Below are 66445 nucleotides of genomic sequence, written 5' to 3' on the forward strand. Positions count from 1 at the left end.
GCTTAACAAACCTAGAGGCTTGAAATCACCCTCTTTTTTTCTCTTACAGTTCTGGAGGTCAGAAACCCAAATTTAATCTCATGGGGCTAAAGTCAAGGTGTTGGCAGGACTGCATTCCTTTAGGGAGGTTCAAGGGTGAATCGTTTCTTTGCCTCTTTGAGCTGCTGGAGGCCACCTGCATTCCTTGGCTCATGGCCCCTTCCTCCATCCTGAGCCTTCTGCCTTCCTCCTCCATGTTAAGGGCCCTTGTGACTGTATAGGCTCACTAGATAATCTGGGACAATCTCCTCACTTAAGACCCCTCATATCAATCAAGTCACTTTTGCTGTATAAGGTAACATAGGTACAGGTCCCAACAATTGGGACATGGACATTATTGGGGGCCAGTATTCTGTCTACCATACTCCGCAACTAAAATGTAAGCTCCATCATAGTAAGAACTACCCATAATTTCCAAGTACAGTATCTGGTGCATTGTTGGGGAGGAAGGGAGGGAGAGGGAGAAAGAGAGGGAGGAAGAGAGGGAGGGGGAGAGAGAGGGAGGAAGAGAGGGAGGGGGAGGGAGAGGGGAGAGAGAGAAAGTTTTGAATTAATAAACAATGTAATTCCTCTATCAGAAAGAAACCACCATGCAAGAAAAAAAAAAACACAAACAGCTTACTAAACATCAATTTAATCTATATATTTATGGAAACTCCAACTGCCACTCATATTACAGCAAGTATAAACTGAGGTGGGACTACCATACCAGCCCGCCATCCTTCTTTGTTGAGTATTGTCAACACGCCTGTCTTGATTCTGTCCTGACTTCTTTCCCCATTCCACCAGGCTTGTTCGGCATCACCTCCTGCCCCTCATGACTAATAACTTTTCATGTTGAACTGACTGTCTCCATGAATTAGAAAAGAGATGCCTCTTGAACAGAAATCCAGGTAAATCAAGACAAACACGTTGACAGTACCCAGAGCATTTGGTCTGAGTCCAGAGCAGGATCAACAAGCCATTTATTTTTTTTTCCCCCTGAGGATTGGAGTAGGGAAAGCACTTACCATTGTTCATGTCATGGGCTCATAGGCATGTGAATGCACACACATGTCCCCCCCCCATACACACACTACTGAATAATCTATTTTTAAGGCATAGAACAAAAATCTCATACTGACAGCTGTTGCCTCAATCACTGAATTTCAAAATTGATGTTTTTTTCCATAAATTGTGCATAGTTCCAGACTATATTTTGGACTGAATGGGCACTAAAATCACCAAACAAATGGCCAAACATCTCCAGACAGAGGCCCAGAGCAGGGGCCTGATTTGTCCCATCCTCGCCATGGTGCTGGTGGCAGAATGCATGTCCCGACTCCCAGCTGGTGCTTTCTCAACAATCCCGCCCTCTAGAGTGATTTCTCAGAATTTCTTTCCTTAGGTTTCCTATATCCTGAGAAATTCATATTGCTGTGAATTGGGAGTTAGTGTCAAAAGAAATCCAGATTGAAATCCTGGGCCTACCCGCTGTCTATGCATGTGACGCTGGCTGAGTTGGTGACTCTGACCACTTTTTCTCCATGCGTAAAAGAGAAGGAATGAGGGAGAGCATGTGTCCGCTTTCTCATGGGGGCGGGGAGTCAGAATCAAATGAGACAATCCTGATAAAACCACCTTGGAGGGTTATTTTTCATCATATCGACCGAGCAGTGTGTTTCCATCCTCTCTTTTCTTCCTTGTGCCGCTACTTTACAAATATGTGTTCTTCTCTCAATAATTTAAATATTGACCAATTCATTCAGCCAGTACTTAATCAAGCACAACCATGAGAGAGGCCCCGGGAGAGAATGGTGAAGAGGACAGTGTCCAGGGCCCCGTGGCACCTGCAGGGGTCTCCAAACTTTTTACACAGGGGGCCAGTTCACTGTCCCTCAGACCATTGGAGGGCTGCCAAATACAGTGGTCCTCTCACTGACCACCAATGAAAGAGGTGCCCCTTCCAGAAGTGTAGTGGGGGCTGGATAAATGGCCTCAGGGGGCCGCATTGCGGCCCGCGGGCCGTAGTTTGGGGACACCTGGTAGAGACATGTCCGGAGAGGTGAGCCGGTGATGGGGTCCTGGCTGCTCAGGGTGACTCAGGAGACGCAGGGCGCCAGAGAAGCAGACCGCCAGCAGGCTGAGGCTCGAGAAAGACATCTAAGAGAAAAAGTCATGTCCAAGCATAGACCTAAGGAATGTATAAAAGTTGGTGATGGAGAGAAGGATGGAAGTTCTCTTCCAGGCAGAAGGGTAAGCACTAGTGGAAGCCAGGAGCGGAGCAGCGTGACCCACGAGGGAGCCAACAGAGGCCAGCTGTGGCTGGGTCTCAGCTGTGGGTGTGGCTGAAAGGTGAGGCTCCAGAGGGGAGCAGGGGTAAACGAAGCAGGACTGTGAGATGGCCGGGCAGGGAGAAGGGCAGGGTGTCCCCCGAGGCCGGTTCACTCGTGCACCTGGATCTGGGTCGGGCCCTGAGTGTACATCTCGGAACAGAGAGTCCGTTCCCTGCTTCCACGCCTTACGTTCTAGGGGGGAGCAAGGCAGGACACACGGATATGAGAAGCTCCGAGCAGACAGGAGCGACCAGACACTCAAGCGTGAGGCTCTGCACCCCAGAGCTCTCAGAGACGGGCTTTTCAGTGGAGTCCAGGCCACCGAGCCGCCGCGGGGCTTTGCTAGGGTCCTCCAGATTCCGCCTCGCTGGCCCTTCTTACATCAGTGCTCACAGAGGCAGGAATGTGGGGTTTTCAATAAAAGTCCAGGCAATGGGCCCAGAGGGAGCCCCGGCTCAAATGAGCTTTTATATTTTTATGTGGAATGTAATCACGTTCGGTCATGATCGAGGCTGCCCCGGTACTGCTATTAGAGCGTTTATGGTTCTAAGGGGGATACGCGTCTTTGGCGATACGTGCTTGCAACCGAAAGCAACAGGGTTGCTAGAGGCTGCTGCGAAATCCTAGGGACACAGAACTAGGGCTGATGGGCGTTGCCTTGGGCAGCTTGGTCCAGAGGGTCGATGCTGTCCGTAGGCCAGAGAGCGACCAGACCCAGGGAAGGTCCGTTTGCTTGGGTAGTGTTCGCCAGCATCGGCCCTGGTGTAGCATCAGAACAGTAATAACTTCGCACTGTGTGGAGGTTCCTCACGTGCTTTGTCCACAGTCTTCAGAGCTCCACAAGGTGGTTACTTTTCATTAGACCCACTTTCCATGCGGGGTACCTGAGGCTCAGGGGAGTCAGTGATTCCCCCGGGGAGGACGTAGTCTGTGCCTGAGTGTTTCCTAGGGCCTCGCAGCAAACCACCACAGACTGGGTGCCTTAACACAACAGAAATGCATTCTCTCTCAGTTTTGGAGGCTATAAAGCCCAAGTCAAGCATTGGTGGAGTTGGTTCCTCGTGGAGGCTACGGGGGAGAAATCGCCTCTTGCCTTTTCTCTTGTTCCTGGTGGTCACCAGCAACCCCGGCCCTTCGGGGACTTTTAGTGCATCACCCTGATCTCCGCCTGCACCTCCACAGGGGCTCCTCCCTCCGCGTTTCTGTGTCCTCCCCTCTACTCATATAGATGCCTGGCATTGGACGTATCACCCACCCTAAAGCCAGGGATGACTTCCTCTGGAGATCCTTAACTATTTACAACTGCAGAGAATCTTTCCAAATACGGAAAGGGTTTCTAGTTGGACACTGGTTTGGGGAGGACACTGTTTAAGAACAGGAACGGGATCAGGTCTCTCTGAGTGCAAAACCACTCAGGCAGGCAGGGGGCAGATGGCTTCACGATGCTACATTTGCTCATAGCACCTCTGGCTTCCTAGCTGTCCCAAGGTCCCTTCCATTTTCTTTATTTCCTTACCACAGGCTGGCTCCAAAACACTTCTACAAGTGCGGACTAGACTTTTGCAAAAGCCTCCCTAGCCAGGGGCATGGAGGTCCCTAGAAGAATCATAAAACCCCAACATGGCAGGGAATCACTATGAAGCAGGAAAGCAGAAAAAGGTGCTGCTCTCGGAATGAGACCAACACTGGGTCTTGTCCCTGCTGATCAAAGCTGGTGCCCTCAGGTGAGCTGCTTCAACTCTCTGAGCCTCATTTTTTCTGGCTGTAAATTGGGCATGAAATCCCTCCCGTACACACACCGAAAATAATGGGGATAATGGGTGCAAAAGTTCCGGAACTTCCTGGGAGAGAGTATTTGATCAACAAATGTTTGTTTTATCTGAATCTGCTTATAGCTCCTCAGTGACAGAGGAGGAGGGCCAGACCCCTAAAAGGAGATACGCTATCCGAGCCCCAGCAAGTGGAAGATGGTAAATGAGTGCTGATGTAGATATAACTGTGTATGTGTCAGGCATAAGCACACATACGTCCTCATATGTGCATACTCCAAGTTGTAATTCATCATTGTCTGTGGGAACATCTATGTATCTTTCTATTTGTCCATCCATCTGTTCATGGCCTGTCTCTTTTGTTGAGTGCTAGTACTATGTGCCAGGTCCTGTTTAAGTACCACACACCACTGTCTTCACGCCATACCTGTGAGGCCCCCATTATTATTACACTCCTATACCAATGGAGGAACTGAACTTGCCCCAAGTCCACATGAACTGAGTGGCAGGGTTGAAACTCAAACCAGGTCTGTCTGAGAATGAAGCCAGTCCCTTTGCCACCTGTAACACTACGCATGACAGTGGCCACAGGGATGACCAGAAGGTGCCCGGGGATCAGAGGGCAGCACAATTAACTTCACCCGGCTAGGTTAGGGAAGGGTGAGTTGGACTGGGACCACTTAGCTCATGTCGCATTTGGGCTCACCACGCAATGGAGAGTACATGAACGGCAGAGCCGGACAAGTCCAAGTTCATGCCCCGGCTCTGCTGCTCACTGGCTCTGTGACCTTGAGGAACTGACAGTGCCCTTCTGAGCCCTTGTCTTCTCATCTGTCAAAGGGGGGGGGGAGTGAAACATCAAAAGGTTCATGGGAGAACTCAAAGAATAAATGTATGTAAAAGGTGTAGAGATAGAAAACATGTAAAGTTTGGCAGGACCTACAGAAGCAGAACTCGACTAGTGGGGCTAAACCCAGCAGAAATGCATGCACACATGCACGAAGAGACATGTCTGACCGTGTCCACTGCAGCGCCATGCATAAATACTACAAATAACCTAAATGTCCATCTACAGGAAATATAACAGCATGTGCTACACTCACACATAGAGTCATGGAAATGAACAAAGTACGACTAGAAGCAACAACAAAATGAATTTTACAAAATATAATGTTGAGCAAAGAAGCCAGCATGTATACTGTATGGTTTCATTTATATTAAGTTAAAAAACAGTAGAAACTGATCTATGGGGTTAGAATTGGTTAGTAGTCACCCTTGGCAGCAGTAGGGTGTTTGGAAGTGGGTACAAAGATGCACCTTGAGTGTTGGCCACTTTCTCTTTCTTCATCTGGGCGCTGTTTACAAAGCGCTTAGTTTGTGAAATCCATCAACCTGAAAACTTATGACCTGTGAACTTCCATATAAATTTATACTTCCAAGTTTCTTTTAATGATATGAAAGAGCATCTGGCACATAGAACGTTTTCAATAAGTGCTAGTTTTCTTTCCTCGAATGATTCCACCATAACTTCTACAAGAAAAGAAACCTCCATCCATAAATGATGTCTATGGGGATATCATCCCATGAGGGCACCAATGAAATGGGGAAATGGTGCAGAGGAAAGGTCAGAAATCTGGATGGAGGGGGTGAGGATGACACATTTATTAAAGTTTCTGTGGATTCCCTGGGCCGGGCCTTCTGATCCATGTCACAGTGGTCATCCGTTACCAGCTCCATCTATTCTTCCCAAAAGCTTTGAAAAATCAAGCTGGGATCACAGTCAGGTACCAAACCTCTGTCGATATGGCCTTAGCTTCCCCTCCCCCACTGATGCCCAGTCACACTGAGTTTTGTGTGACTTCTCTAACTCCTGTTCTCAGCTTCTGTGGCAAGCCCTCAGCCAACATTAGCTTCCCCCTAACTGGTTCTTTTTCATCAACCTCTGTTCCTCTAGGACATGGAAATTCTCTCAGATGTTAATTTCATGAACACGAATTTCGCTGTTTGCTTGTTTGTTTTCTGCCTTCTCGTCTACCAAATTTATGTTCATTCTTGCATTTCCAGGGTAGGTCAGCAAACGCTTTTCACACAGTTGGCTTTCAAAATAGATTTACTGGATAAACTGAATCAAACGCATCTTAGATTAGTTAGTAGAGGAATCATAGATTTTCTTCTCACTAAGCTATTTTCACTCAGATAACTCCAGATCACTCTACTGAACCTCTCAAAATCCAAAATCATTCAACTAGAAGCAATCTGCAATACAGCGATCTCAGACTATCACAGACAAACCGGGAACTACATGCATGAGTAACGGAGGCCAGATGTCACTAAGACGGGGTGGCAGGGACAGTGGTAAACTGAAAAACCAGCATGTGACCAAGCAAAATGCGGCAATGACTGGTCTATGCTATCCAAGTGCTGCCATTGGGGAACGCAGATCTTGTTGCTTAATTCCTCAGTTTTCTAAAAGAGGTCAAAAATCCTTTCTTTTTTTTTTTTTTTGTATGTATACTCAGCCAATTTTTTAGTATCAGTAATAAATTTAATGTTTCTTAAGAACATATAGAGCCCGAGTGTAGCAAACTGTTTCTCTGAGCTGCCTGCCATGGGCATCCTCCATTCTGATCCTAATCAGCTCTTTCCCAAAAGGGGAAACAGGGCAGCAGAGAGAGGAGATGGCTCATTACAGAATTCCCCATCAGTACGTGGCCAGATGTGTTCTGGAACCCGGGCTGAGAGCTCAATGCCGTTGCTACTCCACCTACAATGAGAAAGACCTCTTGGCGCACATCTGGCTTAATTGAGATGAACCAGCCATCATAAAATTAAATTATGTTCTTGGAATAAGCACTCTCTATTGAGAAGCTTCGATGTGTCTCCCTTTATTAGCATTAAGTGAAAAGCTGGGAGCCCAGTCACGGGGGCCCACCGCAACCATCTTAGGGAAGGGGAGAGAGGCCACTTTAACATTTGATATTAATTTACAGCCTACCCAGAGTCAAAGTTCCACCCAAGGTGCCCTGGTGGAAAACGCTCCTTTGTGAGGACCTGAGCCCTTTCTGCTCACAGCAACCCCCTTTTTAATTCTGTCTCAGCAGCATGGGCCTAACCCTGTTATAGAATGAGTAATCGTAAATCTGCATGAAGTTTCTGATGATTAGTTTTGCTTGGAATTAGGCCAAAGAGCCAGACTTTTGCCAATTCCACATGTACATGTAAGTTCTTTCAAGAAAGAATGCATTAATCCTTCCCACTGGGCTGGGGATGAGGAGTTGAGGGGCCTCACAGAGGAGTTCGCCTCCCTGGCTTTCGGTTACCTGTTTAAAGGGTATATAGCAGGACCACTTAGCAGGCTTTTCAGTGAGTGGCCTCCCTCTATCCTCCCTGCAGCACCAAGGGGCAGATGATGAATTTTTTTAGACAGATGAGAAAACTGAGACTTCAGATTTTAAGTAACTTGCCCAAGTGCATGCAGCTAAGAAGATATCAGCTGGGGTGTGACCCTGTCCTATTTGATTGCAGAGTCCCTGTCATAGGGACATGCTGGGGATGTGGGTAGTTCATTCTGTACCAAATGATGCTAAGGACTGCATTTTGCCACTTAGCCAGGGACAGCCAATCCATGTCGCTGATCAGCCATCTCCCTGGCTTCCTTCTCTCTCTTCTTTAAGACTCGGATGTGCAAGGCATGTTGGCATTCGACTCAGAGAGGTGATGGGGAAAAAAATAGAGATGAAAGAGGAAACCAACCAGTGATTAAAAAGTGCTTACTATATAGTATTTGAAAGAAAGAAGAAAAAAATGGCAATGCAAGAGCTCAAAATTCTGGGTAGAAAGAGGACTTTTAATTTCTCAGTGCTTGGTCCTGGCAGGGAAGAGTTGCTTTCAGATGGGCTGTGGGACTACAGTCATTCCAAGGCCATAAGAAGGCAGTGTGCTGGAGGTCTGAGAGCCAATGGTTTGGGCTCCAGTCAATCAGGACGTGTACCCGTTCTCACCGCTCACTAGGTGTGTGTCATTGAATAAGCCAACTCCCGTCTCCCTCTTTGTCTCAGTCTTGGTATCCAAAACAAGGATAGCACCGCCTGCTAACAGACTGAATTCCCAGTCCGGCCTCGAGAGGGAGAATAGAAGCTGTCAAAGGAGAACTCCCACATGCTTTCAGTTGACCTGCACGCCTGCGTCAGTCCTGTGTTCTGCACCTTCTTCCGGTGAACGCGACTAAAACCACATTTGCCTGAATGCACAGACCCCAGGGTGTGGGAACAGGAGCTAGAATATGTGGTGTGTTGGCAGTGTGGATCTGGTTGTCCCAAAGGGATGGGACTCACCATTCCAAAGGTGAGATGGGCTGAATTTGGTGGTGTGTGAGGTCCCTCTTGACAGCTGTGGGATCCCCAGAGCAGAAATGTCTTAGAAGATGTGTAGGTTTGCAGAGTGTATGTGTGTGTGTTGAAATCTTAAGCTCAGGGGAGGTAACTCCTCAGGCCCTTGTACAGAAGAATCTCCTGAATTAGTCCATTGGGGGACAACAGAGAATTTAGAATGAGTTTACACTTGATTCCGAAGCAGGCTGGCAGGAGGAAGGCAGAGTGTGAGTGTAAATACGGGTGGCAAGTTAGAGCGAACGCCTGTGGCAACTCTGCTGATGATTCCGTTTCCCCACTCCAGGCTGGAATGAGAAACTAACTTGTGACCAGGACAAGGGTAGGGGCGAAGGGAAGAAGCTGCTTTTAGAGCATGGAGTGGGTCATCTTTCCCAGCTACTGTGTTCCCACCAGCTGAAGGACGGAGAATCATCTATTGATTGGCAAGAGGGTTTCTATTCCGCAGGGTGGTAAGAATCCTCTAGAGACCACCTCCTTTCACTTTATAATCAGAACCCTAAGGAGCTGATGCAACTCCTCATTGCCAGTGATCAGGGAAGGCCATGGTTCTCAAACAGGGGCCCTTTGAACCTCTCATCCCCCGGAGATACTTGGCGATATTTGGACACCATTTTGGTTGTCACGGCTGTTGGAGAGGAAGCAGGTATTGCTTCCTGTATCTGGCGAACGGGACTGAGGATGCGGCTAAAACAAAAGAATGACTCAGGCCAAAATGTCAAGAGTTTCCAGCCTGGAAAATTCTGGATCAAAATAAGGTTTGATTTGTACAAAGATATATTACCTTGTCAAAGCAGCCTGGGCTGTGGTCAACTCAAAATCCTTGAATGTCCCCTCGCCTCGATTGTGTCCCCACAATATAGTATAACTGACTATGCTGGACCTCAATGTGTGAACTCACAATTCATCCGATTACGATTAGCCTCTTGGTTTCGATCTTATAGAGTTAAACTACCAACTATTGGAAACATTTGGACATAATAATGGCTAGATAAAGGTTTGTGGTTGAAACAGGAAATAACAAAAGTCAATTTCTAACTGAAAGAACCCTTGAAAAATAAAAGAAGAAGCTAATAGAAAAATTGGACATTCGAGGATGTGTGATGAGCTTAAATGAACTGCGGGCTAAAATAAACTAGCTGATCACCTGACACAGATGGTAATTGTGGCTCAAATTTGGTTTAGGTGTTCTGCGGTTGTAGGTAAATACACTGAATGCTAATGGTTTTATAATAGTCTTATTAATTCACCCTTCGTAGTTAATGTCTAAGATAAACTCTGTGTCTTTAGAGTAATTTATGCATTGCACTTTAAGAAAAATCCAATTGAATGAATATGAACATAATCATTTCGCACAAATGTTCTCCGAGGAGGGAGCAGGAAGTATGAACCCGGGCAGAGACTCCCCACTGCTTTATTCATAATGGATCAGCCGATGCATTCCTTATTAATTTAATGGAGTACAAGTAAGCAGCGTAACAGCTTGAGTTTAGGAGTGTTTCACAAATGGGGCTTTTTGTCTGTAATCGCTTAATCCTGCCGGCTAGGCCTCATAAATTGAATAAAAGAGGGAACTGGGTTTTAATTAAGTCCCAGGAATGAGGCTGCGTCAAAGACACAAGCACCCCTGACAGACACAGAGGTGAAGTGTGTTTGGTTAATATCCCATGCTAACAGCCTCCTGGCCCAGGGAGCCCCTGGCTGGCACCTTTTGATGTCTGGCTGCAGGGGAAATCCTTTTCCTTTCAATGGCTCGCATCTCAGAGGGCAGTGGGAAGAGAGCAGATGACTCTGAGCTCTTGCCAGCCCAGACCTCCCCACTGAGCTGGTGTTCAAGCAAAAAAAAAAAAACAACAACAACAAAAAAACATGACTGACCCTGCCTCCCCCTCCCCATTTTTGCCTCTGTCTGCATTGACTGGGAAACAGAGATGGTTGACCAGTAGCCCAGTCAGTAGAAAAAAGGAGGGGTCCTTGTCCAAGAACGCACGTGTCCTGTGAGAAACAAACGAGGCATCCAGACCCAGCTCACTCGGGTTCAGAGAGCGCGCACTAGGACAGCCTCAGGTCCTTGAACAGGACAGTGCTGATGCTTTGCTGTGTTGTGCTAAAGACCACACATGTTTCTGTAGTCCAGCGTTTTGTAAACTAGTGACTCATGGAGGACATTCCACAAAGGACAGTTAGCCTCATGATTATCACTTCCTACATAAAACAGAAATGTCTTTTGTGAAGTGTGCTAATAAATTCAAATGGAACATTTTCCCACATCTTTCCCAGTAAATATGCCCAGAAAGCCACCAACTGTGAAAGTCTCTATTGGATCTCTCTGTTCTCCTGCAGAGCTTAAGGGCCCTTGGGGGAGATCTCGTCTGTTCCAAAGATGTCCATGTACTTGTTCCTGGAACCTGTGAACATTTCCTTATGTGGCGGAAAGGGCTTCGCAGATATGATCTGAAGGATATGGATGAGGGGATGTTATCCTGGATGATCCAAGCCAGCCCAATATCATTACCTGGGTCCTCACGAGTGAGAGAGGGAGCTGGGAGAGTCAAAGCCAGATGAGGCAGCATAAGAAAACCCCTGTTGCTTGGCTTTTAAGATGGAGGAAGAGGCCACTAGCCAAGGAATGCAGGTGCCTCCAAAAACTGGAAAAGACAAGGAAACAAATATTCCCCTGGAGCCTCCAGAAGGAACATGGCCCAGCTTACATCTGACTTTAGTGCAGTGAGACCCATATTAGACTTTGGACCTCTGGAATTGTAAGGTAATAAATGTGTGTAGCTTTAAACCCCCAAGTTTGTGATAATTTGCTCCAGCAGCCATAGGAAAGTAACAGAGTGCCCAAGCCAAACAGCGCACATCCCCTGGGGGCCCCTGTCTCCTGTTTTTTTAGAACTTAGACTCTGTCTGATGACTTTGGCCTGGTTCTTTGGCCTTAAATCAGGGCACACACGAGAAGCAACCAATGAACACAAGACTGAGTGGAACAACAAATGAATGCTTCCCTTCCTCCTCCCATCTCTCTCCCTTCTTCTCTTGGTCTCTAAAAAAAAAAAGAAAGAAAGAAAAAAGAATTAAGTGCTGGCTTCATAGCTCAGTTTGTTCAAGCATGGTCCTGGAGCACAGAGGTTGCCGGCTCTATCCCCGGTCATGGCACATGCAGGAGCACCTCTGTGTTCCTGCGTCTCTATCCCTGCCTCTACACACAACCCCCCAAAAAGAAATTTTGCGGGTTGGAGAGAGAGGCTAAAACTGCACATTTGCTGGGACTACATTTTCCTTGAAGAGCAAACTGTTGAGATAGAAAGAACTCTGCTCTTAATAAAAATAATAGAAACAATAGCAGTGGTAATGCCTACCACAATGAGGATGATGAGGACATCGCTACAACGTACATGGACCAGGCCATTTGTGAGGTTACTAATTTGTTGAACCAAGGTTCAAACCCAATGTCTTTTGGTTCCAGAGTTTCCAATGTTCCTATTGCCCAGAAAAACTTAAGAATAACCCTTCATTTAGCAAATGGGTATTATTTAACTAATTTTTTATGTGCTTTATGATATTGTTAAAATTTTAGGGGAAGAAATGTTTTAAAAAGGAAAGCAACATTACTTTAAATGTCACCAAAGATAGTACTCACTTCCTTGGAATCTCCTTTCTTGGGTTCTCTCCACCGCCCACCCCCACCCCAAGAACTAAATTACTGCACGCTGCTCGCAGTCAAGCCACTGAAGGCTGAGTGGTTGACAGGCTGGTCCCGGAAGGCAAGGCGCTCGCTGCGCAGTGGGGAACGCAGTCACAGAAAGACTAGAAGATTGCTGTGTGACAAGAGCCGTTATAGAAGGCTACACCGAGCAAAGCCCCCTAATCCAGACTGGGGCAGGGGAGAGGGGTCAGCTGGCTTCTAAAAGCAATGACAGGCTGAGCTGAATCAGATGATCAAGAGGAGGCCAGGTGTCCCAGGAACAGGAAAGTGCCTGGACACAGAATGGAGGTGACACAGTGAGGGGACTGTGAAGGGGGGGGTAGGGGGGCTCATTAAGAAGAAACTGAGGAGGGTTCCCATCACCTTCTTTGTTTCACCCAAACCTGCCACTTTCTCAGTGGGTGACCTCGGGAAATACCTTACTGCATTTCTGAGCCTCAGTCTTTGTCTCTACAATGGAGATGCTTACTGTCAATGCCCACACCTAGTGGTCGCAAGAATCAAGTAACAGGACTTGTTTTCATGGTTGTGTTTTGGGCACTTTCTTTGTGCCAAGTTCTGTCCCAGCCCTTCACTTACATTGGCTTGTTTCATCCTCACCCTGACCCTGTGAGTTTCTATTATTGTCCCCATTTTACAGAGGTGGTAATGAGGCAAAAAGGGTGTCAGAAACAGAAAGGACAGAGCTGAGATTCAAATTCAGGAGGTCTGGCTTCAGAGTTCAAATACTAATCTCTAAGCTATATGCCTATCAATGGAGACAGCAGTGTGCCTTATGTTCAAATCAAGACATGTTGGGGACAGTGATGATAAGTTTTCTCCTGAGTCACCCACGCAGGCTGAATTTTTGCCTTTTACAGATCTGATGAATCAATCTTTAGCTATGAATACTTGCTAGTATTTATTTTAAATGTGTTGGTTGCCAGGCACAACACTAGATCTTTTGCATGAATTGCCTAACTTGACCTTCAGATCATTACCGTGATGATTCTCATTTGATTTATGAGGAAGCGAAGGTTCAGAGAGGCCAAGTTGTTTTCCTAAGGCCACCCAGCAAGGAAGTGGTAGTATTTTGATAGGAGCCAAGTAGGGACCTAGAGGTGACGTGCTGAACCATGCGGCATCAGACATAAAACGAGCTGAGGAGGTGAGACTTAGGTTGGGCAGGTCTGCAAACTGAGGTAGTTAAAGAGCATCGCTGTGGCCCAGTGCCAACAAAGCTGTGCGACACCAGACAGAAGGGAAGAGCCTTCTCTCCCGGCCACACCAGCAGGAAAGCCAGGGTAAATGGTGCCTGGGGACAATACATTCCCACTTATACCCTCTCTAACCACACCCACTGCAGAATATGCAAAGATGGCTGTCTTTGTGGGGACTTCCCAGTGAAGAATAGAGGTCCCTGGGACTCGAGGGTCGCTCTCGGGCTTTCTTTCTTCTTTTTCTTTTTTTTTTTTCTGAAGTTGGGAAAATGGGGAGGCAGTCAGACAGACTCCCGCATGCGCCTGACCGGATCCACCCAGCATGCCCACCAGGGGGTGATGCTCTGCCCATCTGGGGCGTTGCTCTGTTGCAACCAGGGCCATTGTAGTGCCTGAGGCAGAGGCCTTGGAGCCATCCTCAGCGTCTGGGGCAACTTTGCTCCAATGGAGCCTCAGCTGCGGGAAGGGAAGAGAGAGACAGAGAGGAAGGAGGGGGGGGAGGGGTGAAGAAGCAGATGGGCGCTTCTCCTGTGTGCCCTGGCCGGAAATCGAACCCGGGACTCCTGCACACCAGGCCGACACTCTACCACTGAGCAAACTGGCCAGAGCCCCTCTTGGGCTTTCTTACACCAGCTTGCTCAGGGAGCTGTGTGCTCTTGCCCTGACTCAGACGCTGGCATTGGACTGAACCACCTCTACTTTCATTCATGTCAGACACCGACTGTGTGTCCCTTACAGGTCTGACTGGGTCCTCTCAGGCCTGGGGGATCCCATGGTTCTCCAGCACTGAGGGTGTGAGGTGACTGGGTATACAGGAACAGAAGAACTGTGTAACTGAACTCCAGGGAGTGCCTTGTGGGTAATTAAGTGTGCTCTGTTTACTCTATGCCCTTGGTCGTCTCATCAGAGCTGTTTCATTAAAGTGTGTACAATGCTTCCTACTCATTAAAGCAGCATTTGGTAAACGGGCTTGTTTTGGGAGGCTGAGACACACAGAGCATCCAGGCACCTGTCTGGGGTAGAGGCACCTAAAGTATTACAGATTTATATATTAAACAGCCTAATGTCACTTTCCTGTTTCACAGAGGAACCCTTCTGTTCTTCTTTATCAGCCTGGGAGAGGGGCCTTCTCTATGCATAAAGTCACCCTCCAGCAGTATGATTAGTCCAGGAAAGGGGGAAGGGATGATGGGAAAGTTTACTGAGCACCTTGCATGCGCTCCTAGCTGTTGATCTTCAAGTTCCTTGAATAGAAGTAGGGTTCTTAATAATGAAGCTCATGGTACTGACACCAGTGACAACTACCACTGAGCATTCTGCATGCCGGACACTGTGCTAACCGCTTCATGTGCATCCTCTCATCTAACCGGAGTGGGTGGGGACCATTTATAGATGAGGAGCCTGAGGAACAGAGAGGTTAAGGGAACTAAGATCTCAGTGCCTCTAGGGTCCCCAACCACATTGTGTGCTTGGGTGTTTTGTCTTCCGGAGCCTATGTGTGTAACTGTGATACCTGCTTCCCATTATGTAGTCAGGGTTACTTGGGAGCAGACTGTACACTGCACAGTGTGCCACCTTCCCATCCCACAGCAGCATGGTAAATGGGCAAATGAAGTCCATCTTCCAGCAGAGGGCAGGGAACCCTTCCTGGAGGAGGTGACCCCTCTCTAGTATCTTGCTATTCCTGCCAACGTCCCTGTAGGCCCAGCTCCAGGTGGAAGTAGGTGCCAGATGGAAAAGATGCTTCTGTCCCCTCCAACTACAAGAACAGAAAGAGGCCCGTGGGGAACACACACACAGTGGCTCCTCCCCAGCTACCAGTCCCTGCAGGCTGATTTCAACGCACTGGCGAGATCCAAGAACACACGGTTTCAGGATGTGGCTGCCACAGAACAGTGACCTTTGTCCACTCTTTGAAAAGATAACATTGGCTGACTCAAAATGGTTTTGACACAGTGGTATGTCTGAGTCAGGCCCCCCAACTCAGGGAGCTCCTAGGATGTGTCCTAGCTAGCTATTCTATAGACTGCAGGCCGACAAGTGTATGTTGGGAAATACCAGCTCCGGGAAATGTATCTCTGTCCAGCAACAGTGGAAAAGCCCTTTTCATTAACAGCAAATCCTTTGCCCCTCCCCTGCCCCCTACAAAATAAAAATAAAAAGAGAACAAGAAATCTTGTGGGCTCTTATTCAAGAGCTTTTTTTTTTTTTTTTTTTTTTAACATGAGGGCCACCTTCCTGATCCAACTACTGACTTGCAGAGAGATTATTGGACCTTGTATCAAATTAGGCAAAAGATTAGGTGCGCGAGGATGCACTGTGAAAGCATGCACTGCCTCTTTAATAACTCAGGTTTCCTTTAAACATAAAATTATAGCACAATGCATGAAAGGATGCCGGCATTATCTTTATCACAATACCCAGCCAACTTTAACTCGTCTCAAGTGTTATTATAAGAAATAGAATTTACTGCTATGGACTTCTCTTCAATAGCGCTCCTTCCCTGTTTAATGAAATGTCATTATTCCAATACAAACCCTCTCTGTTTGCCGCCTGCTCCCCCCCCCCCCAGCCCACTATATTTCATTTCCTGCAGTTACGTGATATTATTGCCTTTTTTCCACAGCTATTGATTTAGGTGTGTATGGTTATTACAATGCAAAATAAAACAGTTCCCCCATCCATTCTACCTTGTACCATCGAACATTAACTTAATTTGCTTCAAATCTGCATTTGATTTGGCAAGGAAACCATTTATCTTTATGAAGAAAGCCCTCATAAAGTAGAGAGTTTAGGAGATCACTGCTTTAAAATTTAATAGCCTTGTGTCTTATACACTAGAAAAATGAATTAAACCTTCAAATAGTATATGTCTCAATGTAACCCTTTTGCATTTCCTACTATGTTTAATTTATTATATTCTGGAGGGGGGACAAAATTATAGAGGCCCGATCGCAGGATGTAGCTGGCTTTTGTTGGGGACTACCGCACGTGAGTATTGGGATTCCTTGCAAATCCTCGTTCAGCTCATGCTGAAGCTGATGCTATAGTTTCGGGTGGTGCTAGAGTGGGTTTTGTCCAGGATCCCTGGTGGTAGGGGAAGGGGCTCCATCCCTGGAGCACCTGAAGGGCAGCCTGGGAAAGAGGGAAAGGTGAGGGAGACAGAGCTAGTGGAGGTCTGAAGGCACCTTTAAAAGATTCAAAAATAAGCAAATGCTTTCACTCAGAAATCACAGGGCAACTCTCAGGAGGTGAAAAACAACACCTGAGCCTCGGTCTCAGGTGGGACCAGAAGACACTGATATTAGTGCCAAATACTGTGTTTTACAAAAGGGAGGGCAGAAGCCCCAGCCTTTGCTATCTCTCTATTGACATGAGCAGCATAGAACACCAGGCCAACAGAAGATGAAGCTCAGAGAGTATAAAACTAGAAACTCCTCAGTCCTTAGGGGAATAAAAATATGGTTCGATTTATATTTAGAAATTCATGGTCAGTATATATATTGCTATATAAGTTCTTGTTTCCTCCACCTCTACCATCACCACTGTCATCACCATCATCCCCAACAACCATAATCGCCATCACCATCATCATTACCACCATCATCACCACCATCACCATCATCATCACCATCTCATCACCACTATCACCATCATCATCACCATCTCATCACCATCATCACCACTACCACCATCACAGGGCTACAAAATATTTCATATGCCCAAATTGCTAAATACTGTATATTCATTCTCTCCTTCAACAATACAACAATGCCAAATTATAGGTACTATAGCCATCATTTCCTTTCCTTTTTTTTTTTTTTTTTTTTTTTTTGCCAAATAATACAGGAAAGTGCAGAAATGTGAAGTCAGTTGCCAATATCACAAAATCAGAGAAGTCAAGATCTGAAAACCCAGGTGTTTCCAATCCAAAGTCATGTTGCATTTTGATGTACTTTCACTAAATACTTTCAGCTCACAGTAACCGCTCACTAATTTAGGGCTATGTCTTCTCCAAAGACTCAGTTGCTTGACTATAGTCATCCGCAATTTGAAAGCCAGACTAGAAAGGGGCAAGGGCCCTGGGGCTTGGCTGGAGGACGGTCTGGAGGAGCACCTCTCTGTCCCTGCCGATCCCTGTGAAGCCTGCGTGCCTCCTTGATTTGCACTGACTTCCCTGGTCTTCACTTGCCTTCAGGGCTCTTTTTTTTTTTTTTTTTTTCATTTTTCTGAAGCTGGTAACAGGGAGAGACAGTCAGACAGACTCCCGCATGCGCCCGACCGGGATCCACCCGGCACGCCCACCATGGGGCGAAGCTCTGCCCACCAGGGGGCGATGCTCTGCCCATCCTGGGCGTCGCCATGTTGCAACCAGAGCCACTCTAGCGCCTGGGGCCATCTTTGCTCCAATGGAGCCTTGGCTGTGGAAGGGAAGAAAGAGACAGAGAAGAAGGCGCGGCGGAAGGGTGGAGAAGCAAATGGGCGCTTCTCCTGTGTGCCCTGGCCGGGAACTGAACCCGGGTCCTCCGCACGCTAGGCCGACGCTCTACCGCTGAGCCAACCGGCCAGGGCTCTTTTTTTACTTTTTAATTATGAACTACTTCATTGAGTTACAATTTCCACACAGTGAAATTCACAGATCTTAAGTGCATAGTTCAATGAGTTTGTATAAGTGTGTATGTACACCTGGGTAACCACCATCCCTAATAAGATATAGAATATTTCTATCACAAGGGCGCCTCTCCTCCAGCAGGATACTCCTAACTACAACCATCCCCAGCAGATCCCTTTATTCTTTGAAAAATATATTTGTAATAAATAGCCAACATTATTATGCTTACTATATGACAAGTCTTATGCTAGGCTCTTTCTGTGAACAATCTCATTTCATATACACACTTCTATAGGTAGATATATTCTTATGCTCATTTTGAAAAAGATGAAACAGGATTAAAGAGTTAAGCAACTTCCCCAAGGCCACACATGAGGATCAGACACTGAACCCTAAGTATGATAGTATGTCCCCCTCTATAGACTCCTATCTCTGAGTAGTCTCAGTATTCCTTCCTTGTAGTTTATTACTAAATTGCTTTATGTTGCTCTTTAATGATAGAATCGCATCAAACCTTTAAGAGCCCCGAATAGTACAGAGCAGGATATTGGGTATGTAGGGGCTGCTACACACATCTGTGTTTGTGAATTGACAATGCCTGTCAGCCAAAGACACCAGGACTCACCTGTAACACACAGTTGGGTGTATCAGCTTGTTGTAGCAAGAGCTAATCTATACCATCGGAAGCCATGGATTTTCTCAGAAAGATAATGGAAGGAAATTAGAGGATTTGGGCTTGTGTTAGGTGATTTTCAAGTGGATTCAAGAAGTCAGGAGTTTGTTCTAGATTGGCCAGTGAGAGGAAGCTGGCGTGATTATGACTGTGTACCTTAAAATATGTCTATGGAAGGCAGACAAGCGTGAGGCTATGGGGGTGATGGCAAGGAAGCTGCAGTCAGTTCTATTGGCTGGGAAAGTGACATGATTGGTATTTTGTGGCTGGACAAGTTCACATTTATCTGTGTTCAAATATGATATGGAGTGTACTTGTTTGTGCCCTACTCCGTCATAGGCACAGAGTAGCATTGCTTGGTACAGGTGTTCCATAAAATCATTCATGTGCAGTGGAAGAATACCCCGGCCCCGCTGAGTGCCAGGCCAGCTCTCAGAATCACGAAGGTCTGGCTCTTCAGGTCAGGTCAGCTCCAGCTATCAGCAACTCCCTCGCTCTTTCTCAACTGCTTATTGTTTCTCAGGAGAATGTCCCTGGAGTTCAAAACCAGAAGAGACCATTTGAAAGCAAACTTAAGAACAAGAACTCGAGGTAAAAGCAAGGCTCACCAGTGGCTCAAGGACCACCCTCTCTGAGCTTACACTGGGATCTATTACCAAGCATTTGCATTCTGGTGTTGGGACAGCAAAGCACAGTGCTCGGGAACAGTGGATCAAACTTACAGGGATCAGATTCATAGTTTGTCTTCACTGCGTATCAGTTCTATGATCTCAGATCTATATCTTAATAGAATGATAAACTTTCTTATAGGGTTGACATGATAATGTATGCTAAGTGCTTACACATAGCAATTCCTCAATAAAAAGTAACAAGCATGATTTTTTTTTTTTAATCTACAACTCTCCTCCGTGCTTACAAGGCTACTGGTCTTCTCTCTTTCCTTTAAACATGCCAAGCTATTTCCTCCCCTTGTTCTTACAGATACTACTACTACTACCTGGAAACTCTGCTCCATATCCTTTTATAACTGTGTGGTAAACAGAATAATGGCCTCCAAACATATCCATGTCCTAATCCCCAGAATCTGTGAATATGTTACTTTACAGCAGTGGTAATCAACCTGGTCCCTACTGCCCACTAGTGGGCATTCCAGCTTTCATGGTGGGCAGTAGCAGAGCAACCAAAGTATAAATAAAAAGATAGATTTAATTATAGTAAGTTGTTTTATAAAGATTTATTCTGCCAAACTTAGCAAAAATTTGACATAAAGTACTTGGTAAGTAATTATTATTATATGCTTTAACTTGCTGTAATTCTGCTTTATAAATTTTATAAAGTAAAGTTACTTCCCTACTTTATAAAGCACCATTACTGTGGAACCGGTGGGCGGTTAGAAAATTTTACTACTAACAGAGATACAAAAGTGAGCGGTAGGTATAAAAAGGTTTACTACCCCTGCTTTACATGGTAAAGGGATTTTGTAGATGTGAACAAATTAAAGACCTGAAGATAAGGAGATGATCCTGGATTATTCAAGAGGGCTCAGTGTAAACCCAGGGTCCTTAAAAGTGCAAGAGGGATGCAGAAGAGTCAGTGAGATATGACTGAGATGGACTAGACCAGTGATGGACAATCTTTTGAGCTTGGTGTGTCAAAATTCGCCAAAATTCGCCAAAAAACCGAGCATAACTCGGGAGGTATGTCACTTCGAGAAAAAAACCATAATTTCATGATATTTATAGTTTAAATAAGAAAATGTATAATTGTAATATATAACTGTATTTAATAAACCAAAAACTAATTATTTAACTTACCTGCTTAGTGACTTCTTTGTTCATCTGTCAGTCAATTTCTTTTGTTGGTCTTGATATTATTTAACTCATGTGGGGTGCCATGAACTAAGATAAGTGAGGGGAAGGGGGAATTCTTTAACTAACCTGCCTTTTAGTGACTTTTTTGTTGCTGAATTTCATTGGCTAAATCTTCAGTTGAAGGTTGGTATTTTGTATACTTCAAGCCCAAGCAAGCGCTACTAACTTCATCTGTCAATCTGTTTCTTTTGTTGGTTTTGATATTATTTAACACTGAGAATAAGGTCTCACAAAAGTCTGCAGAGAGAAAAATTGTGAGTTAAGCCATTGCTATATTTTTCAGGGTGCTAAAAGTGTCTGGTAATTGGTTCCAGGCACTCCAAATTTCCTGTTCATAGTGGCACTCCTCTTGATTCTCCAAACAGCACCTTTCCAGATTCTCAAGCTTTGACCTCAAGTCAACAAACACCTGAGCCCAGATGCTGTCTTGAAATTCTGCAAGTTGCATCTTATGTAAATTAAGATGGCTGCCGCTATTTCTAATGGCGGGAAACGGTACCCATAGCACAGGCCCCCACCTCTCCCAGCCTCCCCTTCACTTATCTCAGTAATGATGGTCAATTAGAAATCCACAACACCCCAGAACAGAAGATTGGATGATGGTTGCTGTGGTTATGTGGTTGTTGGTAATGGCGATCACAGAGATGTGTCCCCTGCAGCATTCTGCTGCTCCCTGCTCCGCCAGCCAGAAGTGAGGTCAAAGATCCTCTAACGGTCTAACCGGAAGTCCCAGAACTAGACGCTCTGTGCCAGAGTTCTGTTGTTTTGGCCTACAGACCTCTGGCACAGAGTGTCTACACTACAGCAAATGTTTTATCCTCGGCTACTGCACCTGGCCATGCAGGAGCTGAGTATGAAACATCCTTCTCGGTATGCGGCCCCATACTTCTCTGGTATGCACCTGCATGCGGCCGCGTATCATCGAAAATGGCTATGCATGTCAGTGCTGACATGCATGTCATAGGTTTGCCATCACAGGACTAGATCAACCATGGCTGGCTTTGAAGATGGAAGAAGGGGCCACAAGCCAAGGGATGCAGGCGGTCTCCAGAAACTCATAAAGGCAAGAGCATGGATTCTCCCTTAGAGCTTCCAGCACGGAATGCAGGCATGCTGATACCTTTATTTGAGCCCAGTAAGATCTGTGTCACACTTATACCCTATATAACTGTCGATAAATAGATTTGTGTTGTTTCTAAGCCATCAAGTTTGGGGTCATTTCTTTTAGTAGCAATAGAAAACGAGATTCTTCTCATTCAAATTTCAGTTCAAATAGCACTACTTGAGAAGTCCTTCCTAACTGTTCAATCTAAATTACACACACCTCCCATGCCCCTCAGTGACTATCAAAATATCTACTTTTGATCTTTGCTTAGTAATACTTATTATCACTATTTGAAATCACCTTCAAATATATTTCTTTAGTTGATTCTCTCTTGCCTTAACAAGCAAAACTTCTTTACCTCTCCATAAAAAATGCCTAGGTGATTGCCTGGCACTTAGCCAGTGTTCCATAAGGACTTTGTTTCTCTCATGCTTTTCAAACTCACCTTTGACAAACGATTTCACACATGCAATAAAACAAGAAATTTGGACTTAATTTACACAGAATCATGAAGAGAAGCCACATCAGCATATTTAGGACATAAGTGTTACCAACTCTCCATTGTTAAAAAATATATATCAGCAATTTATTTACTCATTCTTTCCTCTTGAATCCTCAGAATCCTTAACACAAAGCATAAGGCAACCACTACACACCCACTGCAGTTAGAAGATGGTATGGAACTTATTTGCCATCCTCAGAGAATAATGACTGAAAAAAAAAGTTCATAGTAACATAGAAGGAACTAGGAATAGTAAGGCTGAGGGAAAATAATGATAATCATGTAATAGTAATAACAATAATTAATTAGTTGCTATATGCCAGGCACTGTCCTAGGTTTTGATATCCAATATCTTATCTAATCCTCACGTGTACTTTATGAAATGGGTTCTACTGTATCTCACTTACACAAATGGAGAAACTAAGGCATAGAGAAGTTAAGTACCTTTTGCAAGGTCATACAGCTAATAAGCAGCATATATTTGCAACAAAAAACTTTAATTCTGGACATCACACAGCGATGATATATAATATACATTTAATAATACATTAATAACATAATCTATATTATAATGTATATAATAGTTATATATATAATACTACTATGTATATTGTTAGCTTGGGATATGGTGTGTGAGATCTCTTCCTTTGAATATTTGAAGGGCTGCCAAATAGAATTGGATGAAATCTGCTCTGTGTGGCTTCAAGGGCGCTGAGACAACCCTTCACATTTACATAATACACTGCCATAATTCACACATTTTATTCTCAAAACGACCCTAAGTGGTTGCTATAAAGACACAGGACTCTGTGACTCAGAGAGGAGAATCGCCTTGCTCAATCCACACAGTTCAAAAGCGGCATGGTGAACTTGCAAACCCAACTCTCTTAATCACCTGCAGCATTAATTCACTCAAACTTGACTCTGCCTGTGCCATAGATCTTGCACTCTGCTAAGCTCTGAGATTCAAGGATCAAACAAAATTTACCTTAAAAAAAAGAAAAAGAAAAGAGAAAGCATCCATTAGATGAGATATACACAGCCCCTTGCAATCTGACATTCCAGAAGCCATAGCAGTCATGTGGAATAGAGCATAGAAGAGAGAAAAAGGAGACAGATGTTGGCTTGGGGTCTAAAGTCTACGGAAAGCACCAAAAGGGAGGTAACATATGACCCAGAGAACACATGATGGACAGGCACCATAGAAAGATAATTTTGGTTCAGTAAACAAAAGAACTTCCCACCAAATTTGTCAAAGATGCAACACTCATTTTTTTCTGATATCATCATAGAAGGATGACAATGGCTCATTTTTAGACCACATGGCCAGGAAAACTCTTCACTATTGGATAAAAGGTTGAACGTTTCACCTTCTCCGGGTCCAAAGCATGTATGAGATCTTAGCTTCTTGAATTATTTGATGCTTGATACAATTCAATCTATCCCACAATGTTTGGTGGGCACCAACAACCTTCAGGCCCTGTGTCTGAAAATTTCTTAGAGAGGCATGTGAATCACCACAACATATTCTGATAAGTGAGTACCAGGGAATAAATGCTCACTGCTATGCACTGCTCTTCTGCTGGTTACCAAGAACTTTCTATAAGCACCCCTTGCCTTTATTTTCTTTCCTTTGTATTACATTTATTGAGGTGACACTGGTTAACATCTGTACAGTGTATGGTGTTTACCACCCCAAGTCAAGTCTCCATCCATCACCAATTATCCCTCTTTACCCTCTTCCACCTCCCCCACCTCTCCTCCAGCAATCACCACACCATTGTCCATGTTCATAAAAATTTTCTCCTTTCCTTTTTTTTCCTTTTTAGCTCAATCCCTCCACCCCTCTCCCTACCCTTTGCTTTTATAAATTACCCTGGAAGGTAGGCTGGTTACCAAGAATTTCATAAAAGGCATTCCTCTTCTTTAAAATGATCATCAAAGGTAGGCTGTCGTCTTTCAACGCTGATTTACTCATTTATTCCACAAACAGGTTCTAAGTGCCAAGACCCTCTGCTAGTGGCTGAGAGCACCTTCTCCAGCCCAACAAAATGCCCTGCTAATTCCAGCTGTGAGATAAATCAACTCTGACTGAGGCCTAAAGGGACATGGCTTGTGTCCCCTGGACCACTGGCATGGGGGCCAAAATGAATCTGTAAACTTGTTACTTGTTAGATGAGTCTTCAACAAGATCTTTCAAACAGGTAATAGAAGGAAGTGGTAAAAATAATTAGGGTAGTTTTATTTCATAATAGAAACATGTGGGAGACAGAATAAAGGCACCCCCAAGAGTGTCCACATCCTAATCCCAGAACCTGTGAAGATGTCACGTTACGTGGCAAAAGGGGACTTTGCACATGTGATTCTGTTAAGGATCTTGACACAGGGAGTTATCTGAATTATGTGGTAGACCCAAGGTAACCATCAAGGTCCTTCCAATAGGGAGGTAGGAACGCCAGTCAGGGGCAGCTCAGGAGGTGATGATGTACAGCTGGCTTTGAAGTTGGAAGAATGGACAGCAAGGCAAAAAATGCAGGCAGCTTTCAGAAACGGCAAAAGTCAAGGAATGGCCTGACTAGGTGGTGGCACAGTGGACAGAGCATTGGCCTAGGACATTGAGGAGCCAGGTTCGAAACCTTAATGTCACTGGCTTGAGTGCGAGCTCACTAGATTGAGTGTGGGGTTGCCAGATTGAGCGTGGGATCATAGACATGACCCCATCGTCACTGGCTTGAGCCCAAAGGTCGCTGGCTTGAAGCCCAAGTTCGCTGGCTTGAGCAAGGGGTCACTGGCTCGGCTAGACCACCCCAGTCAAAGCACATCAATGAATAAGTAAGGTGTCGCAACTATAATTTGATGCTTCTCATCTCTCTCCCTTCTTGTCTGTCTGTCCCTGTCTTTCTCCACCCTCCCTTTCTTTCTCTCTCTAAAAAAAAAAAAAAAAAAAAAAAAGTCAAGGAATAGATTCTCCCCTAGAGCCTCTGGAAGAAGCACAGCACCCATTGGACACCTTGATTTTAGGACTTCTAACCTCCAGAACAATGAGATCACAAATTTGTATTTTAAGCCACAAAGTTTGTGGTCATCTATTACAGCAGCAATAGCAAACAAACACAATTACTATTTGCTGAACCACGTGTATATCAGGTAATGTACATTCACTTATTTCGAAAAATATATTCACCAAGGAAGTATGATGATCCAGGAATGGTGCCAGGTTCTAAGGGTACAGCAGGGGCCTAATCATCAGGGACATATTTATAGTCTAGAAAGTAACGAGTGAGAAAGCCCAATGAGCTTGGGATTGCCACTCCATTCCAGTGGTAAGAAAATGAAGGCACAGAGGAGTGAAATAACTCCTCCCATTTCTTTAGGGTTAGAAATGGCCTAGCCAGGATCCAAACTCATGTCTCATAAAAAACCCAATGCCGTTTCCACCACTTTTTCATTTTCCTTAGGGGCAGCTCAGCATCGCAGACCTCAAAATTCTTTCACACACATAACCCTCTTATTTTTCTCCAAGTTCCCCGAGAAGCTGCACACATCCTTTCCTCGGAGGGGACAGTGGCCATTTCTAAAGCCGCTTTTGACCGTGGCACTTCTCAACGTCCTTCCCTTTGAGATCACAGGCATGTATCTTGTTATAGACAGCCCCCTAATATTTTGATTATTTTGATGCAAATCCATCACCCATAATAAATTCCCCTGCTTTCCAAATGCAATCGATTTGGGAAGCATGAAAGCAAAAACTAAGTGAGCCCTGACAGTCTTTGCGAGTGTCCGTGACAGGAGAGACCTGAGTGGCTGAAAGCTATTTTCCTCGCCGTCAATCTGCTGCGTGATTTTCTTTGCACAAACACATCCACATACGGTCTGGCTAATGCTTGCCTTTTTGGACATATGTGAGCAAATAAATGTAATTACGAGCAAGATGTAATCACAATTGCTTTGCTATTAAAGCCGTTGGATGCTCTCGTGGCTTGGTTAACAATATATGCAGAAGGATGGAATTGCTTGCTACTCTCCCAGGAAGAAAAACATGCCAAAAGTATGGCCTCTTTTATATTATATCTGCGAAAATACAACATTTAAATGCAGAATTTGACTTTCCAAGAATCGCACCAGAAAACCTTTTAACAGAAACAGCAGGGAGAGAAAGCTTTTTAAATCATGATACTCCATGAAGGATTATGAAAATGGAGGTCATCGCACGAGACAGAATTGCAAATACAATAAGGAAAATCTTCTCCTCTGTGTAAATACATGAGGACAATTTATTCTTCTCTGTTGAGCTATCAGGGGATATTTTCAGCTTCAGGGAAAAAGGAAAAGAAAGAAGCCACTATGTCCAAATGGATCAGAGTGATGTGCTTGGCTGGTGCCTGGTAGTAATGGTGAGCTTTTCACATACTGAACCCACAGCCTCAGGACAGCTGCCCCGAGACTTTGTTTCCCATACCTTGTTCAGCAGCTGGGCTAAGAAGTTCACCTGCTTTTAGTCCTCAAGGGAAAATCAAGAATGGGCAAATCTACCCATGTTAAAATATCCAAACGGCAGCTTGCCAGGCTAGTGATATAGTCAATATGATCAGGCATTGACCATCTTCACACCTAACTTATTTTTCAGACATATCCAACCTGACCAACTGAGGTATTTGGTTAGCTCTGAGTGTTGGGCTCTTTGGTGAGATTGTCGGGTTTCGGAAAGAAGTTACTCAACAATGTAAGTGATTTCTAAGTCTGTAAAAGGTCTGCAAAAGTAACACCTATGTGTTACCATCTGTCTGTAAAAGGTCTGCAAAAGTAACACCTATGTGTTACCATCTGTGTGTACAACGGTGTACCCAAACATGGATATGCCTTCCTTAGGGGCAGTGATGAATAGGGAGATAGATGATTGATAGATGATTGAATGATAGATGAATAGATAGATAGATAGATACATACATACATACATACATACATACATACACAGATGGAAGAGATAAATAACAAATAATGATAGATGATTTTTAACTTGCTGTTTTTTAACTTGCTATTTCTTGATCAATTACAGTGAACTGGACAACAACCTTAACAATGGGAATGTAAACGGTAGTAAGACATAGGGCTTCTTCTCGCAAACACACTACCTGGGAAAGACAGACGAATTAATAAACAAATTACTACATCAATAAAAAGCAGTGAGGGTTAGCCCTGGCCGGTTGGCTCAGCGGTAGAGCGTCGGCCTGGCGTGCAGGGGACCCGGGTTCGATTCCCGGCCAGGGCACATAGGAGAAGCGCCCATTTGCTTCTCCATCCCCTCCCCTCCCCCCTCCTTCCTCTCTGTCTCTCTCTTCCCCTCCCGCAGCCAAGGCTCCATTGGAGCAAAGATGGCCCGGGCGCTGGGGATGGCTCCTTGGCCTCTGCCCCAGGCGCTAGAGTGGCTCTGGTCGCGGCAGAGCGATGCTGCGGAGGGGCAGAGCATCGCCCCCTGGTGGGCAGAGCATCGCCCCTGGTGGGCATGCCGGGTGGATCCCGGTCGGGCGCATGCGGGAGTCTGTCTGACTGTCTCTCCCCGTTTCCAGCTTCAGAAAAATACAAAAAAAAAAAAAAAAAAAAGCAGTGAGGGTTATATGAGAGTAGTTAAGAGAGGGCTTCTCCTTTGTTTTGCCTACCCAAGGTCTCAAAATTTTGACTCAGATTATGAACTGGGCTTACCAAGTTCAAATACTTTCGTTAAAGTCCAAAAATTATTTTGGTTTTTTGTTTTGTGTTGTTGTCTTTTGTTTTTTTAAACAGGGCTCTGTAAGCATCTGATATGGAGCTAAGCATTTTATGTGAATAACAGATGCATATGCTAAAATGAACCATACAGTGTTTCCTATACAATAGATCTGAGTAATGCTGTGTTTTTTCAACGCTGAAGTTCAGGGTTTCCTCATACTTTTAGCACAGCTGAAAATTGGATGTGTCCTCTATCAACGGCGTCTCAAAATTGTAATTGATAGCATTTTTCTTTCTTAGATATATGCAAAATCACATGTGTTCCTCTTAGGTGCAAGGAATTATAACCTACATGAATATATTAATATATCAATTATATTTATATTATACAGAGTACTGATTATACAGTAATGTGCTAATAGTTTTAACAACCAGCTCTCTAGGGGGAAATGTCCCCAATTGGTAGCATTAGCCAAATTTTCATGGAATAAGTACTCCTACCATAGTGGATATCAAGCTACCAAGATGACATCATGGAATGGAATAGTCAGCCCTGAGAACCTGTGCAAGCCAGCCTAGCCCACCCCTGCACACCCCTAGGGCTATTTCCCAACCCCTTCCCAACCAGCGGGCTCAGGAAACCAGACGGAGGCCAGCTGTGACAACCTGTAAAGCCTATGTTTTTACTGAAGATCACCCTGACAATATCAAGTTATAAATAATCTAAAGCACAGGTTTGATATTAATTTGCAGTCCCTTCTCATTAGGCTCTTAGCCTCTGTCAGCGAGGGGAGCATTTCTGTCCTTAATCCTGCTTAAATCCTGTTTTCATCATCTGTTTTGGTGTCAGCTGCTGCCTCTAATTTCTGTGTAATGATATTCCACATTCCATAGCAATCTTCATCAGAAATGGGCAAATACATACAATCGGGACTTTATACAAATGGCAGAGAACAGATGGTCCCTGTCTGCAAGTGAAAGTCTTCACACTTGAAGACTGAATTCTCTCCTTCTACCATCAGAAAAAAGAAAAGGAATGTTCACTCCTACCACTTGCATTTGGTGTTGAACTGGATATTCTAGCCAGTGCAATAAGGCAAGTAAAAGAAATGAAAGGGACCCCAACTGGAAAGAAATAATTAAAGCCATCCTTGTTTATATATGGCATGATCTTCTATATAGAAAATCTGGTAGAATTCCCCCAAAATGATTCTGGAACTAGTAAATGAGTTTAACAAGTTGCAAGATACCAAATCAATACACAAAAACAATCAGTTATATTTCTATAGACTATCATCAAACAACTAGAAATAAAAAAAAATTAAATACCATTTACAATATCATCAAAAATATAAAATACTTAGGAATGAAGCTGACAAAAGATGAGGAAGATGAGAACACTGAAATCTGTAACACACTGATGGAGAAACAGGAAGATAGGCTGTGTTCACGGCTCAAATGCCTCAATATGGGTGAGATGCCGACTTCTCCTAATCCAAATCCCTGCAGTATATTATTTCTATATACTTCTATTATAGTAGAAATTGATAATATTCTAAAAGTCACACGGAAATCTGAAATAACTAACACAGCCAAAATAACTTTTGAAAAGAATTCATCTGTAGTACTAACACTACCAGATGTCAAAATTCATAATAAAACTTCAATAATCAATGCACAGACAATGAATTTACTACCTGGTGCACAGGGAACTCAGTGGATGAAGGGTAGTCTTTATCGCAAATGGTGCTGGGACAACTAAATGTCCATATAAAAAGTATTAACTTTGATCCATACTTTGAAAAATATATATTAGCTCAGAATGGATCACAGACGTAAATATAAACCTAAAACCAGAAGGCTTCAAGAACAAAATTTAGGAGAAAACTTTATTGACATGGAATTAGGCAATGATTTCTCAGCTGTAACATCAAATATCAAAAGCATGATCCATAAAGGAACAATTGATAAACTGGAGTTTATAAATATTTAAAATGTCTACTCTTCAAAGGACACTTTTAAGATAATGAAAAAACAAGCCACAAACTGAGAGAAAATATTTGCAAATCATATATTTGGTACAGGAGTTATGCTCAAAATATATAAAGAATCTTTTAAAATCAATAATAAGAAAACAAACAACCCAATTAAAAAAAAAAGTGCATGGGTAGCAAGTAAGTATATGAAAAGATGCCCAATGTAATTAGTCATAAGAAACATGAAGATTAAAATTACAACATACTATTACATACATGTTAGAATGACTGATCAGACTAAGTCTCCAAATGGATGTGAAAGAACTTATACTCTCAAACACTGCTGGTAGAAATGTAAAATGATGTAACTACTATAGAAAACACCGGAGCAAGTTTTCAAAAGTTAAACAACCACTTGTCATATGATGCAACTATTCCATTCCTAGATATTTGCCCAACAGAAATAAAAATATTGGTCCACACAAAGTCTTTTACATAAATATCCATAGAAGTCTAATCTGTAACAGCCCCAACTTGGAAACCACTCAGATATCCAACAACAGGAATAGTCACACAATGGGATAGTTCTCCGCAAAAACAAGCATGAACTCTTGATACCCAAAGCAGCATGAATGGGTCTCAAAATAATTGCGGTGAGTGAAAGAAGTCAATCAAAAATGAGTATATACTGTATAATTCCATTCCATGAGATTCTAGTGAATCTAATGTATAGTGACAGAAGCCCATCAGGGCTGCCTGATGAGAAGGAGCGATTACAAAGGGACCCAAGGAAGCTTTGGGGGGTAAGGGATAAGTTCATTATCCTGTGTGGTGGCTTTGCCAGAGCCTACATATATCAAAGCCTCTTAAATATGTGCAGTTTATTGTATGTCAATTTATACCTCAGAAAAGCTGGGGTTTTTAAATGATTTTAGTGTCAGGGTTCTTAAATTTGACCATACATACAAGGTGGATTGATGATTCAGAATATGTATAGAGGTATCTTAAAAATGTACACTTGAAACCTATGTGATCCTGTTAACCAATATCACCCTTATATTGTAAATTTAATTTAAAAAGTGAAGAAGAAAAAAAAAGAAAGAAAAGACCAGGCCCTAGGTTCCCAGAATGTAGGAGATAACCCATGGTAGCCAAGAGACATTGCAACTGTGATTAGGGTATATTTCAGTCATTCCTATATAGACAGAATTGTCATTCCCCGACACTTTCCACCCTCATTTTTGTGGAACAGTTCCGTGTGTGCTATTCTTAGCTGTATCACCACAGTAAAGGCCGATCAGCTGAGGCAGTAAATACGGAGGAAAGCCAATGTCCACCTAATGAGAAAGAATATTCTTTCCATAGGCAAAGACAGAATGTGTGTACAGCAAAGGTGCTGCCGAGAAAGGGTGATTCCCGGAGGTGCTTACATCCCAAAGCCAATCGCCTCTCAGATGCCAGCAAGAACAAACACTCAATATCAGATAGCAGATTTTCTGCACTCAGAGTCATCTCCCTTCCAGTCCTAACTCAGGGAGAAACACAGTTTGTTTGTTTGTTTGCAGCATGGAGAGTGCATCGATAGTGTTTCATGAAATACGTAAAAGAATAAAGCACTTTTTTCTACAGTGCAAAGTGGTCTTACAGGAAATCTGCTGTCAGCTGCATCCTCTGAGAGCAAGCCTTCCCTCGAAAAGTCAAGGAAAGCCGGTGACAACAGCAAATAAACATTCTTCTCCTCACCTGGCTTTCGGGATCAGAGCAGTGTCAGTAAGCCAGACTAGGCATGAGGCCTTCTTGTCTCAGAAATCTTTCCTTCCTTGTCCTTTGACTTTATACAGAACCAAATTTTCTTATACTTAGCACACCATGCTAAGTACAAGCCTCCGAAATAGGGAGGCGTTAGGAAATTATAGATTTGAGCTGGAAAGAATTCAAAAGCATCTAATCCAGCGGTTCTCAACCTGTGGGTCGCGACCCTGGCGGGGGTCGAACGACCAAAACACAGGGGTCGCCAAGCCTTTAGTCGTTCGACCCCCGCCAGGGTCGCGACCCACAGGTTGAGAACCACTGATCTAATCCAACCTTTTCATTTTACAGATGAGGAAACTACAGCCTAAAGTCAGAGGGTTCTCCCATATCTCATTTCCATTCATTCAATAAATAGCTCCAAAATGTTATGCTTATGTCATTGAGTCCTCACAACACCTTGGGTTGTAGGAGTTACACCAACTTTTTAGATGGAAAAAAATATGACTATAAAGTCTTTAATCCCGTGTCTAAGGTATTAAATGACATAAGTGAACTTCAAACTTGTATCTCAAGACTCCAAGTCCACTGGTCTCTCTGACATAACCCGGGTTTTAAACTTTTTTTTATCAGAAAAGTAGAAGGACTTAGGCTTGATATTACAGCCATTTAAACCTGTTTGCCACAGCTAATCCTAAGACTTCCTCTGCTTACAAGTGGCCTCAGGCTAGGGTCTTGGGCTACGGATATTAACCCTCTTATCGTAACTTCAACTCTTTGCTGTGAACCTATTTAGATGGGTTTACTGTGACACTATTTCATTAGATGCTGAATTGGAATAAATGGAACACAGAGAGTGTTCTCAGGGGAAAAGATCAAAAGCAAAGGGTGCAGCAACCATGGTTAGAGGTCATTTCTGGTTAGAGGTTGTTCTGTTCACAAGTGAAGTCTCATCAGGTTTCCAAAGGCATCAGATCCCTGTGGAACCAGTCTACCATGAAAAGAATGTCCAGAGTGATGTTTCCAAAATGCATGTCTGGTCACATCCCTCCTCTCTTCTCCTTTACCCTCAAGATAAACTCTGTACCCATTAATGGGTCTTACAAAGCTCCTTGTGATATGTCCCTTATCTTCTTCCGTCCGCATCCTTCCTTGACAACCAGACCCACTGCTCTGTTGCCTTCAGACATGCACACCTGCCTGACCTTCCCTCCCACCCCTAGCCCCTTGCACAAGCTGTTCCTTCAGCCAGTGAAATTCTCCTCAATTTTCAGGTCTCAGCTCAGATGTAATTCCCTCCGAGAAGCCTGGCCGGGGCTTTCAACCCTGTTCTAAATGTACCTGAGTTGGACCTTTTATTCTTTTCAAACTGTAAACTCCCACTTCACCACTGCACCCAACACCAGGAACGGTGTCTGGCACACAGGAGAATCACAGTGATCATGTCAAAGGAACGAGTGAATGAAATGAATGCATGGCTGAACAAATACTCTGACTTGGTCTATAAGCAGCTATACTAAGGTTACTTTAAATGAAGGCAGCAAAGAATGACTAAGTTTAGACCTGTCTTTCCAGGTGATTTTTTGGGGACAATCCCTGGGGTCAGCTCAGTGTGGTGATCTGTGTCTCAGAGACCACCCAGGGGACCCACAGGACGTATATCTGCCACATCCACATGAGGGGCTCAGGAAGCTCTCTAATCATCCGCTCACAAAGAAGGAAACTCTAAGAGCAACCACACAACTTCTGCGCTACAGAATTTATTTCTCACGGATACTTAAATATAACCTGAAACAGACACGGACAAGAAGACTCTAGAAGAGGCAGCCTGTCCACAGGTAAAATAAAATCACTCCTGATTACCTCCAGTAGGCAGCAGTTATGAGCTCCTGTACACAATTTAAAGGTAATCGTGTAATTTAAAGAGAACAAAAAAAAAAATGCCTATTGAACTTAATGGCAAGTGACATTTTGGCTCAGTCACTATTAGATTCAAGCAGCTTTCTTGCGTTGCTTCTGTGGTGGTGGCTTCCCGGGGTTCAGAGAGGGTTAATGCTGTGATCCTTGGGGAAGCTTGAACGGCCCTGGTTATCTAAACCTTGATTCAGAGCAGAGGCCACAGATTATGTTTTCTGGGCACATTCGCAGACATATTAGGGCATGAAGTGAAGATGACAGGAGCAGAGTATCTCCTTTCTCCTCGGGACTGCCCCAGGAGAGTTTCCCACCACGACCTCCTCAGACCCGGGCTTTGCATTAGAGTTATTGTCCTGCGAGGAGATTCAGTTAGAGCCCCTGATTCATTTCTTATAGTGCTCTCCTGTTTATTCTCGGTGGCAGCTAACTTGTAAAATTTTATTATGATTTTTTTTCCCTCGGTTTGTGTCATGGAAGGGATAAAAATAGCAATGATTCTATCATCGGTCCTAAATGCCGTTGTATAAATCTGGACCAAGGCCGCACATCCACAGGGGCAACGCAGGATAACAGGCTATTCTGTTCCCAGTGGTCATTGTCTGAGGTTAGACTCCGTGTTTCTAACAGCCCAGAGACCGAGGGAGGGACGAGAGCACAAGGCCTGTGGGTACCACTGGTGTAGTGGTCACACTAATTTGGATTTCAAATTGCATCCTGTTATTAGGGTGATCCTTATCAAACACAGTGTGATCAAATCACCATCACCGCCAATTTGGTGATTCACTAAAATTACCGTGGCTCACTGTAATTGCCACATTGGGCACTTCCCAGATTCTGCTGCCCCCCCCCCCCCCCGCGCCCCCTTCAAGCTAAGTACGTTAGTTACACTAAACCATACAAAGAATCAAAGAATCCATTGTAGGTCCACTGTTTCATGAATGTGTTTTTGCAAAGGCTGTTCCCTCACTTCGGATATCCTTCGTTTTCTCTCTCTAGACTTTTCCCCCTAACTGCTGCTTATGTGTCCAGATTTAATTGGGACATCATCTCCTCCAAGCTGGTTCCAAAACACTTGATTGAAAATCAATCTATCAAAAGAGTTCACTGGATTATCTTTATCCCTTGTCCAACTATATGCTATCTTTGTGTTCAGATTATCCTCTATCCATCCTTCTATTTTCAAAACCTGGCACGGTGATTGCAACATGGCAGGCGCCCAATACAGAGTCATTGGCCTCCATGTTCTAGTATAGACATCATTAACTCCTCCTATTTGCTCATGGAGCACACTATTTAATCTGATTTGCAACATTCATCGGTATCTCCTAAAATGTCCCACTTACTTGTTTTTTTCTCCCTCTGGACCCGAAGCATCTCAAGGGCAGCAAGGGTGTATTCTTCGTTCACTAGTGCATGCCTAGAGCTGTGTACAGCACCTAAAACAAAACAGGCGCTGAGCAAAAGCATGCCACACAAATGCATGATCTAACGAAGTATGCAGAGAAAGAGTGGCATTGATTCAGAAGCTAATGGGTCTTCAGAGGGGCCTCTGGCGACTCTCACTAGATCTCTGAAAACCCTGATCCCACACACCCTGCTTCCCAGACAGGAACAGAGGGGCGAGAACCCTTCCCAGTAGGAGTAGTATGCTCCTGCCTTGCCCCTTCTGTAAAGCCCAGGATACCGTACTGTCATCACATGATGACAGATGAAAAACTGCAAAATTAAATTCAAGCTCATCTTGCAACTTTGTGTTTAACCTTCTGTTGCCAATCTCGGAGGTGCTTATGAAACAGCTTGGGGATTTACCACTAATGCCTCCCCTAAGACAGCATTGTCTCTGGGCAGTCAGGGCTCCACCAAATTGTTGTTTTGGTGTCGGGTGTGTTAAGGGGATAGGGAGGGGACAGAGAACAACAGTAGGATTAATCTTTCAGCTGTCGGTTTGTTTTTGCTGGGCAGGTAAAATGATTTTTGAGTTTTATGGTGGCTGCAAATGAAATGGCTGGAAACCTCCCAGGCCCTGATCTATATTATTGTATTGTCTTGGTTTGGGGGTTTGTTTTAGTATAGGTTTCATTCTCTCCTCTACGCCTGACCTTGTCCATTCTTCTAGCCTGAGAAGAAAACAATTCCACTGTCTTTCCCTCCGTCCTCTGGAGATCCAGGTTTACAGTTCATTTCAAGAAAGAAAACTATCTTACCAAAGCCACTAGCAAAGTGAACTGTAGTTGACTTTGACAATTCTCTCAAATTGGCTGAAAGTTTCTATCTAATCCGTGAGTCTAAGGAACCATCTTAATGGATAGGCTGTGTGAGTGGAGTGGGACTCAAGCTGGACTCTTTAAGGGCTGGGATGAATTTCCTTCCAAAGTGGCTGGGGAAGAAATGAACACCACATGATAAAGGCCAGGGCTCTGAAGTCAGTTTGATCGAGGCCTATGATGTCCACTTTGACAAGTTATTTTTTGCAAGTGGGCTTTTTTGTTGTTGTTGAAGTATAATATAAACAGCAATACACAAACCTGTAGTTGTGCAGCTAGATGAATTTTTACAAACTGGACACACCCAAATAACTAGTGTCCAGAGAAGCGAACATTACCAGAAAAAACAGAAGCTCCCTCATGTACTCTCTTCATCACTACTGACCTCCAAGGTAATCGTTAACCTGACATCTATCACCATTGATTTATTTTTTTTTTTCATTTTTTTTGCAGGTTGGGAGGTAAATGAATAGAGCAATGCTTTCTATCCAATCATCTCCCCAAGCCTGTGTTTCAATGTCCCAAAGATTAATTAACAGAACAGGGGAGGTGCCCTGAACTGAACTCAGCACTTTGGAACTCCAGAGGTTAATTTTGCTTGCCTTTGGATAATACAGTATGGAATCATATAGTAGTGAATTCTTGTACATGACGTTTTTAGTCAATGTAGTTATTTGTGATATTTATCCATGTTTGTACGTAGCTACCATTTACTCATTCTCAGTACTATCAAGTATTCCATTGTGCTAATATATCACAATCAACTTCTCTATCTCTTTGTTGGTGGATTTGGGCTATTTTCCGTTAGGGGCTATTATGAAGATTGCTTCTTTGAACATTCTATGAGCATTTCTTTTAGTGAACATATGTGTGCATTTTGGGGAAAGTACTTAGGAGTGGAACTGCTGGGTCACAAAGTATCCTATATTCAACTATAGGTTGACCTAAATTTAAATTCACCCTTCCAATTTGTGGTTCAGTAACCTTAAACAAGTCATTTAAGATTGCTGAGCTTGTCTCCCTAATAGTGAATTGAAAAATTTTACATTGCAAAGTTGTTTTAAAGATAAGATTAAGCAATATAAAGTATCTGGAATAGTTCTGACATTTAAGTAACATTTTTGCCAAAGATATTTCATGCTCACTAAATATTCCACGTGCTCTCTATCTTTCTAGCTGTTGTTGCAGCTACCTGATTTGCGTTCTGACCAGAGTGGAAATGAGGTGTGTTGGTTCTGGGCCACCAAGCTACCCCCAGCTCTCTCTTGCCCCAGAAATCAAGTGTTCAAGTGGTGATATCACAAGATGACAAGAGTTCCCTAGGGTTCCCAAGTGACAGTGTGGGACTGAAACTCCTCCACTAAATAACAAAGCATGAGCAAGAAACATTTACAGTGTTAATTCACTGATGTATCTAAGGTTCACTGTTATTGTAGCACGCCAAAAGCAATTGGATGAATACAGTACTCAGATGACGTAATATGGCCCCACCCCAATAAAACCATTAGAATTTCCCTTCAAAGAGTTATGTGACTCAGGCACAACACAGACATCAGACATTACATATTACTTCATTTTTGAATGGCAAGGAAATATTTTCTTGGTGTGACTAAAGAGAAAAAATTGCAAGTGATCTTTTGCTAGAATACATTAATTGAAGAAGCGCTCTTCTCTGTTTGGAAATCAGATCGCAATTCCAAAATTGTGTCTGATATGCCCCAAACACAGCCCTGCCTTCGCGGAAAGAAGGCCCTTGGTGATTATTAGTTAAAAAAAAATCCTCTCCCACCAGGTTCAAAGCCAGCCTCATTCTTTTGTTCCTATAAAGACTTTCTTTCTTCATGTTCCCTGGTGTCTACACGGCCTCTGAGTTTTCTCCTAATGATTAAACTCCTAAAAATACTACAAAGAATGCTTAATAAGGCTTTTGTGTTTTGTTGGTTGCTATAGAGACTGTTTAGCATAGGATTTAAAGTACGTGTAAGTATGTATTTTGGACAGTGTTTAAAAACACATATAATTTACCCAGCCATAACAGCTACTTCAATGTTGCAGTTCCGTGCGATAAGGCATATGTAAAGCATTTCACAGTGCATTATTTATAGTTATTTACTTAATAGCCTACAACAGTTCTTTCCATTGTGTAAAGGAAATAGGCATTTACCCAGTTTTAACAATGAATATCAATTACTCCTCTTAGCAATTGAGAGTCTTGACTCCCATGCAGGCTAGTGAATATGCAATTGGTATAATGTTGATGCAGGAAAGGAAACCATATTGACAGAGAGTTGCTAGGAAAACAAAGGGTCCTGCTGATGGAGTCTTGAGCTCATTAGGGAAGTTGTTGACTGAACTGCTCTGGCTCCATAGGAAACCCCTGGAAAGAGGCCACTATCTGCTTTGAAGCTACCCCTAGGAATGGACCCAAGGGTGAAATAACACTGACAATAATAGCAACAACAACTAATAGTAATTAAGCAAACTTGACTGGGCCAGGGCATAGGCACGGTACTAGGCCTTTCACATTCATGATCTCATTTCCTCCTCACGACATAACGACTCTGTGAGATGGGGACCATTATTATCTTTGTCAGATAAGGAAACTGAGACAGAGAGTTTATACAAATTGACAAAAATTATCACACAGCAGGTAGATGGTGGATCCAGGAGGTGAATCGAGTTATCTCACTCCAAAGCTTGTGCTCTGAAGTATCACTCTCTCTCACACTCCTGTTCTGCCAGGGAGCTCTTAAACCACATAGAGTGGTTTCTAAGTCTATCAGCCAAACAATAAGACGCGATCACAGTCATTGAGTCATTGGCACTGTCCAGGTCCTTGACACATGCCATCTTTTAATTGATTTCTTTTTCTTTTAATGAGACAGAGAGAGGGATAGATAGGGACAGACAGACAGGAACGGAGAGAGATGAGAAGCATCAATCATTAGTTTTTTGTTGCGACACCTTAGTTGTTCATTGATTGCTTTCTCATATGTGCCTTGACCGTGGGCCTTCAGCAGATGGAGTAACCCCTTGCTCAAGCCAGCAACCTTGGGTCTAAGCTGGTGAGCCTTGCTCAAACCAGATGAGCCCGCGCTCAAGCTGGTGACCTCGGGGTCTCGAACCTGGGTCCTCCGCATCCCAGTCCAATGCTCTATCCACTGTGCCACTGCCTGGCCAGGCACATGCCATCTTTTAAACCTTGCCACAATGCCAGGCTTCAGTATGTACTTTGTTCAGATGAGGAAGCTGACTCTCAGGCTAGGCCTGCCCAGCATCACACAGCTTGTATGCGGCAGTACCAATACTCCATACCAGATCAGTACAGCTCAAGAAGTCTTGTTGGGTACGTCTAATGTGGTGTTTTTTTAACTGTGGGGCAATTTTTCTCCTAGGGGACATTTGGCAATACCTAGAGACATGTGCTGATTGTTGTGATTGGCATCTGGTAGGTAGAAGGCAAGGATGCTGCTCAACATCCAACAATGTACAGCCTACAGGACAGCCTCCTATAACAAAGAAGCCTCTGGCCCCAAAATGTCAATAGTGCCAAGGCTGAGAAATCCTGGTTTAATGTAGTTAAATATAGTCTAAAATGGACTGGGAAACATTCTGTCAGTTGAAGTTAAATTGAAATAATGTTGGTTGTCCATTTATCAGCTTAATTAAAAATAGATTTCAAGATTTAAACACTTTGAAAAGCCAACGCATCATACCCTGAAATATGTTAAGTGAAGCCTGGGACCAGGATGGACCTTCCAGCATCTGAGATGAAAGGGTAAAAGGCTCAGAGCTCAGTCGGGAACCAAGAAAGAATGTTTAGCTAGACAGGCAGGAACTAGTCTATCTTGTTTATTGCAATATTCGTCTTTCTAATGATTATCGCTAGCACATGGTCAAAGCTCAAAGCCAGTCTCATTCTGTTGTTGACCATGGAATGTATGTTCTTGATCATTCCATAATGGAGTGACTGGTTTCCAAGAAGAACTGTAATGGCTCTTGGTGACTCCACCCACTCTATCTCTCTTCTGTTCTATCTTCTCTTTTCATCCTTCACAATTGTGTATATATATTCATTCAACTAGGGAGCATGTAAGTATCTACTGTGTACACACTCCTGTTGGGACCTCTACTGGGCTAGGACTCATTCTAGGCACCATCTTGAGTCCTGATTAAGTAAAAAAAAAATCTACATCCATTTTGCACAATGTATTTAAACTCCATTAAGGACAGAACCTTTCTCTGACTTATTCAGTACTATATTCTTGGATGTGTCCTATCCTAGAATAGTGTCTTACATAGAGAAGACAGTCACTAAATATTTGTTGAGTAACTGAATAAATTAAATTACCATATTCTATGATGATGAAAATGAGCTTAGAGGACAGGAATAAAATTCAAAGTGATCCAGACTGCTGAGAAGATATAAGTATCACAATAGAACCAATTCTGGACAAGATTGGGGTGGTGTGCACAGACAGGTACAAGCATGCCTATAGCAAGGAGACTTAAAAGGCATTACAGGAGTCTAGGTGAGTCCCAGGAGTACAGACACCTGAGCTACTCTGTTGGCTAGATACATGGTCCACTTACTGTCCATGGATCCTGGCGGTCTTCTGGTGGGGTGTCAGCTTTGTGTTTTTATTATTCATACTTTGTCCCCTCCTGATCTCAACCTTCTCTCTTCTATGATGAGCTGTTAGAGATATGATCTGGGATTCACTGGAGCCCTTCCCTGGAGGATCCTGGACTTTGGGATTCACTCTTTAGCTGTCCAAATAAAAGGAACTACCCTTCATGGAGGACTTCCCATGTGTCAGATCTCAAGCTAAGCGTTTTATATCTATTTATATTTATCACAACTTCATCTTAATTAAAACCACACAAGGATGGTGCAGCTATTCCTACTTTTCTGGTGAGGAAACTGAGGATGAGACCATTTGCATAATGGCTAATAGTTTTTGGCTCTTTAAAAATACATTCTAAGGAGAAGGTGCCAAGTTTCTGGGTGGGAACTCAAACTGAGAGGCTGATGATGATCTTATATTTCAATGTCAATCCTTCATGTCATCACTGGCCTAGGTCCAGCACCAACCATGCAGCTTTGCTGGGATTTCTAAGTAAGAAAGCAGAAATGTGCTAAAAGATTTGGGGAAAATTAACCAAGCCAGAATATCAGTGATAGGAAGAGGTCAACAATGTCAGTCACTGAGTTCAAGAGAATATACACGCCTGACCTGTGGTGGCGCAGTGGATAAAGTGTCAACCTGGAAATGCTGAGGTTGCCGGTTCAAAACCCTGAGCTTGCCTGGTCAAGGCACATATGGGAGTTGATGCTTTCTGCTCCTCTCCCCTTCTCTCTCTCTCTCTGCTCTCTCTATAATAAATAAATAAAAATAAAATCTTAAAAAAAAAAAAGTAAAAAAAATAAAAATAAAAATAAATAAATAAATAAATAAATAAAAGAGAATATACAAGAAACTCTAGTGAAATATTTAACTAGAACCCATGTCTGCTGATCTGGTCTATGGGTGTGACATGGGGAACAGGATAGAAGTCAATGAAAAGAATGCCTCATGGCCCTGGTCGGTTGGCACAGTGGTAGAGCGTCAGTCTGGCGTGCAGGAGTCTCAGGTTCGATTCCCGGCCAGGGCACACAGGAGAAGCGCCCTTCTGCTTCTCCACTCCTCCCCCTCTCCTTCCTTTCTGTCTCTCTCTTCCCCTCCCGCAGCCAAGGCTCCATTGGAGCAGAGTTGGCCCGGGCATTGAGGATGGCTCTATGGCCTCTGCCTCAGGCGCTAGAATGGCTCTGGTTGCAACAGAGCAACGCCCCGGATGAGCAGAGCATCGCCCCCTGGTGGGCGTGCTGGGTGGACCTCAGTCAGGCGCATGCGGGAGTCTGTCTGACTGCCTCCCTGTTTCCAACTTCAGAAAAATACCAAAAAAAAAAAGAGAATGCCTCAAACCAGACAAGCACTTAAGTATTCGGATGAGGTTTATTCAAATCTAGGAGAGGCTACAGGTCATGCAGTCCAGACCTGGGCATCCAGGCTGTCTTGAATTAGGTGAAGGGTCAAGGTGCAGTCCATGAGATAGATGCAGATCCAGGCTCCACGCATAGCAACAAACAGGAAGAACATAGGAAAACTGCCAGGTACACACATATTCATGGTAAAGGAATGGGGAATTAGGAGGCATTGTTTTTGATTAATATTTATTGAGATTTTCCTATCTGCCTGGCACTGGGGATATAATTGCAGGCAAATAAATTAATTAATTAAATTAAATAAAAAGGGAAGAAAAGAAAAATCCCCTGGAGTTTATAATTCAGCAAGATAGACGAGATATAGGTAGGCCTCTGTTCAGTCCTGCGACAATATTCACCAGAGAAGGGGCAGCTGATCTTCTATGATTTTTCTCCTCAAAATGGGGTCTACAGAGCAGCAGCATCGGCATGACACGGGAGCTTATTAGAAAAACACAATCTCAAGCCTCACCCCAGGTCTCGTGAGTCAGAACCTGCACTGTGGCAAGACCCCAGGGAACCCGTGAGCTCATTAAAGTCTGAGAAGCAATGGTCTGTAAGCCTTCCTCCCAGGCTGGGGGCTCCAGTGTGCTCCACCAGGCACACAGGGGCTGTCACTTCCTGCCACAGACGTCCTCAGAGATATGAAGGTTACACCAGAATCAGCAGAGATCAGGCGAAGGCGAAGCAAAGTGTATTCTCAGGAGCTCCTGGAAATAATTACCGTTCTCTTAATAATAAATGAATAGGCCACCATCCCAGAACACATTGAGAACAAAGCAAAACATGTCAATATGAAATCCAGCAAATAAAACAATCAATTTAAAATAGATTTCTCTAAATGGTTTGCCGGCTTGAGCTGAGTGCCCCCCACCTCTGGAAGTTCATGGCGCACTGAGTGTCTCCCTGCCTCGGCCCTTGTGTTTGAACCTTGAGAAGTTCTGTTTCTGTGGCTGCCTCTCATGCTAAACCTGGAGCTATTTGAGGACCCTCTCTCCTGAAAAGACAAGAAAAGGGTCCCAGCACTGAATAAAAAGGACTAGATGCAGTTGTAAAAGACTAAAAGAATCATTTTCTGTGTGTATATTTTCAACAGAAGAGTAACAGTATGTGTAGTTCTAATTTCCTCCACAAGTATGGCTGAAACGTCCACTCCCCACCTGTCCACCCCCATGTAAAGTTTAGAATTCTCAGGGTCTCATGTCAGCAATCAGCATTGGCCAACCCAATGACTAGAGTCTGTTCTCCTCTGAATTCGATGAGTGTTCATGTGAAACAACAGAATATACTTACATAGTTATGCCTGTTAGTGATGCCTTCCCACTTTGACTCCAGACTTGACCACATCACTTATTCCAGCAGATGGGACAGAAACCAACCCAATAGAAGCAGAGCCTAAAGAGTCGTTTCCATTTCCTCTCTCTCACTCCTGTATTTTCCACATGAGAACAAGCCTAGACTTGTCTGCTAGAAGATATGAAAATACACAAGGCAGAGCTCTGACCACACAGGAGAACACAGTCAAGGTCAGCAAAGCTGCTTAACCAGTGCAAACCTGAAAAACGGGCGAGTTCTACCAGGCCCCACTCAATCCAGTAGAACCACCTAACCATCTGTAAATTCAGAGCTAAATAATACTTGTCAGTTTGAATCTTTTTTGTTATGCAGCAATAACTAACCGCTACAAGCCATCAAGTAGAAGCACCTTCCATTCCAAATGTATCTCATTTCTTTCATACATAAACATTCTTTGCACAGGAATTCTCTGCTCATGCTGAGTGGGCAGTGGTATGGTTCAGGAAAAGAAAAAAGAAAAAACAATAGAAACAGACCTTGACATCAAGAGTACTTACATTTTGGTGATACCTGGAAAGTCACTTAGAAGCTGCTTTGAGTCAAGAAACTATCTCCAGAGGCAATTAATAGCAGGACCAGCGTCAGGGTCAGTCCTGTTTCTTATTGTCAATGGAAAATAACTGTGCAAATAAAACTTGTGTGAATATGAAGAATGTACAAGTTGAGCTACTTTAAACAATTAAAAGAGGAAATGAATTAAAGATGCATTTATCAGGACTCTTCTAGTTATAAAGGATGGAAAACAAACTCAAGACAACACAAGCCAAAAATAATGTGTACAATAGCTAACCTGGCTGAGAAGGCACCGAAGGATGTCGAGACATGTTGGATCCCTACCAGCAATGCCTCATCTAACCCATGTGCCTCGGAGACCCTGAGAGAGAGAGCTTTTCATAACAGCTCTGGCTGACAAAGTCAAGGGAGGCCTCTGATTGGCCTGACTTGATACATGCTGAGCTCTGATTGGCCAGCCTGGTCATGAGGCCAACCAGCAAGGTCAGCTCTTTCTAAATGACACGGAATGGGAGAGGTATAGTTTCCCAAATACGAGTTCTGGGTGAATTATATAACCTGACTACTGAAGGAGTAGACTGGGAAATCACACAGGATTCACAGGATAGATGGGATTTGATCACGGGGGAAACCACAGCGGATGTGACACCAGAAGCCTGAGAGGGAAATTGTGGACCTACTTCAGCTCCCAAAGCCCAGCTCTGGTTTCCCCTTAGGAGGAAACCTATTTGTCTTACCACAATCGAGTTCACCCTCCTGACCCAATTGTCTCCAGTACACCTGACCACTCCGGACGGGGACCACAACCATCTGCCTTCTTTCTTCCCCGCCCCCCCCCCCGCCACGGCCGCCCCCCACCTCACTTCACCCCCCCCCCACTGTCTCACTCAGTCATTTCCTACATGCAGGAGGCAGGTGGAAATGTTTGCAAAGTGAATATTTGTTTTTTCTTAAGTCATGGTACCACTGAAATTTTACTTTCTTCTTATGTATGTTGCACCTTCAAAGAAAGACATTCATCTCATGACATGAGTGGGAAAGTCAGGTAGAAAGGACGTACACCTAGTAGCCAGGCCAGAAGAAACCCAGCAGCTCTGCTCCTGCCCAGCTGGGTGACATGCTCAAAGTGATTCGACTTCTCAAAGCATGAGTTTTTTCAGCTACTAAATTCTCAGCAGAGACAATAACGTCTACCTTGCACAGTTGCTTCAAGAAATCTGTAAAGTTCTATGTAAAAACAATTTCTGACTCCACCACAACGACTACTATTACTGCTGTCAAGGCTACTACTGTTACGACAAACAATAACAACAATGTATCATGTGGGGCTCAGCTTTCAACAGGGCTCGCTTTGGTCAAGGATCAAACAAACCCAGAGCGGGAAAGCCAAGTGGCTCTTGCAATGCCTTTGAACCTGTCTCAGTGGCCTGAAGTCTGAGCAGCTGGCTGCACCCTCCCAACTGTAGTGTCTCCCTGTGTGTATGTGCATGGCTTTGATTTCCGACTTTGTTTCTCTCTTCCTCTTTCTCTGCATCTCTGCCTTTGTCTCTGCCTGTTCCCGGGGCCCCTCTGGTGTGTTATTTGCCTCTTTTAATATTTCTTCTCTTCTGCCCCATTTTCCTGCTCTCTTTCCGCTCCCTAATTCATCCACATTCCCCGGCGGCCTTGGCACACCCCTCTTGCTTCTGCTACGCCGCCATCAGTTCTGTCCTGTGCTTCCTCCTCCCTGCCACAAACAGCTGTGTCCTGTCTTGATAGCTTAAACAACACAGTTTAAAAGGTCGTGCCAACCTCAGGGTGTTTGAGCCATAGAGGACTAATCCCTTGAAAGAGGGAGGGTTCACCCCCCCCCTTGCCAAACTTGAGGCCCTGGTGTGGGTGCAAAGGCACAGAAGGGGCCACCTGGCTGTTGTCATCCAGCCAAGGTCCCCTCCACCACCCAGACACCTGAGGAGCAGAGATGCTGAAGCAGGCCCCCTGCTATTTGTTAGCAGGGGGCCATCAGGGAGTTTCCAAGCTTGGCTTTGATGAAACTGAAAAGGTTGAATCATTAAATGTTTGGAGAATGTGAAGCTGGCACTCGGCCCTGTGTTTTCTGTAATATCAATTATTCCCGGAGACCGCTGCTGCTTGCCGGGCTGGGCGGTCCTCAGAAAGAGGCGAGTATCACAGGCTCTCTGCTAAGCTGTAGGAATGACACCATCAAGGTGAGAGACTAAGTGGGTGGTCTTGGGAAAGCTTCAAGGAGTAGGGGAGGGGCCGTGCAGCTTGGAGGAGGCTAAGTGGGAAGAACAAAAGGGAAAAGAGAGCAGGTCACCCGCATAATGGCTGTTGATGACCACTCCCCTGTAACTGATTAGGCAGGCATCCAAGATGTACCTATAATGCAGGCGCCACTTGCATAGGAATGGCCGGGCTCTCACATCTTGGGGAGGAAGGCATAATTTCTATTTTTTGTCCCAGAGAATTTCATCCCTGTGCACACTCTCAATTTCTGTCTATATACCTGTCTCCCAACTATGGTAACAATTTCTTCCAGTTCCAGAATTCTGACCACCTACTTGCCATCTCTGCTAAGATGCATCAAAAGGACTTGGAATCACTGTGCCTAAGATTATACCCAAGTCTCCTCCCTGCCCTCCCGCTTGACTGTTTCTTAAACCAGTCCCTGGACAAAATCCTCGCCACCTGTGTTTCCCTTGCCTCCGTATCCAGTCCCTCCCAGAAACCAGCAAATTGCCCCCTAATAATGTCTCTGGTACATTTTATCACTTGTCTGTGTGGCTACACATTCACTTTAATTCAACACAACGGCTTCTTGTCGGGGCGAAGGCAGCAGCCCCTCACTAGTCTCTCTCCAGCAGGCTGTCCATATAGCCAGAGTGACCCTTCCAAGGTGCAAACCTGATCAAGTCACCCCCTGTCTGCTCAACACCCTACAATTACTCTGAGGATCATGACCTAGAAATCTTCCAAAAGTCCTAGAGGGCACATTCTGGACCCCTCCTCTCTGCTTCCACCACTGACCCCCTCTCAGCTCCCTGGAAAGTACCAGGCTCCTGTCCCACGTGTCACCCCTTCCATCTGGAATAACCTTCTCCATGTTCTCTGCCATTCCATCCTCCTGTCACAACTGGTCGTGGCATTTTTGCATAGCTAACATATTTAATTCATAAACCAAAAGCCTAAAAGTTGACACAGAATAAGTTCTTCACCACGCTCTGCCAGCTGTCCACCCCAGTCCCCCCCATGCTCTGTCCACACCTTCATATACATTAAGAGATTTTTGAAACATATTCAAGAATATACACACATATGTTTTCTTCAGTTTTACACAACGGGTAACACAATAGATACACAGATCTGGGCCTTGCTTCTTCTTTTTACTAAATAATATACCTTAAGAGTGTCCCATTTCCGTATACAGACTTTACCGCTCATTACTTTATAACTGCACAGTATTCCACTGCATGAATGTCCCACAATATATATAAACCATTCCCCATTCACAAAGCAATAGGTTGGGGTTTTTTTCCCCCTATTTTAAATAGTGTAGCAAATAATAATGTGCATATAATATTGGGAGCAAGTTTAGCTAAAGGCTAAAATGCTAGAAGGGGAAGGAATGGGTCCAAAAGATGGTGCCCTTGCGATCTGGTCCATGTGGCCCACCTGTCCTCCCTGGGGGCTTTGAGTGACAGTCTCACTCACAGAGCCTGTTTCCATGACCCTGTCAAAGGTTGCTTTTTTTGCCATTCTGGTAGGAAAAAAAAAAGATTCTACTAGATATTTTTTAAATACCATAAAGATTTACTATTTATCCAGTACGATGCTTGTACATAATGATATCTGAGCAGCACACCAGGGTGTGTAAATGAAGCTGCTCGTGACCGACGGCAACTGGACTCGGGATGCCTGGACCGGATACCCACCCGCCGGCCTGAGGCCTCAGTGTCGCCGTGACTTGTATGCTACAGCAGTTAGGAAACTGATTTTGAGGAAAAGGGAATGTTATTGGTTCATTTTTATCATTTAAAAATGGATCCTTCATCCAATGAACACAAAGGCATATTTAGGGGCAGGTTAATTATCTGGAGTGACAAGAGAATGCAGGAGAAAGGAAGAGGGGACTGGACAGGACACTTAGGTCAGGTTGTAAAGAGAAATGCCTTCCCTGTGCTGTGCATGCTCAGGTGTAACTTCATGTCCAGCTGCTTAACAAAATACCGGCTGGGCACTGACAAGGTGGGCTGAGCCGGTGGTGGGGGTGAGAGGGGGTGGAGGCGGTAGTCCTGGCACAAGCACCACCTCCGGCACCGGCTGCGTAGCCCAACAGAACTTACTGACCTCTGTGACTCAGTTTCTTCATTTGTAATATAGGGGATGATCATTTCATGAGGTTGCTTGGAGGATTAAATTACATAAACAATGTAGAATGCATAGCATTGTGCCTGGCACACTGAATAAATGCATTTGTTATTCCAGGACAATGATGACAATAGTTATTGTTTTGTGGCATTAGAGTGTGACCTACAGCTCTCGCTCATCAGTGTAAGGTACAAAGGCCTTGGGTCAGACAGAGCTGAGTGTCTGCCTAAGGTCTGACTTCACTAGGTGCCTGTCATAGGTCATTTTAATTCTCAGTTTCCTCCCCTCTCGAATGGGGGTGATATCAGGTAACTCACATGACTCCCATCAGATGGTATGAGATAATATAAAAAACAGTACTTAGGCCTGACCTGTGGTGGCGCAGTGGGATAGGGCGTCGACCTGAAACACTGAGGTTGCCGGTTTGAAACCTTGGGCTTGCCTGGTCAAGGCACATATGGGAGTTGATGCTTCCTGCTCCTCCCCCTCCTCTCTCTCTCTCTCTCTCACTCCTCTCTCTCTAAAAATCAATAAATAAAATATTTTAAAAAAAAACAGTACTTAGCATGTAACACAATTCTCAGGAAGCCGTAGCTTCATTTTAAGCCTCAGAGAGCCAGGCCAGGCACAAGGGAAGCAGTAGGAATCTTTGTTGTATTTTGTTAGACAATTTTTTTTTTGCTATGAAAAATTGATCTGGTTTTCCCTAGAGCTTAGACACAGATGCACCCATATCCAAACACCCCCCCACACACACACATACATACCACCTCTGCCACCCCCAACACCAATATCGCCATCACCCCCACCACCTGACCTCCATCTCCACCACCCTCATCACCACCCCCACCCCCACCAACACCCCAACACCCCCACCTCCACCACCACCACTAACACCTCCACCACCACTAATGCCTTTACCACATCTCCACCCGCATTCCCACCACACACACACACATACACATACCCCTCATCACCATCACTACCACCAGCAGCGGCAGCAGACAGGGAGCCCTGCACCCACGCCCTCCCTGGCAGGCCTCTCCTCCAGCCCAAATGGAATCTGCAGCCGTGGAGCCCGAGCCCTTCCCATCCCGCTCCAGAAGTCAAAGCTCTAATTCACTCTGAAAGGCCTTCAACACCACCCCTGTGAGGTCCTTAAATGTTTTATGAGCTCCCTGAAATACTCAGATAATTAAAAACACTTTCTTAATTTAATAGCTCGGCTTAATGAAACCTGGACTTTATGTTTTATTTGGAAAAGGGTGAACATCCCAGTCACACTTACTAATATTTTTAAGAGTATGCCCGATGGTATCCAGGGATCGAGGGAAATCATTGCTTCAAGGGGGGAAATGGGCTTTCCTGAGTCTGTGACAAGTCTTGGGCTTATTAGAGCTCATTACATCCAGGAAGCCTGAAAACCTAAATTAGCAATCATCGCATATGATGAGGCAGGCTATTATTAAGGAGGCCACTTATTATAGAAACATGGAATTATCAATTAAAAAGTCATCTTCCCCGGCCCCAAAGGTCCGGTAGGATTACCTGTACCATCTAGGCAGCCATTTCAAAGGCTAACTGAGACAGAAGAGTCCTCTGAGAGTGACTTTTTCTGTCAAGCCAAGTAAGTATGATCCTCTAAGGAGACAAATGCCATCATTCAAACACATCCAATGGGAACCCAACTGGTTTGGGGGGTGAAGGTATCACAAGAACCAGGATTCCAGAGTGTAGTGGTCACCTGGTCTCTAGAAAATAGGGACTGTGATAGAAGGGTCTGCTTGCTTCTCTCCAGGGGTGGCCACGTGGTACAGTGGGATGGGCTTGGACTTCAAGGTCAGATGTAGTGATATACTGGAGCTCACAGAGCTCAAGGGAACAGACTGTACACATCTCTTCCCAACTTTGTAATCAGTGGCAGTATACTGGTAGCTTGTAATCAGCCATGGTGGACTTATTGACATCATGGAAATAGGCAAACACTGCAAACCTGAGCATATGTTTTCTTCAGAGAACCAGTTGTAGGTTCAAATCCTGGCCAGCCCATGGTGAATATAATCAAAGGCAATTCATTTAACTTTCCTGAGCCTTAGGTCACCATTAAAAATGGAGATGAGACACTTTCTATGTAATGTGGCTTCCTTTTTCCATTTTCCATGGTAATTATCACTACCTGACGTTGTAATAAATCTATATCTGTTTGTGTTGTTGTCATTGTGCAGTTGTTACGTCTTTCTCCACAAAGCGCATTCATTCATCCAAAAATGTTTCCTGAGCACCTACTATGTCCCAGACACTTTTCTAAGTACCATATAAAGTAATATACAAAACAGACAGAAATATCTACCCTTGTAGGATATACAAACAGTAAACACATAAACGTGTAAAGGGTATGTATGTCAGATGGTGATCACACGAAAAAATGAAGTAAGGTAGGAAATAGAACATGGTAACATAAGAAACGGGTATTTTAACCTTAACTAGGGTTGCCATGAGGACATCACAGAGGTGACATTTGAGAGAAGAATTGCTAAGGGCTGTGGAATGAGCCAGGTGTCAATGTGGGGAAGACAGTGCTAGACTGAGGAAGGAAGAGACGGGTAGGTAGGACTTGAGTATGTAAGAAAGGGCCGGGGGGGCACTGTGGTTGGAGCAGAGGGCTAAGGGCAAGAGCAGTAGCAGAAGAGAGAAGAAATGACAAACGGAATTTTCTGTGAGGGTGGAAATGTTCTACATCAGTGTTGCCTGCTATGGCAGCCCCTGGCTACACACATGCCTGTGGGACAAAGTACAATGGAGGAATATTGCACTATCGATTTTTAATTCAATTTAATTTTAAATAATTTAAATGGCCTCACGTGGCTAGTAGCTGCAGTTCAGGTCAGCTCAGTTACAGACCACTATAAATGATTTTGGCTTTTGCTATGAAAAACCATGGGAGAAACTGAACAAGGTCATGCTATGATCTGCCCAGTCTTGGGAAGACTTGCTCAGGCTGCTCTGCAGAGAATATAATTGAGGGAAAGCTGGCACATGGGGGAGGAAGCGATCGCAACCATCCGGCATGATGTGAGGAGGGCTCCGTGATGGGAGCAACTGGGATTCGCATGTAGCAGGTTTACCAGAACATAGCAGGTATTTAATAACTGGGGAGGTGGAATGAGTTGAATTAAGAAAATAAGCTCAGTATTGGCTCACTCAGTGCAGTTCTTTCTGCTTTGCCTAACTCTCATGGTGTGGCAATGACACGTGGACCAATTTCTCTGTGGGGTATGCAGAGAAGAATGTTGCTGAATAACCATCATGCAATACAATGGGAGCATCCCAAAGTTTCTCCCGCAGACATGGCTCTTGTGGAATGCTGATGGGTGCTAAAGATTAAAAGGTAGACAAAAGTTCTCTCAAAAAATTGGGAAATGCCAGTTTAAGCAAAATAAAAATGTCTGCACTGCAGTATTAATGCCTTTAAAGCACTAATATTAATTGTGCACCTCCAACAGGGGACAAACAAGTAGGATGTATTTTCCAGCTGTGTTTGACAAAGGGTCCCTCATTTTTCCTTAGTTGAGCATCCGGCCCAGCGGCCATTCAACAGAGCACTCCTTAGGAAATGTTGTACTTGACTGCTGAGTAATGGAAAGAAAAGGCTGAATATAGGCTGCCACCTCCAGTCATGCTCTCAGACACTGTCCTGCTCTGTTTTCTCTGAAGCATTTATCCCTAGCTCAATCTATCGCCTTCATTGATGTGTTGACTTGCTTGTTTGACTTATGTCAGGATAAAACCTCTGGGAGGTTGAGGGGTCTTGGCTATCCTGTTCACAGATGTGCCTAGCACAGTGGAAGGGTTGACCTGGAAGCTATGATGACCAAGTCCCCAAGACTGTGTGGGACAACCCTTACCCAAGCTCTGAGGAGTATGTGGCATAGTCTCGGCCTTCAAGCTTCTCACCATGAGTCTCAGGTTAACTATGGGCACCTAACAAACAGGTGAGAAAGGATACGATTGACAATTAGAGATTCCAGATCAGTGGTGAGGAAATTAGGTACCTGGGACCCCCTGGGGCTGAGAGTCTTTGAAGAACATCAACCTTGACAGTGAGGGTCAGAATGCCACAGAAAGTCTGTGGAGAGCACACCATGCACAACAAATGGTGTTTGCCCAGCACAGAGCTGGGGACATGCAAGTCGACAGAGACCAGTCTCCTTGGGGTGATAGACTCGGGGCTGCCAGTCGCATCAGCCTGAGCTCAGCTGTCTGCACAGAGTAGGTGGTCAAAGGGACCTGGGGGACTGAATGGCCAGCAATAAATAGACTGCACTATTTGTGGGCACCTACTAAGCACTTTACCAGGACCATCTGTCTCATTTAATTCTCCTAGCAACCCAAAGGGTGCATATTATCTCATTCTATCAACAAGGAAACGGTCTGGATTAGAAGTCGGACAGTCTTGACCGCCATCTGGTATTACCTCCTCCAATAATTAGATGTCTTTCACGGAGATCCGGGCTTCAGTAACCGCTGCAGGGCAGAGGATAGATTCGGATAGAAGCATCCTGAAGTTGGAATCTCAGCGAGAGAAGGAGCCATCCGGGCTTGGCAGGGTCACAGGAAGTTCAGGAAAGTCTTCCAGAGGAAGGCGATGCTGGAGCAACATTTTGAAGAAAGGATGTGTCCACTAGGCAAGTGGGGTGAGAGGGAGGCAGGATGGCAGGGGCATGGCACGGACAAGGGCAGGGAGCCTGAGACCGCGCCTGCGCTCAGCCTCACAGGTGAAGGCTGGCCTCTCCCGATTCCCGTTTGAGTGAAAGTTTGCGTATTCGAATCCATGTTTAAAAAAGCAGTGATGGACAGTGACCCCTCAGGAGTCATCAGAAAATATTTCTTTAGACTGTCCTGCAACGAAAAGCTAATTAAAAGCCCAGGAGCTGGTGACTGAACACACAAAAACCAAGTTCTTCGTAGGTCACATCTCCTCTCCTCTGGTTCCTTCTCCTCATTGATCGAATTTAATTGGAAGCGGTGGCCATGGGTATAGCGACTGTGAGAGCAAGCATCCCGCTCAAAATGGGCCCCGTAATAATTATTGACTGTACCTTCTATAATAAGCCGTATAATTTATCGCTCCGGCTCCGCTTCCTGGGCCTCATATCAATACCACTCACGTGCGTGCAGCGGTAGTACAGGAATAAGTGTCAAGCAGTGAGCACAGACTTATTTAATACTTTATTCCTTAAATTCACTCTCTCTGCAGTATATTAGCCACAACCAGGAGCTCAAATAGCCCCTGGTCAGGATTAAAAAAAAACACAAAAAAAAACAAAAAAAAACCCCAGCAGAGCTTTGGTGTAGGCTGACCTGTCTTTAGATGCTGATTCATTCACTTACTAACGCTCTTCTGACTCTGTTTTCCCAGCTCTAAAGTGTGAGTAGCATCTTGCAGGGCTGCTGAACAAACCAAAATTAGTAACGGGTGTCAGAACCTGACCTGAGACCCAGCATATAAGTCAGGGTTCAAAATATGCTGGTCTCCTTTGAACCTTTCTGCTTTTATGTCACTGGGCATGGGGCAGGACACCACTGGTCCCCTCTGAGGCCTTTGCCCTGTTCTGCTCCGGGATGGGGACACCGGTGGACACTGAAGATGAAGATGTGCCTTTGGTGATGGGGCACTTGTGATCGAGGCAAGGGCACAAGTTCTACAGACGTGACGGAATGAGAGAGAGGACGCTTCTTATTCAAAGCTGGTTTCTGAGAGCTAAAGGAATTCAAAAGATGTGTCACAGAAGGCTTCCAGGTGGAGGCGACACTTGGAGAATCACAGGCATTTGGAATGGTGGATGGCGGGAAAGAAGAACACCATGAGCACGGATCCCAAGTTGAGATGGTCTTCCTGCGGTTAGGAAAACGTAACTACTAAGCCTGCCACTATTCAAGCATTGGTCCTCAAGTGGGCCACAGAGTAGGACCCAAAATATTCTGGGAAGGCACAGGGTTGGAAAATGGAACTTCATCATTTCTCTGATGTCAAAGTGGTGTCTTGTCGGTTGAAACTCTCCTGATTGTAGATGTATGCGCATGGCCTTCTGAGATGGTGCAATTAACCTTTGCATCTTCACATAAACATTAGTCATCTTAATGAAGCCAGATATAAGGATGCTGCCTGGCTTCACTCCAGAGCGATGCTCCAGCCCGCGCCAGGGAAAGGGAAGTTGCCACCAAGCTACTAATTATTTCAATGTTTCTTAATGTCCCCAAAGACCTGTCCATATTTAGAAAACTTATGCGTGAGATTATGTGACAGAGTACCTGTGGAAGTTGCTAATATCATAGGTGTCTCTGCTTTCTTGGGTTTGCATGGCTTCAAGGAGAATGCATATTGGAAGGGAGAAGCCATCAAGCGCTTCTGTGGTTTGGGTTTTGTTGAATGCATTGCTCAGTGAGAAACCGCTCTGGGAACATGAGATTGAAGAGACACATTTATATGGGATATGGGCAGTAAAATATCATTAAGTCACAGTCAGTTTGTGAAGAATGTCTGCTGAGTCAAAACAAGAACCATCACCTGTTATTCTATGGGAGCTCTTTGCATAGACCCATGCCAGCTAGATTCAAATCTTTTTGTTGTTGTTCTTCAGACTTTTAAAGGACATCACCCTATAACTCACTATTGTGCCCTGCTCTTTGCAACCAACCAAGCTGCAGCCCCTACATACATTCTTGGTTTGTTGGGGCCAACTGGTGACCACATCAACTTATCACCCTTGCCTACTGCCACCGCCCCCATTTCCCACAAATGTAATTAGTTCTGTGACATCAATATCCTCTAAATTTTGAATTATCAATACATTTCAGGAATTTATTTTATTTTTTAGTGAGAGAGAGAAAGAGAGAGACATAAAGAAGAGAGACATGAGAAGCATCAATTCTTTGTTTTTGCGCCTTAGTTGTTCATTGATTGCTTTCTCATATATGCCTTGACTGGGGGTCTCCAGCACAGCGAGTGACCCCTTGCTCAAGCCAGTGACCTTGGACTGAAGCCAGCAATGTTGGGCTTCAGGCCAGAGACCTTTGGGCTCAATCGAGAGAATGTGGGGTCATGTCTATGATCTCACTCTCAAGCCAGATGAACCTGCGCTCAAGACAGTGACCTCAGGCTTTCGAAGTTGGGTCCTCAGCATCCCAGACTGACGCTCTATCCACTGCACCACCACCTGGTCAGGCACATTTCAAAAATTTCTAATGCCACTCACTATAGCACACATTCTAGACATAAGGGCCCAGCCAAAAGTTAAACAAATAAACAAACAAACAAAATTTGTTGAGCAACTCTTACATGCAAGTTACCCTCCTGGGGATACAAAAATAGTAGTAAGGCAAGGTTCCTGACTCCAAGAAGCTCAGATTATTAAACCACAAGCTATATCCTCCATGGAATCAATTGGAGAATAAGTTTCATTATTAAATAATTCAAAAACAGGTTATAGTCACTGAACAGCCATATCCACTGTGACACTGCAGGATGCTAACTGGGTTCCCCATTTCCTCCCCTCCTGCCTGGCCAACTGCAAGTCAGTCAGCCACTCCTCAGGAAGGAGCTCAGGAGCTCCAAGGTTTCACTGGGCTCAGGGAAGTCAGGAAAGTCCTACTCCCTCTTTTAGATCTCCATCTTGCCGAGTACATGTTTCCCTTGGAGCCTGAGTCACTCCATAGTAAACCGTGTCATTGATGGCTGCCTTCTTTACTAGACCTGAGTTTCCCTGAGTGCCAGTCCTTGACTTTCTCTCTCCTGCATCCAGCACCGAGTGCAGTGCCTGACTCAAACCGCACTTGGTACCTGAGGATGGTGAAGTTAGGGAGGGTATTATTTTTGTTGTTGGTTTTGTTTTTGTTTTTGTTTTTTTTAATTCATTTTAGAGTGGAGAGAGAGAAAAGTGGGGGAGGAGTAGGAAGAATCAACTCCCATATGTGCCTTGACCAGGCAAGCCCAGGGTTTCACACCAGCAACCTTAGCATTCCAGGTCGACATTTTATCCACTGTTGCCACCACGGGTCAGGCAGTGAGGGTGTTGTTTTCATATGTTTCTGCTCCTCTGCTTGTAAACATAGATTTCGTCTAGTCTATTCTCCAGAACATCTGGGGAGATACAAAGGCAGGCAGCGTGTAGGTCCAACTATCTCATTTAGGTCTATGTGTCTCTGGGACCTGCCCTTGGCTACTGTGCATGTATCTATCCTCTCTCCTCAAAGCACTGTTCTCCTCACTATGAAAAGACCTAATATTGTGTTGTGATTTATCATTGTTATTCTTTTACCCAGCGAACGAACCCATCTTTTAAACTTCTATTTGTTTGTTGGTTGGTTGACTATTTTTTCTTTTTCTTTTTCTCTTTGTCAAACTTTATTTAATAAATAAAGATTAATTTTTTTCTTTATTCTGATTGGCATGAATAACCAGGATTACTACTCTGTGTTAACAAATCCAAGCCCAAACAAGAAAATTTACATGTTCTGTTGAACTGTGTCACCTTTCATCAGTAAATGCATGAGTTGTTTCTGTGTTTGAAATATTAAAAATGGCCCTGGCCGGTTGGCTCAGCGGTAGAGCGTCGGCCTGGCGTGCGGGGGACCCGGGTTCGATTCCCGGCCAGGGCACATAGGAGAAGTGCCCATTTGCTTCTCCACTCCCCACCCCTCCTTCCTCTCTGTCTCTCTCTTCCCCTCCCACAGCCAAGGCTCCATTGGAACAAAGATGGCTCGGGCGCTGGGGATGGCTCCTTGGCCTCTGCCCCAGGTGCTAGAGTGGCTCTGGTCGCGGCAGAGCGACCGCCCCCCCCCCCCAGGGGCAGAGCATCGCCCCTGGTGGGCAGAGCTTTGCCCCTGGTGGGCGTGCCAGGTGGATCCCGGTCAGGCACATGAGGGAGTCTGTCTGACTGTCTCTCCCCATTTCCAGCTTTACAAAAAAAGAAAAAAAAAAGAAATATTAAAAATGGTTTTGGAAAACTCCAATAGTGCTTTTACAGGCCTGTAGAGTGGTTCAAAAGCCCAGCTACCACTTGGAGGAAGATTAGTTATCATCAGAAGCAGTGACTGTCTGAGTGATCGTGAGGAATGAGATTGTCCGTCAACTGCAATGCCAGGCACTTGTCTCAGCTTGGCCACTAGCTTTGTGACCTTAGAAAAGTCACAGGATCTGTCCAGGTCTCTGTTTCCCCATGCACATTAAAAAGGAAAAGTATCTATCTCCCTCTTTCAATGGGGGGGGTTATAAAGATTTATAGGATTTAATTAGAAGAGGAATAAACTCCTTACTAAAGTGCCTAGTGCATTTTTTTTTTTTAACAACATCCTGTCCCCTAAGTGGTAGGTGGCTAGTACTATTTTTCAGACTCCCTCTAGCCTGCTCTGTTCCAACATTTTTGCTGCAGAACAACCCATGGCATTTCAGAGTATGAAGCACTGGGTTTTAAGAAAGAAACTTAATAGGATCATCTGGCCTGGAGAGGAGAGAATTAAGGCAAGTAAGCTCGTGGGTCTCCATAAATCACTTAGAATTTAATTGGGAGCTGTGGTGTTTTCTATGGCTGGAAGACAAGAGAACGGAGGCAGTTCATTACATTGCTATGTCAGTTCTGATCCGGTGAGATTGAAAACCGAAGAGGGGGCCGGCAGAGACTGATCATCCATTACTTAGACTTAAGTAAATCAATTAGCTGCTGATGAAGGCTCAAGAGGAATCTACACTGCGCGACATTCATAAGCAGGCTTCTGGTTGAGGTGGAGCTGCTCAGATGAGCTCGGAGTGATTTTCCCAGAGAAATACGATATTCCAGCTCTCTCTGGGGCTCATACTGAGCGAGGGAAGAGGAAATAAAAAGCCAACAAATGAATACTCTGCCTGTCCAGGTTTGTGGAAGCCTTCAGGGGGAAGAGTCCGAATCTCCTGGCTCCATCATAAACAGAACTTATAGGTTGGCTCAAAGTAGTGATAAAACTCCCCTCGTTCTGATTTTTCCCCCTCCCACTAGTGTAGCTTCTCACCAGCCTCCTCTGACCCTCCCCCTCGTTTGTTCATTTTCTCCCGCGAGGAGGTCTGTAGCCACCAGTTCACTGTTTCAGCACTCTGGGTTGGACTGTTTGCAGTTGTCTGGTGACCTGTGAATTGCCTGGGTTAGAAGCTGCAGCCGCAGCTTAGGCAGGGTGCAGAGACGTGAGAAAAACCTTCTTCACGCTCTGTTTGTTGAAACTCTAGGGCATGAACTTGGTGCGATTCTAAAATGAGAATATGATGTGATGACATGCCAACAGGCACGTGCACACGTCATTACTGACTGAGAAGGCCCTGAGGTGGCCCATTCCACTGAGAAGAAAGACATCTGTCCCCAGCTTGCATTGCCATTTCATTTTCAAGTCGAGTATCTTAAAATTTTTAGAAGTTGGCTTTAAATTTCACTTTGTGGGAACATGGTCTGGTCTTACCGACCTATTAAAATCTTTAGTAATGGATAATCAGTTTCAACATGTAGCTAATTGTACCCACATCTGTGTCCTTAGGAATCGTCATTTATAAGTTATCCAACAGCTCTGAGAACGCAGAAGACCTTTTTCTTTTCTTTTTAACCATACATCTTCAGGGAAGAAGACATGTATTATTTTTATATAATGAAGCGGTTGTCTGACTAGCGATATAAAAACTCAGGTGTTTTTAAATAAGTAGAAAAAATGGAGCATGGAACTTAATTCTGCTCCTGGAGCAGGTTGATAAATCTAGCCAAACATCTTTATTTTTTTCACAGTACATTAAGAGAACATTTTTATTTAGTGGAGTCATAGATCTTCACATTATTGGGATGTGTGTTCTTCTATTGCGTTTTTGTCTTCAGAACTGCCTTAGGAAGACACCCTTTCATGGGAGTGCTATTGATGTTATTCTGGGGGGAGGAAACTCTGCTCAAACTTGATGTGAATTAACTGGGCACTACAGAATGGTTTCTTTATGCCCCTAGCCACCAAAGGCTTTGTCTGAAGAAGAGTCTTGCTTTTAAAAGGATGGACATAATTTTTTAAAACTGGATGAGGAATAACATGGTTGGTCAAACTATTCTCTCAACTTCTGTGTACGTCGAGATCTTCCATAATAAGTAGTTCTTTCAAAGAAGCTGGCAATAAAAGGGGAAAAGGATATCTCTGGGGAAACTATTAAAATTCATTTCCCACAGATACACGGGCACCCCGTGTCCCAGGTCCTAGGCTGTGAGCGAGGCAGTTGAGAGTAGAAACAAGAAACTGTCCTCAAGAAATGCATTCCCAGGCTGAGAGGAGTGATGCTTGCTATGGACTGAATGTATGTGTCCCCCTGAAAGTTCAGATGTTGAAAACTAAATCCCCAGTGTGATAGCCTTTGGAAATGGAGCCTTTGTGAGGTAATTAGGTCATGAGGGTGGAACCATCACAAAGAATATTAGTGTCCTTATAAAAAGCCACATGCAAAAGAATGAAACTCAACTACAGTTGGCCCCCTGCACAAAAATTAATTCAAAATGTAACAAAGACCTAAATATAAGTTCTGAAACAGTAAATCATACAGAAGAAAACATAGGTACTAAGTTCATGAACCTTGGCTGTAAAGAACATTTTATGAATTTGACCCCAAAGGCAAGGGAAGTAAAGGTAAAAATAAATTAATGGGACTATATTGAAATAAAAAGCTTCTGTACAGCAAAAGAAACTGACAACAAAACAAAAGGACAGCCAACCAAAGGGGAGTTGATATTGATAAACAACAGCTTTGATAAGGGGTTAATATCCTAAATACATAAAGAACTCACAAAGCTCAGCAACAAGAAAGCAAACAATCAAAAAAACAAACAATTTAATTTAAAAAAATGGGTAGAGGACCTGAACAGACATTCCTTCATGAAGACATACAAATAACAAATAGGTGCATGAAAAGATACTCATCTTTACTAGCTATTTGAGAAATGCAAATCAAAACTACAATGAGATACCACCTCACACCTGTTAGATTGGCTGTTAACAATGAGACAGGTAATAACAAGTGTTGGAGAGGCTGTGGAGAAAAAGGAACCCTCATTCACTGCTGGTGAGAATATAAACTGGTGCAGCCATTAAGGAAGAAAGTATGTTGGTTCCTGAAAATATTAAGAATAGAATTACCATATGACCCAGCAATCCCTCTCCTGGGTATCTACTCAAAAACACTGGTACACAAAGACACATGCACCCCCATATTCATTGCAGCATTATTCACAGTGGCCAAGACATGGAAACAACCAAAGTGTCCCTTGATAGATGATTGGATAAAGAAGATGTAGTACGTATATACAATGGAATACTGCTCAGCCATAAGAAATGATGATATATTGCCATTCACGACAATATGGATGGACCTTGAGAACATTAAGCTAAGTGAAATAAGTAAATCAAAAAAAGCGAAGAACTATATGATTTGGCACATAGGTGGGATATAAAAATGAGACTCATGTACAAAGACAAAAGTGAAGTAGTTACCAGGAGGTGGGAATGAAGAAGGGGGAAGTAAAGAGGGACAAATAAACAGTGATGAAAAATGATTTGACTTTGGGTGATGGGCACACAACACAATCCACAGTTCAAATGCTACAGGATGTTCACCTGAAACCTGTGTATCCTTATTGACCAATGTCACCCCATTACATTTCATTTCTAAATGAATAGATAAAACAAGACAAGAGAGATGATCTCTCCCTACAATTCAGTTTAAGCTCATCTTAAACTGAATTGTAGCCAGAACTTAGCTCATTACCCACCCCTTTCTACACCATGTGAAGATACAAGGAAAAACAACCACCTGCAAACCAAGAAGAAAGCTCTCATGGGACACCCAATCTGCTGTGGACTTGATCTTGGACTTCCTAGCCTCCAGAACTGTGAGAAATGGGTGTTTGTTGTTTAAGCCACCCAGCCTGTGGTATTTTGGGACAGCAGTATGATCTAAAACCCCACTGGAACTATAGCTCTGGAAACCACACAAGCCGTGATGGGCTAAATGGTGCCACAGGCAAATTGCTCTAAGGAGCAAAGTTAAAGGGAAGATTTATTTTAACTATGGGACTCTGGGAAAATTTCCTAGAGAAGGTGATAATTGAGTGGCTATTAAAAGATTATTATGACTTTAAAATTCCAGGGAAGGTATACACAGAATAGTCCAAGTATAGATTTCTTAAGGATAAAGATATAGGGAGTGTTCCATGCTCCCTGTGCTTACCCTCTCCCCAAAAGGGCTCTGGAGTGAGGTCAGGGGCAGTGCCCGGTAGGATTCAGAGGGGAATGAGGCTAGACAGCTGAGTTAAAGGCATCTGCTATCCAGAGCATTAAATCTCAGGATGAGGCACATGAAATTTAACTTGGAGAATTAGAAACTCATTCAAGAGATGAAGTTTAGGGAAGATAATGCTCCCAGTTTGGTTTTAAAAGAGTAATGTTAGTAGCAATGTAAAAGGTTTTAGAACTTAAACTGAATTGTAGCCAGAACTTATCTCATTGGCCAGAGCAGCATCAGGGAATCTCAGAGCCAAGAAGGGGGCGGAGGGTGCTGGACAAAGCCAGGTAGCGGTGGTCCAGAGAGGGCACTCTGCGTGCAGGACACAGAGAAAGGCTTAGACAAAACTCAGCACACTAATCGTGTGGGATGATGTAGGGCCTGTTGCTACATAGCTAGTTGCCAGATTCCCAAATTATTCCTTCGCCACCTTTGACTTAAAATGGTTTTCTTACTCTGCCCAATCCCAACTGGAAATTGCCTCCTCACTCGATGGGAGGATGAAAAAAGGGAAGAAAAGGTCAAAGAGAAATAGAGAGGGAGAAAATAAATGAACCACATGGGATGAGGTGACGAGGGCCCAGGAAGAAGGAACCACCGATGGTCAGAACAAGGACTGCTCATTCAAGACCTCCAGTGGGGAATAAGTGGAGTTGAAAGGACCAGGGAAAGACCTTGTTGCCATAGCAATACAGCCTCTTTCCTCCACCCGACTCTCTCATTTACATAGGTACCATAGGTCCTACAATCTGAGCATCACCCAGGCCCAGAACATCTTTCTGAGCCCCACCTGGGCCCATTTTACTGCCTCTGAACCATTATTCAAGGAAGTGGTCAAGGCTAGGGCTTGAGTCAAAGAGTCCAAAGATCCAAATGGTGCTCCAAAATGAAGTAGGAGCTTTCAGATGCACTGGCTCTTTATCCTTATTAACATCGCTGACACTTTTCTAACATTTTACAGATGGTAAAATTGGGGCGCAAGGGGGTAATTTTTTTTTTCTCCTCACAACTGCATGGCAGTTGGAATTTGAACCAGGCCTGACTCACATGTACAGTTTTCTATGAAATATTGTGATATTTCCCCACATGCATAGGCTTTGAATTCCAGGTCCTGACATTCATTAATTCATTCATTCATTCATTCAGTAAACATATATTGAGTGCCAATAAATGTCAGGCACTGTCCTAGACATTGGGGAAAATGGTGTATATATACACACACACACAATTTCTGCTCTCATGGAAATAACAGAGAGAGATACACACGTTTGAAATAGTAATTAATATCAGAGGAAGGAAAAACCGAGACAAGCACTCAAGGAAAAGAAACACCATCCCATTAGACTTTATAATGACCCTGATGTTTCCTAAGGGACCTAAAGATAATTACTAAACACGCACTCTGTGTCTAACCCTCTGTTAAACCCCAAAGATCAGAGAGAACCCAATGCGTGTCCTCCAGGAAGTTGCTGTCTAGAGCAAGAAGGCACCATGGAGACAGCGATTCAGTGTGTCAAGTGCCAACAACATGAGGCCCCGGCAGAGAAATGACCTATTTGGAGGTGCAGGCCTTGGATCAGAGAAGGATGTTCAGAGGCTGTTACCACTGAAATGGCTTGCACAGGATGAGTAGAATTTCCTCAGGCACATGTAGAAACATGCCTTCAATACGGTGCCTAGAGTCAGAGCGGTGGAATAATGGATATTGAAAATAAAGAGGGTCTATGAGAGTTTACAACCCTGTTCAGCATGTTAATGGAAGCTTAGGGTTGTTGTTGTTCTTTGATTGTGGCTTAGGGTTCATTGTCATTGCCATAGACCAGCTGTGTGTTTCTAAACCAGTGTATCAATAGCTCCTTGAATTAAAATAAATTAATGTTGTCATTATAAAAAAAACAATGAAAATTTCTATTCAGACTGGGAAGAAATATTCAAATTTGAGAACTGCATTTTTATCTTAATGCACTAAGGGGAGAAAGTCAGCAGCCGGCCCCTCACTGTCTCCTGGTGGCCAACAGGAAGTACTAAGTCTGACTGTGTATGACAGAGGCCCTCAGATTTACAGCCGGGACACCCAGTTATGTTGTGTGGTGAGAGTCAAGTTCAAGAACTCCTCCATGGTTGGAAAGAGTTTGTTTTGAAGTGAGGGGTCGACGGCCTCTCAAATGAAACAGATAAGGCAAACAGAGGGTTCTTGTCAGAAACAAATGTTATTTCTCTCCCTCCTGAAAAGCTTACAGATACTATCAGGCAGAGTCTAGCTGGGCTTAAAAACGAGTCCCTGAAAAGTAATATTAACCAGACGCTTGGCAGATCGTTTATTTATCTCCCACTAAATTCAATAAAGAGACCCATATATAAATAAGAGAAAATAATGCAACTGTTAGTGATTTATCACTGGATAGAAAGCCACTGTTGTCCTTATCTCTTCAATGATGATCTATTTCCAAGTGGTCGTGGATTATGAGGTTATGACATCCTTCCCTTGTGACAGTGGAGCCAAGCTAGGGTCCTATGATTGAGACCCTATGTACTGGAGACCTGGTGGCAACCATCTGGGGCCCATGCCCTCTATCACGTGTGGGCAGCTCAAAGATGAGGCCTGGAATGTTCCATCCATTCTCTTTGGGAGAAAATGACATTATTTCTAAGAAACATTTGTTCCTATCTTTTAGTGCCTCTGAAGGAACTGTGGCTAAGGGCTCATCAATGAGGTAGCATTATATTGATTATTTCCAGAATCTCTACCTCCTTTTTGACCATTTATTAAAGGAATGTGTTCAACTTGACTTCAGAGAAATGGGTGAGACAGCAAAACTGAAAAGCTAAGAAAGTTGAAAGTCTAGAAATCAAAATGGTGGCTTATCTGTTTGATCATGGTGATCATTTTATTGGTGAAGAAAACGGTGATCACAAGTGGTGGTTAGTGCATACTCAAATGATACCATTTTAAATTATACCATTCCAGATACCACTGAAAGAATTCTATATGGGTTGGTTATTCAGTTCTTCCCACAAGCTTAACTGTGGGCATTTTTAATTTTTATTTTATTGAAGTAGAAATGGAAGCCTGAGAGTATGAGTACCACAGAACCAGTCAGTGGTGCAGGGAGACCTAAAACTAGGGTCTGACCCCATTGCCTTTCCTGTTAGTTGAGTTGAACATCCTAGGAAACTCCTCTGGTGGTTGTGCATGATGAGAGACCATTGGCTGGCATCCTGAAGACCAGAGCAAAGCATATGACCTTCTGAGGGCTACAGGAGCCACTAACATTTTCAAGATGAAGATGACATGGTCAAGTTTAAGTTTTAGGAATCCCAGTGTTGGACACCACAACAGGAAATGGTCAGGAGTGAGAATTGGGAGTCCATGAGGTAGGGAGGCCAAATCATTGGGCCACATTGTTGAGTATTTGAGGTAACAGAGAAATAAAGAAGGCAATGACCATAAGGATGAACAAAAAGGCAAATTTTAAGGGACTAATCGATGAGATGTTCTGACCCCATGAATGAATTGTCCATGCCACAAGGTCAAGCCCTGAGTCCTTTCTTAGTACTTAGCATTTTTTCATTACTCTCTCAAAACAGTGAATTCTCAATGCTTTGTTGAAATATTTGGGTCCTTTTTCAACTTTTCTGACATTCCCAGGGAAGGAGAAAACCATCTTGAAACATTGGTATTACTAATGGATTAATATAATGGCCACTTGGTATCTCTGCTGGGAACTGTCCTGCCCAATACCCTCTGTCCATTTGGCCACAGGGGTAGGCCCCTGGCTAAAAAGAGATAGAACACAGGTCATATCTGACCTACAGAGGGCTAAAGTTTCTTCCCTGGGAGTAGATACTAAGATCCCAGCTTTAGTCTGCTCCGTCTCAGAGTAGACTTGTGGATGGGCATTTTAAGTCACATAAACTGATAAAGACCATGCAAAAAAAGAGGGATAGACTAGATACACAAAAAGGAGTCATTTCAACAGATGGAGAGAGTCCTGATGACATATAAGGTTCAAGTCCTGTCCTCATGGTGGCCCCTTCGCTGTCCTTAAAAATCATAATATACCTCATAGCCTTATAATACAAACTTCCCCCTCACCAATTCTTCTAGTTAAAGCTGATTTCAGTTGATTGAAATCAAAAGGAAGAAGACATAGTGTCTCCCTTGTTCTATAGGGCCACTGAGATCCTCATGATTTTCTTTCTCTCAACTTCTTCCCCAGGCCATCACCAATTAACCATTTTTCTAGAAATAGAATGAAAAAAAAAATTATATAAAAGTATGACCTCTAGGACAGTATTATGTCCTGAGGGCAAAGTTAAAGGGAATACTCAATTGTTGAACATCTACTATACTCAGGCATGGTACCAGATACAAATACTAGGTCTGAATTAACTTATGATAGGCTTTAAGAAGGATAATTAGAAAACATAAATGTATGACTTGAGCTTTTGTGGATTGGTCTATGAATGTCTAGTTCCTCTCAATAAAAACTATGACTGTATAAGTCCAGACCATCAAAGAAAATGTCCTCTCACTTTCTTTCTCTCTCCCTCTCTCTCTCTCTCTCTCTCTCTCAGCCATGCCATCATAGATGTGCCTACTAGATGCTGCTGGCTGAACTACTGATCCTCCTCAGACCAGATGAGTAGAAACCAGCACTTTCAGGGACCCTGAGATTGCCAAGATGCAAAACATCGCCCTTTAACGGCAGCGACTTCATCTGAGGATGTACCTCTTGTTTAATTGCTGAGCTAGTAACCCTCTTCTTAATATCCCTTTGAGTGCTGAAAAGTGTAACTAATTTTTGGATATCCACTGTATCTTTGTCTTCATATAAAAAGCCCACTCCAGACAAAATTATTTTCAATAATTCAACCTTCAGAGCCACAAAGTCATTATTACATAGATACCAACAAGCAACATTCTACACACGGTTCTTCCCCACCAACACAGACAAAGAAGCTAACTGAGACACCCAGCTTCTGGTTTGACAGGCTTTCGCCACAGATGTTACTTGTCTTAATGTTTCAACACCACATAATTTCCAGAGACCGTGTCACAGAC

General features: G+C 44.0%; 1 non-coding gene across 1 annotated transcript; it reads right to left on the minus strand.

The window, feature by feature from the left end:
* Nucleotides 1-36239: 36239 nt before the first annotated feature.
* Nucleotides 36240-36373, minus strand: LOC136313789 (small nucleolar RNA SNORA36 family). The gene has a single exon (XR_010727224.1). It is a non-coding gene; the product is annotated as a small nucleolar RNA SNORA36 family (small nucleolar RNA).
* Between the last annotated feature and the right edge of the window lie 30072 nt (nt 36374-66445).

Source organism: Saccopteryx bilineata, chromosome 9 (genome assembly GCF_036850765.1).
Source record: "Saccopteryx bilineata isolate mSacBil1 chromosome 9, mSacBil1_pri_phased_curated, whole genome shotgun sequence".
Classification (NCBI taxonomy): Eukaryota; Metazoa; Chordata; class Mammalia; order Chiroptera; family Emballonuridae; genus Saccopteryx; species Saccopteryx bilineata.